Here is a 72,089-nt window from a genome sequence, read left to right as displayed (position 1 = left end):
TGGTTTTAGAATATCAGTATTAAGGTGTATTATGTGGCTAAATATATATGTGTTGGCTGTATGATGATGCAAACCAGTGAACTAGACTTATCTATGTTTTCTGGTACATTTTAATTTATGAATATTGCGTATTAACCATGTAAATATTGCTAGAACCGTTGCGGTGACATTCATCTGTGGTTACAGTGTGTTATAATACAGTTGACATAAAGCAAAGTAGGGTTCCAAACCCTATTGGTCTTCACAATATACAAATACAGTGGTACGCTCCTCATCCTTAACATATAGTACATTACTACAGGATGAATTATGTTTGTCTGAGTTTATACTAGGGATGAAAAACTTACAATTAGTTATCTTTATAGGAAGAATTTTACTACCAGGTACATGATTTTTTAATGTGTGTAAATTAAGTAGCTTATATGAATATGTAGCATACAATACACTGATAAAAGAAATGGACATGTAAAATTGCTGTCCTCTGTATATCAATTGTCGTAGATACATACAGTTCACAATACACTTATTGCAAGTTTTAACAATAACATTGGTGTTGGTATTGGGGTAAAAGGTTAGCAACATGTGCATTACCTTAAAAATGCATGATGCATATATACTTGTATGTTATTATAAATCTATGTGTAGTCAGAACAGTATCTCCTATGCTTTTTGTGTGTATATGCATGTAATCTGTTCAATATGAAGTCATTATAAGTGGACAATGGAAGGGTATTTTTAAAGTTTAGTTACTGGAAAAATTTAATGCTTCCAAATGTCTTTAAAATTTCAAATTAATTTGGCAAAAACGTTATTTCATGATCATCTGCAAACCATCAGGTGAAGAATCAAACAAACGGAACAAAGGCAAAAACAAGAATGCTCCCTCCAAATCAGGAGGCAGAGGGCAATGGACCTCCCTCACTCCAAACGCCTCCTCAACCTCTCTTTCAAAGAACTCCCGCTCTCGTTCCCGTACCCCCGAGATCATGATCACGGGTACAGAGGACCAGCAACAGGGAAATGACTCTGATGTGGATGATATCCCCATGTTAGATGCAGGTACACCCCAGCCTTCTTCCTTCATCTTCCAGTGTCTTGTTGAGGGCCTGCATTGCTAACATGTCATGTGATAACACTGCTAGTTGTAGAGTTTTGTTTTTATTATTCTGTTATCTTGATTTGGGGCATTTATATGGATGGAAAAGGAGTGATACACAGAGATGAGAGTTAAAGCCCTGCAATAATAACAACAGTAACAACAACAAAAACACCAACGAAATCTTGTTTAAACTTTAATATCATTTCTGGTTATAGAATATGTTCTATATTCTATATATCCAGATTTTTGAGAGATGAAGACAGTTTTGGTTTCAGTGCCAGTGTAATTGCTTTGAGTGATGTTGAGGATTGTACCTCCATCACAGCATATTATATGTCAATTACCCAGGAAATTTTCAAAGACTTACCTTGCTATTTTTTCAATTAAAGTACTAAGACTTGATTCTCTGTGATCACCAACACTAACACTACGGGTGAGGGAATTTTCCAGTATTCAGAGAATTTAACTAATACAGTTGTGTATCATTTCCTCAGATATTAACAATTAGTTTGCATGCATTTAGGTGCTTATCAGTAGAAACACTAGATTTGTTCTTTGCAGAGACTGTCACAGCCTCTTACATGTGGTATTAAGTTTGTTCAGTGGTTTAATTGGGGGATGAGTGTAATGTTTATTTACAGTTTAGTCAGTGTTATAATGTTTCAGTGATCTTCAAACCATTTAAATAAAATCTTTAGACAAAATGAAGTATCAGATCTGTATTAGGATGCTATAAATGTATAGCTGTGCTCATGTGTATGCCTTTTGTCATCCTTAGAAATATCTGTTGTCTTCAGTTAAATTGTGTAACCTTTGAATTTTTTTGCCTATAATTACCATCAAAATGAGTTGCAATGTTTGTACGTACATCTAAGCAATATTTCTGCATCATAATTACCCAGTAGGTTTTCTTTGAAACCCTTTGTACCAAATATATTATACTGTACAATCAGATAATTCTGTAGTGATAATTGTCCAATGCTCCCTGTCTGTAATATTGTAGCACATGCCTGGGATAACTAGCTCCCTGTCTGTAATATTGTAGTACATGCCTGGGGTAACTAGTTTCCTGTCTGTAATATGGTAGTACACGCCCGGGATAACTAGCTCCCTGTCTGTAATATGGTAGTACATGCCTGGGATAACTAGCTCCCTGTCTGTAATATTGTAGTACATGCCTGGGATAACTAGCTCCCTGTCTGTAATATTGTAGTACATGCCTGGGGTAACTAGCTCCCTGTCTGTAATATTGTAGTACATGCCTTGGGTAACTAGCTCCCTGTCTGTAATATTGTAATACATGCCTGGGAAAATTAGCTCCCTGTCTGTAATATTGTAGTACATGCCTGGGGTAACTAGCTCCCTGTCTGTAATATTGTAGTACATGCCTGGGGTAACTAGCTCCCTGTCTGTAATATTGTAATACATGCCTGGGAAAATTAGCTCCCTGTCTGTAATATTGTAGTACATGCCTGGGGTAACTAGCTCCCTGTCTGTAATATTGTAGTACATGCCTGGGGTAACTAGCTCCCTGTCTGTAATATTGTAGTACATGCCTGGGGTAACTAGCTCCCTGTCTGTAATATTGTAGTACATGCCTTGGGTAACTAGCTCCCTGTCTGTAATATTGTAATACATGCCTGGGAAAATTAACTCCCTGTCTGTAATATTGTAGTACATGCCTGGGGTAACTAGCTCCCTGTCTGTAATATTGTAGTACATGCCTGGGGTAACTAGCTCCCTGTCTGTAATATTGTAGTACATGCCTGGGGTAACTAGCTCCCTGTCTGTAATATTGTAGTACATGCCTGGGGTAACTAGTTCCCTGTCTGTAATATTGTAATACATGCCTGGGGTAACTAGCTCCCTGTCTGTAATATTGTAATACATGCCTGGGGTAACTAGCTCCCTGTCTGTAATATTGTAATACACGCCTGGGGTAACTAGCTCCCTGTCTGTAATATTGTAGTACATGCCTGGGAAAATTAGCTCCCTGTCTGTAATATTGTAGTACATGCCTGGGATAACTAGCTCCCTGTCTGTAATATTGTAATACATGCCTGGGGTAACTAGCTCCCTGTCTGTAATATTGTAATACACGCCTGGGGTAACTAGCTCCCTGTCTGTAATATTGTAGTACATGCCTGGGGTAACTAGTTCCCTGTCTGTAATATTGTAATACATGCCTGGGAAAATTAGCTCCCTGTCTGTAATAATGTAATACACGCCTGGGGTAACTAGCTCCCTGTTTGTAATATTGTAGTACACGCCCGGGATAACTAGCTCCCTGTCTGTAATATTGTAATACACGCCTGGGGTAACTAGCTCCCTGTCTGTAATATTGTAGTACATGTCTGGGATAACTAGCTCCCTGTCTGCAATATTGTAGTACACGCCCGGGATAACTAGCTCCCTGTCTGTAATATGGTAGTACATGCCTTGGGTAACTAGTTTTCAATGCAATGGTAGGTATTAGGTTGAAATCTTTTTGTGATTGGTTTAACTTTTATCAGTTGCATCTCCAAAACCTGAAAATGGCTTGCTGATACAAAACTGATTCCCTAAATGTGTGTAATCGTAATATACACCATTTGAAAGTGAAAATGGGCATAGATTCTTTGTGACATTCCTTTATGTAATGATTAGGGAAACTATCTGTCTGGAATTTCAATGCATTAAGTAAAGGAGAGCTTGATAGGTTTGTTTGAATACTGATAAAAATAAAATGTAGTGGACCTATTCATACTTGAATATATTCTCTTCTCCTTCAAGCCTAATTCTGTTTGTATGTTTTTGGCCAATAGTTTTTTGTCTCTCAACGTCCTCAGATTAGCTGTTTGAGCAATAATATGATTGTGAAAACTGTGTGTCATCCATGCATGCATTAATGTCTTGAAAAAGAATGAGGATTGAATAGGTCACACTAGACAACAAATGCATGCTCCTCAAATATTGATTGTTACTGTATGTGTATGTGCATCAAAATTTGTGATGCTTATCTTTTGCTCCCTCAGAGGTTTGTATGGGGTGAATAATGTCATTAAACATAAGATGTAGTCTGTTCAATGAAATTTGGACCCATGTGATAAATGTTCTTGATAAGCAATTATCAATGAAAATAAACATGGGGATATTTGTTCTTGCCCACATTAAACTTTAGAAGTTCAAAAGCTAGTCATCAGTCCGGACTTAGTTTGGCAGTTGATACTTGTGTATTCATACAGCACCGAGCTATATTGTCTCCAAACAGTTAATTATTATAGAGCTGTATTGGAGACATAAACCAAAGAGAGGTAAAGAAATTTTACACGATGACGTACTGTGACGATATGCATTGAATCAATTCAAGAAGCATTTAAACCATTAAAAGGTTTTTTCTTGCTTGGTGCATATTCTTTTGGACAGTGGAAATCTTCTGCTTTGATGTTCATGTTGTAGCTTGTTAATTGTGGATATTATAACAAAATCAGGGGGGAAAAGGAAGAAAATGTCAGACTTGTTGCAGTTTCTTTACAATGTGTTGCTGTTTTTTCTTGCGTGGATTAATTGAGTAGCATTGATCCTTTCAAAATTTGCTGGAATTGATTTGTTAATTAACAGGAAGTGGCCCATTTCTGAACTCTTTCCTTCACTTGTCAAAGAAAAATATCTTGCTGTGAGATTTTAGACCCAAATTTCCAAGTGTGTGTTCAAGTTTTCATAATGTGAGAGATCTATGGTGTAAAAATCCATTGGAGTTTAAATGTGTATATAAACAAGACAAATATGGCAGAATCCAACCATCTAGACAAGCAATATTCTCCTGATCACAGGAGTCCCTACCGAACTAATGAAGCGTTTCACTATGACCCTGATGAGGAGGAAATATTGGCTCGTCAGTTGGAAGGTAAAATGTACACATGTTCAGGCTTAATATTTCATGAAGTGTTAATGAACATTTGTTTAATATCATTGCAGAATGAAAGTAGAACATCATAATGTATGTTATATGAAATTTGTCACTTACTAGTTAATGTTGAATACCATTGCTGTGTGCATGTGAAGTCTTCTCTAGAAAGTGATGATATTTTTATTTCTTTTCTACTTTGGTGACTTGGGTTAAAGCCAAAAACAGGAGAATTCTGAAGATGTATAATTAATCTTTTGCAAGAAAAATAATGTCCTTGTAAAGAGATCTATTGGTAGAACCTGTGGACTTCTGAATGAATGAATATTTGGTTATAGATTTCATTGTTAGGTTTAAATTGGTATGACTTCACATGAATTTTTGGAGCAATTATTCTCTTCTGTCTTGATACACCAGTTCTTTCCATATTGGCAGTGTATAAAATGAGACATTCCATCATCCAAGCATATAACAGATATTGACAGAATTCGTTAGTTGGCAAATACCATTCTAATCACTGCATCTAATTCTTTTCCTGATTTGTTGGGGGGAAACATTTTGTGGGAAGATTTGTTTTTAGATTGAATTTACACAGAAGGAATTCCTTGCTTCTTTCAAAACATGCACAAACTAAGCTAGCTGGTAGCTTTCATCGTGTGTTTTGCAAAAATGTAATTTGGCAAGTTGGCAACACAATTGTTTATCAAATTCATTATTAATGGTGATTAATTTTGATGAATGACTTTCAGTTTCAGAGTTTTATTGATGCGATAATATTGCAATCCTTAATTATTATTTTTTCTTGTAGCAAGGTATATATTTACATATTCTGAGATTCATTGTGTATTCGTTCTAGATTAGTGTTTTCTCTTAATTTTTACTTGTAATTAGTAGACTTTTTGATACTAACATATTAAACATCTGTTGAATTGTTTTCATAATTTTGATGTCTATTAATTTATCATCAATTAAAAAGTATTTTAGTAGGAAATATAGTGAATGGGTTAACTGTTTACATGAATTTCGGTATAAATGAAAACTTGATTTTCATTAATCATAACCTAATTTGTGTTATTGACATGTGTGTTTATTTTCAGAAACTTCAAATAAACCAAACAAAGCCCATAAGCAGAAAAACAAAAAGTCTGCCCCAAACAGACCACCAGCACCCCCCACTACTGGAGGCGAGCGTTCTGGTGGGCGGTCCCCAATACCTCTAGTAGCCAATCAGAAACAGCGACAGAAGCCAAGCAACCAACCAGTACAAGGGTTCCAGCAGCCTGAGGATGAAGAAGAAGATGATGGAGTAGATGAGACTAGTGCCCCTGTGGTACCATCTAAATCTCCAAGCAGTAAAAATATCAAGCAAATGGCTGCCTACAACAATGAGGTTAGTCTACTTTAGTGTTGAATGCTGTTAAAGCTAACTGAATTAGGTGTATTTCTTGTTTGCGGCCTCAGTTGATGAATCATGGTGACTGCACATTTCAGACAGAGCAAAGACATACTGTACACAGTTAAATTTTCACCCAGACTCATTAAAAAACAGTTATATAAAATATTTTCATTTGTAATGTTTTTGTCCTCAATATCTTTACCAAGTGTAATGATAGCCATTTCCTCATGAATGCAATACAGATGTGAACAATATGCAGATGAATCTTGATGAATATAGTACATCTTTTTGCGACTGGGAATTTCGACAGAAATGAAAAAGATTTCAGAAATATTTACCTTTCCAATGTTTTTACCTTTTATATCTTTATAAATTGCAATGATTGCTTCAGTTGTGAACATTACGCATATGAATGTTGATAGATAGGCCTATAGTACATCCATTTTAACATCTAGGAATTCTGACATAAGTGAAAGTACATGTTCTTATGCCTCGTTCACACGAAGAATTTAATTCGCATTAAACGTAAGTTAATGCGAATTAAATCTGAACCGCATTCACACGGAGATTTTAATGCGCATTAGTTTACTTCGAATTAAAATTTACGTCGCAATTTAATGCGAATTAAATTTACTTCGCATTAGTTCCGTGTGAACGCAAAGCGAAGCTGATGCGAATTAAATGTACACGCATGCGTAATGGCAAATTTGGGTCACATGCATCATACCGGTGGTCAGCTATATATATTAATGTTAGTTTTGTGCGAAAAACTAAGCAAAATGATAATAATCACTAAAAAACATGTACAAACAGCATGTCATTAGATAATGTCAGATGTAAATCTGTGCTCTGCATAGGCATACTGAGTAATACATGTCAAAGGAATTGCTTTTGAATACGACAAAAATGTTTTAAAATAGTGATATGATTTTCTCTTTTAAAACATTTTTTAAAACAAATATGCTGCTCATTGTTAATTTTTTTATACCATATGACGTCATAGTAGACTTATAATACATATTAGTAATTAAAAAGAACGTCACAACAGTAGTCAGCGGAATGGTGAAAGAGACGTTCCGATGTTTTAAAATTGGGCCCATGAAGAAGCAATATATTGTCTAGAGTGAATGCTGGTCGTCAGAGGAAATAACAAGTAATTTCTTGGGAACATGTAAATAAACACGACAAAACTCCTTGTGTGTAGATCAGTTACATGTAAATAAACACGACAAAACTCCTTGTGTATAGATCAGTTACATGTAAATTGTAAACATGTAGTATACTTTGTAGTATTTTGAACAATGAATTTTGTATCTACATAATATTCATTAAAATATCTATAATTTTCAAAAACATAGTCTATTCTTTAATTTAGTTCGCGCACCCTTTAATATAGATGCATACGAATTTAATGCGCATTAGTTTACTTTGCATTAAATATTACCGCCGTGTGAACACTATCTAATTCGAATTAATTTAATGCGCATTATTTTACTTCGCATCAAATTTAATGCGCATCTGTGTGAATGAGGCATAAATATAAAAAATAAATTTGAGGTTTTTTGTTGCACTTTATACCTTCATGTATTTTAAAACATGAAATTTATTTCATAATGAATTGACTGGTCATGGTAGCTCAGTGGTAGAGCATTCGCTTCATAAGTGGGAGGTCATTCGTAAGAGCCCCGCTTGTGCCATGGCCACATCAAACCTAAGATGTTAAAATAGGTAGTGATTGCTCCTTTGCCAAATGCTTGGCATTTAGAAGTGAGAATCACAGGTCTTTCGGATATGACCTTAAAAACGGAGGTCCCGTGTTGCTGCAGGTTTTTGCACAATAAAGAACCCTCACTGCCATGGCCCTGAGTGCTAAGCATAGGTCTAAATTTAGGGTACTTCACCTACAGCTGGTGACGTCTCAATATGAATGAAAAATTCTCGACAGAAAGCAAAACAATCAATCAATCTTAATTGAATTAGCTCAGAGCTGTAATTTACTTATTCATAACAATAATTAGATGCAAAACGAATTTTACCCAGATTTAACTATTAGATTCACCCGGGTAGAAGGAGCATATAGTGGGTGAAAATACGATTAAGGCAAAAATTTCCTTGTATATAGTAGTGATTATCTGTCAATTGCTGAACTAGTGAAATGAGAATATACAAATTTCCGTGAATTCCACATTTTCCATTACCGGTATGAATACCAATTTATACTAATCTCTCCCTCTTTTTTTCAGAACGATGACCAAGAAGCTGAGACTGCAGAAGGTGCTATGGCTCGAGACTACTCACCTGAGCTCACAGAAAACCTTGATGATTTTGTGCTCAGACCAGCTCCTCAAGGTCATGTGATGAAGTGCCGGATCACAAGGGACAAAAAAGGGGTGGATCGAGGAATTTATCCCACGTATTTTCTACATTTAGAAAAAGATGACGGCAAAAAGGTGAAGAAAAACTTTTACAGATATTTTGTGTCAAAGTTTCAGTGGGGTTTTTCCCCCCTTATATAACTGGCACCAATGTGCGGCAACATTAACGATACTTTTCTTAATGCCTAATGGCCCTGTCACACTACATCACGACCTCACTACGTTCTATCATTTTTTTAGATCGTGGTGAGATCGTAGTGCGAACTGCATGAATTTGTAATTTTGTCTGTCTTCACGATGTTACTACGTCCTCACTACGCTCTTATCACGACTCCACTACGATTAAACTACGGCCTTGTTATGATTTCACCACGTTTTCACTACGTTCATCAAGTTCTTACTACACTCCCACTACGTCCATCACGTTCTAACTACACTCTCACCACGACTCCCACAACTGCAACACGAGTTTCCTACGCTTCTGCCACGATTGTACCACGATCTTACAACGATTCCACCATGATCTTACTATGGTTCTACCACGTTTCCGCGCCGCTGTCGCCACAATTTGTAGCAGCTGAATCAGATCCAGATTCAGTATAAATACAGCTCAGAACCCTCTTGTCATCCAGCAAGATCTACGCTGCCTTACGATTCTCCTCCTCCTTCGCCTAAGTAACAATATAGCAGCTTGGTCGTTAAGTGCCATATACTGCATATGCATCAACATCTCCATTAATATTTCTTGGTCTGGCCTTTCCATGATTCCAAAGAAGCAATGGTCATATGCAACCTTTGTTCAGTTTTTATACCAGTGTGTGGGGGAGAACAGAACGTGATTCGATCGTGGCTTGCGCGCAGTGAAATCGTAGTGAGGACGTATTAAGGATGGGATGAGCTTGGTAGAAACGTACTACAGTCTTCAACAACATAGTATGGACGTGCCGTTATCGTAGCGGAAGCGTGAAGAAAACGTAGTGCAAACGGGATGATCGTAATGAGAACGTAGTGAAAACAGGATGGTCGTATAGAGAGCGTAGTGGAATCACAGTGCAGTCATTTTCTTCTGCATCACGATCCCATTACAATGCTACTACGACCATGCGGATCTAAATACGACCTTAGTACGTCCTTACTACGCTTCCACTATGATCAGATTTGACCACGACCACACTACGTTTGTTTTGAGCATGTTCAAAGTTGCTCCACGACCATAAATAAAGACCTTACTACGACCTTACTACGACATACCCGATCGCACTACGATCATCAATTTTTACATGGTCGTAGTGCGAACGTGGCCTAGTGTGATGGGGGTATAACATTCAATTTCCCCAATATTGAGGCTAAAAAAGCTCAATAGCAACTTGTGAAGTTGGATTGTAATTCGCTTTGTATGAAACATTGTTCGAGTTAACTAATTTTAGATAAAAAGTAGATGTCAATAAGATGGCTCACATTTTGTAAAATTGTAAACAATGAATACCGGTACATGTTTATTCTTTAAAAATGGTTTATTCAGTGTTCTTTTTAAAACAAATCCCATTTGTTGACATGAAAGAAAATTCACAATTTGTATTTTGATGCTATAATGGGTATTGGTACCATTCCCAAATGGTAGAGGGAAAATGATTAGTTCATTTCTAGGATTCAACATTGATAATATATCAGTAGCATATTTTGTAGTGTTAGTAGATAAAGTATCAACAGACAGACTTACTATGCTCCATGCTGTCAATACAAATCCATTTATTCTGTTGTTAGATATTCTTATTGGCTGGAAGAAAGAGGAAGAAGAGTAAGACCTCTAACTATCTGATATCTACAGACCCCACTGACCTGTCCAGGGGAGGCGAGGCCTATGTAGGAAAACTCAGGTGAGAGTTCTCTCCCTTGTCCTTCATTCAGATTCACAGTTACTTTTAAAAAGTTGTTTGCCTTTGAAGAATATTGTAAAGTAGAAGAGAAAAATGTTCAGGTGAAGTCATGGAATGTATCTTGATGTAGAATGTGTGAAGTTTTGATCATTTTAAAACTGTGTTTGGTTTTATATGAAAGATTAACATGGTCACACTACAGAATTAAACTTCGAGATTCCTGGGATATGTGTATTTACTTTTTATATTGAAGTACTCCACTTTGCAGTCAGCTGATCTTTTCAAAAGTGGTATGAGAATTGACAAAACATTATTGGACTCTCTTTTTATTTGCAGAGCCAACTTATTAGGAACACAGTTTACTTTGTTTGATAACGGAGACAACCCAAAGAGTAATTATGAAAATGCCAGAAAAGAATTAGTAGGAATTGTATATGTAAGTTATCAAATATCTTGGATTTATCATTTACTGAATACTCACAACTAATCTAGAACATTTTTAAAGTTCTTGTTGTGTGATTTATGAACACATCAAACTTTTGGTAAATGTTTTCAAATACATGTATGTTCCTTAAATAGAATCTTTATAAGCATGCATTGTAATTTTCATTCCACAGGAAACAAACGTGCTAGGTTTTAAGGGACCCAGAAAAATGACCATTGTCATTCCTGGCATGAACTTGGACCATGAGCGAGTAGACATTAAACCAAGATCTGTAAGTTTTCACAGGTTATTTGTTACATTGTAGGAAACAGAAGATGGAAATATCTAAATAAAAAAGGGAGAGGGGGTGGGGGATTGAAAACTGTGTTGTGCATTGATTAATAATGCACAACAACAGAATGTTATGTGACAGAATGAAAGAATTATATTTTTTATGTATTATGATTTAATTTTACTTGTAACATGCAATTTGATTGGTTCGTTTGACTTTATCAACATTCTTTATATCGTATAAGCAAAGTTGCCATTTAGTCCCACTATATGACATCACAATAGGTTTAGTTATTTTCTTTCCATTTTGTTGCTACAGCAATATTGGTCCGCATCATATAAAAATTCACATTTAGAATTATTTGTCAACTAATATGATATAAAGTAAGTTGGGACAGTTTACACTATTTTACAATCTGATTAAAACCAGATCCTGAGATCCGCTCACTTAGTGTAGCGATCTAAGTGAGCGGATCTCAGGATCTGGTTTTAATCAGATTGCACTATTTTGTAAACCACTTCATGGTCTATGATGTGTAAACTGCCCCAACTTACTTAATATCATATAAATGAGGAAAAATGATTTTCCTTCCTTAATGAATCAATATCCATATTTTTATGTGGACATTATCTTTGTATATCAAAGGACTAGTCTTATACAGGCTCAGTCTACTGCCTAATCATTATGTTTTATATGATACAATATTGTTTGAATTACATGTCTACATTGTGGCAGCACTTCTTGTCTGTACATGATAAATCTTGGGTGGAGATTTTATGTTTTACAGGCAATAGTGATAGGGGGCAAACTTATTCAATCATTCATGAACAGTGGCAGATGCATTTATGGACCCACTGACAGAACAGTAAAATTAGTGAAGTTGTAAACTACATTGACACCTTAGGATACATGTATATTGATTTGTGTTACAGGACAATGATGGTTTGATTGACAGATGGAAGAGGAAAAATATGGAGAATATTCTAGAGCTTCACAATAAAACCCCAGTGTGGAACGATGGTATGTACAGCATTTCAGTTCTAATTTGTCCATATTTCAAAACTGCATTAATATGGTCAGTTTTATAAGAGATTTTTTATATAAGAGATTTTAAAACAAAAAGCCATACTTTCAGAAAACAAAAAATGGACAACAAGTTATAGCTGTGTGTGGAAGATCCACAACACTGATAGCAGCAATGATATTATGTTTGCATACATCAGAGATTTATACATGTAAATGATTGAATGAATTGATGATATTTTAAAGGGTGTTCTTAAAATTTCTCTGACAATAAATTTTATGGCAATTGGGCAAATCTATTGTCAATTTTGTAACTATATGATTATTTCCTTGCAGAAACTCAGTCATACGTGTTAAATTTCCATGGCAGAGTCACTCAGGCCTCTGTGAAGAATTTCCAAATTGTACATGACAATGATGGTAAAGTTTGAAATTATTTCCACATTATAGCTTGTATTGAAATTCTGCTTGGCTTTTCTCTTGAAGCATGAAGAAAAGTAATAGTTCAGCTGTTCTGTCCGATATCTTATATGCAATTTTGCTCATAAATATTTTCAAAAACAAAACTACAGGAATTAAAACTGTGTCACATAGGGCAAGAAAATAAATTCACAACTACTCATCCCGTGGGACAAGTAACAACATATAATGACCACTCGTCCCTATAATGGCTGTCTCATAATATATTCATACTTTACTTAAAGGGAAAGGCAACCCTAACCACATATTTGCTTTTATGAATAAAGTATTACTTACTGATATCTTAATTGACTGTCTTTAACAACAAAAATCCTTGCTTAACAAATAAATCAATATTAATCAATCATGTATTTTAAATTACCTGCCACTAAGAGAGTGGCCATTGAAGTTTAATTTATGACGTCACACCGTCTATTCCGGTTTATTTCATCAGCAGCACTGTAAACATGACAAGTCACGAACAGTTAAGTTTGGAGCCGTATAGATTTGAGCCCGTTCTTTCGCAAGAAGAAATTGAGAAAAGAAAACGTTCAATTGAGTCGCAGACAAGGCAGATGGTAAACGTTCTTCATACAAATTGCTTGAACCTCAACTTGTCATTACGCAAATGATGGAGCCACAGTTTATGTAGTCTTTTCTTTTCAAATGACTTGGTTGGGTTGGGAATTTCGAAGAAAAGAAAAAAAACAACCTTTTTTCACATCTCCCCTTTGCATTAGTGTAATTAACTGCTTGCCAGGAAGGCATCAACCTATTTATTCGTAAGGTCTACCACATGCAGATCTTTGATGATCTCACAGGTGCTTGGGTTCAGGACCCCCCCCCCCCCCCCCCAATTCCGAATAATCTACATGAGTTAATTTAATTAATTTTTTTTGTTGAAATTTTTTTAATGCATGTCAACATCTTGCATACCCATGAAGTCCAAAATACATGTCATTCAAAATAAGCCCTTTTTAAAAAAAAAATACCCTCACTGGTTATTATAAGTTCTGAGGGGGGGGGGGGGGGGGGGGCTGTCCCAAGCACCTGTGGATGATCTTAGAATCTCATCAAAACCAGAACAGAAGGTGTGACGTCAAAATTATTGATTTTTGTGGTCTTCAATACAAAAGAGTTACACATCATGGCAGCCTCTATAGATCACGGGAATTTCAATTTTTGACGTTTTCAAATTAGTACTGAAGCTTATCAAGGCCATAAATCAACAGAATTGTATGACAAATCTTTATCATATGATTAATCCGATCATTTATCATGAAAAAAATCTTTTGGGTTGCCTTTCCCTTTAAAGAAAGACTGTAAATGGACTTGTATCTTTAATTCTTCAATTTTAGTTATTAAAGACATTCATGTACTCTGTCATGAATAAATTGACAGTTTGAGTCATTAATCATTGTCTGAATCAGAAAGATGAACACAATTCTCTTTCAACTTAAAAAACCCCACAACAATCAATAGTTTGCTTCTTTGACATCTTTCTAAGTTGCAAAGAGGTGTTTTGTGATATACATCAATAGCAAAACCCTTTACGGTGGCATTTCTTGACATGCTTTGAAGTGTTATTCATCATATGAGTAAATACAAACATCAACAATTTCTCTGTATGTACTTACTTTGCTTTTAAAACACAATAAAATATTTAAAAGAGTTATTCGGATATGGGGTTTGTTGTACATTCGCAACTCACCCCTGGAATGTTGATAGATGACTGAGGTAGTTACTCTATATACTGGCTATGCACAAACAGAACAATGTAGACAATTATTTTCAAATGTTTATGAAATAGAATGAAATTCAGCAGTTACAGAAAATTTTACTTGTCACTGGGGATGAGTACATAATAGCATTCAGTCTACCTGAGCCAATTTTAGTTTGTCCAAGACAAGTAATTATTTCACACCCTATGTGTATATCAAGAGGAATTAAGTGAATACAACAAATGAAGACAGATCCAAAATTTCCAAGCAGTATATTTTTTCATGAATATCATAATTTTGTCTTTCCAAATTAATCTCTCAATGTTTTTATTCAGTGGAGTACATCGTGATGCAGTTTGGTCGTGTGGCAGAAGACGTGTTTACTATGGATTTCAACTATCCCCTTTGTGCTGTTCAAGCATTTGGAATAGCACTGAGTAGTTTTGACAGTAAACTAGCTTGTGAATAGTACCATCTCTCAACCACATCCACCATCATCCGGATCACAGCTCAATCCCATCTCATGATTTGGTTATTTGTGCAGATATTGTAGTTTACTTTGTGCCTAGTATGGAAGTGATTACCAGAATTTGGATTTAAAATCATTCTTTTTGATTTAAAGCATTTTTTTCTCTGTCATTAGATTAGAAAAATTGTACCTTACAAAATAGAAAGAAGCAGTCAAAATGATAATTATATTGGTACAGCTTATGTGCACAATGAACCGTGTTCAGTGAAACATTTCCTCTCATTTTGTGTTCATCTTTAATCGACAGAAGGAGAAGGTAGAAAATTAATAGTAAAAAGTACTAATATTGTTAGGATTCATTTGAAATTTTTTTTTTTCTTGCATCACATCTGACATTTTGATGCATTGTTTGGTAAATGGGAGTTCTTAACCATATTTCTAACACAGTTTTATTTTATTTTATTTTTTTCTTAGACAATACAGAATGTTGCCCAAAGACTAATTGAAGTAGTAGAATAACTTTCCCTCTATTTCTGTATTTTTGAACAAATTAATGTTAGTAGATATGGAGGGATTCAATTTTGCAGTAATTATAAAAGTATGCCCAATGAATCCCAGTGTTTCTTTAGAATTGAGCTTGTGATGTTTTGTTTGAGAACATTTTCAACAAAGGAAAGTATTTTAAGTTTCAAATGATCAATTTGTTATCTTAGTTTAGTAGTTATGAATGAAATGCATAAGATTACATTTGTGTAAGTCACATGACCATCCGTTAATATATTCATGGTTATGAGGTCACAATTGAATGTTTGAAATTTATTATGAGTATCAATGCAGTGTTTTGCTAAGGTGTTGTAATTTCATTTTTGTACATATGCATAAATTGCATTCCTATATGTACTTTTGTGAGTTACGTTTTTTCCGTCCATTTGCATATCACATGGGCATTTCAATAACCCAGCAGTTGCAACATGAGATGACACATGTGGCAATGGAAATTTTTCTCCCATTAATTCCCAGCTTGGTGTATTTTATATTGTGGTTGTGATAAAAATGAAAATGGTGTACAAAATGTTAGTATATATTTTAGTGATTTTCTAAGAAAATTCTTTGTTTACAACTTTATGTTGTTATTGTGTAGGCTATGCCAATTGTGCAATCCCCCTCCCCCACCCCCCTATATTCCGCCCACCTGAATATTTTTATATTTGGATGCTTGTCAACTGAAATACACAAAGGAAGCAATCATATTTACTATGAATTAGTTTAAATCATCAGATTGTATGTTCACCAGACGTGCTATTTATTCATGCACATGTCATCTTTGAAGTTGGTCTTTTACGAAACAATTTTACAACAAGTGAAGTATAGCAATGGCTGATAGAATTTTATGACCTTACATGTAGGTCATGTTTATCAATGTTATTGTGTATAGAATGTGTATGTATTTTGGTTTATTATACAATACTTTAAGAATCAACACCTTAACTACGGTAAAATCAGTTCATGGTTTGACCCAGATACAAAAATACCAACTAGATGTAGATGTAGTATTTCTTTAATGAGAGGGGAAGTTTACTGTTAAAACCCCATGTCACTATTAAACTTGATTCAGTAGATTGTACAAAGTATCTTGTCTGTATTGTTAGCATAGCCATGGTTCAGGTGATATCACTTTGTTATTGTGCACAGTTTGAACTTTTTCCAAATTCAGAATAAACATTCTTTTGGCAAATTTTTTTTTGTTATTTGAGAGTGAACTAATTTCTTAACAAAGTATCTTTCTTGTGTTTTATATTTCTTTAAATATTTGTAAAAAGATAAATTAAAGATCCCAAAATTTTCCAGAAATCTGATGAACTATATTGTGCATGTAAATGTTGATTTTTACAAGACTGGTGATATATACAGTATTAGTGTAATATAATCCTTTATTTATTGATATCAGGGGAAAGTGCTATTTACTGTAACCTGTTTGGGGTTAAAGGCTAGTAATTATTCTATCTATTGTGTTTTCCAAGTCAGTTGTATCAGTTTGATATCAGAGAGCAATTTAAGACTATAATTTTGATGATTTGCAAGTGAAAATGACTGGTACTGGGTAGCTGTGAATGCAGATTTTGTATATACATGTGTACACTGTATGAGTACTTAAATTAGTGGGATTCGTATTTTGACACTTAACCAAAAAATGCTAATTGTGGTTTGCTCTGTTATGTGGAATTATCTATTCTTCATTGTAGAATACAGTAGCACTAAATCATCATAACACTAGAATATTTATTCTCGACTGTGCGAAGTTTTAAATACTCTAAACTAAGTACACATACAGTTTCATGGAGTACAGAGACAGTGGAAAGAGTTACTCCCCTTTATAAAGATCCGTTAATGTGTATGCAGTTTTTTTCTTCTGGCTATTGTTAAATTTAAGAAACAATATTTATGAAATATTATTTGTATTGTCTTTGTGTTGCTAACTTTTATAAGTTTTAACTTTGCTGCATGTGAGTGACTTTTAGTACACAAAGTATGTGTGCTGAATTGTCAGTATTCCATATTTAGCTTTGTTTTTTTTTTTAGTTCTTACTGGGTAAAATACCCAATTATAATTGTGTAATGAAGAGGAGGGAATTTTTTGGTATTGATTTTTTTTCTCACACTGATTCCCACTTGCACAGTTTTCAAAATGGGGAATAAAATGGATGCAAGTGAAATCAATAAGCTAACTTCTTAAAATCACATTGTTTTGAGAGTATAATATATTTTTGAAATCTCAAATCACAGACCCAGAAACAAAGAAATCCAACATCTATTAAACTTTTCATATTGTATAAATTCATTGGTCCTGTTTTCCCCTCCTTCCCTCCAGCAGACTGGTGTGTTAGGTTTATCAAATGTTGCCGTCCACGTGTCTTTTGATTGTATAATTATTATTTGTTTATATTCAGTTGCCATTAATTTATCATTGTCAAATATATTTCACAGTTTGTCGAAATAAAAATGTGCCACATTTTACCTCTTGTTTAATAATGGTAATGAAACTTCCGAATTTTGTGCATCACAAGGTACAGAGTTTTTCAGTTCTGAAGAGCCACGGAAATTTTTACACCCAACAATGTCCACCTACTACCTTATAACATGATAGATCATCAGGGGCGTCAGAAGGTATTTAACATTATGAGACAAAATGGATTGAAAGGGGGGAGGGGGTTGAGGCCAATTCAGATTTCCACCAGCATCTTGAAGGTTAGGGCCCTGTAGTAATTACTCTCTGTCGATCTGTCAATACTTTCTATGGAATGCAATGACTTTAGTTTCCATAAAAAAAAATATATACCTATAATATGTAGGTATATAATACTTGGATTAGGCAGAAGAAGACTTCTTTCAGATTTATGGCTTTGTTGTCACATTTAAAGGTAATGCTTGGGTTAGGCAGAAGAAGATTCCTTTCGATTTTCAGATTTATTGGTTTTGTAGTTACAGAGTTATGGGACTTGGAATTATAATAAATCGTATTCTGAGAGATAGTGCATATGTAGGGTATGGATGGTCATAATCACCACCAATAACTAAAAGGTGGGGACTATTAAATTACACATGTTGGTTAGATTTTTCTCAGACAGGAAATTTTACCATATCGTCTGATATTTCATTTTTAAAAATTCAAAATTGTGGTTTGAATTCTGGTTTTAGCTTTCAACTGATTGGTCAAATTGTGGTTTGAATTCTGGTTTAGTTTTCTGATGATTAGTCAAATTGTGGTTTGAATTCTGGTTTTAGCTTTCAGCTGATTGGTCAAATTGTGGTTTGAATTCTGGTTTGGATTTCTGATGATCAGTCATATTGTAGTTTGAATTCTCGTTTGGCTTTATTATGATTGGTCAAATCGTGGTTTGAATTCTGGTTTGGCTTTATTATGATTGGTCAAATTGTGGTTTGAATTCTGGTTTGGCTTTCTGCTGATTAGTCAAATTATTGTGGTTTCCAATTACCTGATTGGATTTCAAAACCAAAATTCATGGCTTATTCTTATCGCTAAATTTCTAGAGGAGTATGTGGTTTACATAAACGTTTTCAAGTGCTGCAGATAGTGGGTCACCAGGGAAATACGTGTGTTTTAGCTGTTATCGTGATAGTAAAAATACAGCTGGTTGGGAGGTAATTTATTGATGAGGATGAATGAATGTAATATATTAATGATGGTCAGATAGTGATGATCTGGGGTGGGCGTGTCCACAGATTATGTGGTTAGGATCAATCGACGATCTAGCCAGTAAACATGTTAAAATCATCAATTTAGAATCGGAATGAAAATAAACTATGGGTGAGAATACAAAACTTGATATTACTTCAATGTTTACAGGTGTTACGAACGATTTTTTTTTTTTAAAGGAGACTAGCAGAAAATTAATGGAAAAACTGAAATCCTAATTGAAAGTAAAATAAAAATAAAAAAAGGGGACAACATTGTGAACAATACGGATATTCAGAATTTCTTGTAGAAATAGAAAATTAACAGATGAAGCCATCTACAATTGTAACAAAAAAACAAAAAACAAAAAAGTGCAACTCAGAAATAAACTTATTCGGATTACTGATAAAAGTGAAAAAGGATGATTAATATGGGGGAAAAAACGATGTTGTGAATGACATCGACGACGAAAATCGAATTGATACAGGGGAGAGAAAAGCTTTTGTGAACTCTAAGGATAAAAGATTGAAGAGAAAACCAACGGCGGAAACATCACAAAATAATGTTTCGCAGGACTCCAAAAGTTTTCGATGCAGCAAAGAGTGTAACCAGCAGTCCGAGTGGGGACCCAGTGGGAAAAACGAGACAAGTGGAGGTCAGTACAGTTAGATAAGATAATCATTATACCAGAATAATTCAGAACATATATGAGATGAATTTACTGATAGTATTGAGTAAACGTAAAATTGGTATGAAACTACTCGCAGTTACGTAGCGCTATACACATCGACACTTCACCAACAGCAGGTACTCGACGACCAGGGACAGATTCTGAGTGCCAGCGCCTGTCCTCGCAGAAAATTTAGAATATAAAGTTATCTTTCTTTTATTTTAGATAGAGAAGCGGTTTATCAAGTGCAAAATATTTTCAAAACTTAGTATATGTAACTGTAAATACATTGAGGTAAGAAAGAGAGGAAATGTTACTAGAATATGCATCACTTACTGTAAACGTCTGAATGAGCATTGTCATTGGCGTAATTAATTTTGGTAATTAAAACATTTCAGTTACATGACCCACTGTTCGTTTCAATCCAGTATATTTAAGAAAAGGATGACCCCAAAACTGATCAGAAATAAATACAAATATATTATTTTTTAAAAATCTAAATACGGTAAAGAAATATCAGTGAATCACAAGCGCACAATGACATGTCCGTTCGGGGGTTTCCGTTTCTATTTTTATTTTTCTGTCACACACTTGCTATGAAGCTTCTCTGTGTGTTACTCTAGATCAGGTAGCAATATTCGACATCTCCTGCAAGAGTTTTGTTCCGTCATATGCTCTTCCCACAGCTTCTCACTTTACATAGTGTTTATATGTAGGGGAAAAAACGATGTTGTGAATGACATCGACGACGAAAATCGAATTGATACAGGGGAGAGAAAAGCTTTTGTGAACTCTAAGGATAAAAGATTGAAGAGAAAACCAATCCATAGTATGGAATGTTATTTTCCTTGTATTCCTATCTTCATGACAATGTTGAGGAGTCCAGTGGAGATGGGTTGCTATTGGCTCCGCTCTGTCGCCGAGTTTTTCACTCCATGTCCATCTTTCTGATTTCTTGGTGGCTGGGGACATGTTATCAAGGAACTTCACTGCATGCATACGGTAGTAAGGAATTTCACTGCATGTCAAAGATCGTTTTGATTTGTTTAACAGGTGATGTTACATGTTCCCCTCCTTTTATCTCTACCTACCAGGTAGGTATTATAAGTAAGACTTGTCATAAGGTATATTTAAACTGTCAATTCCTATTGTATTATTATTCTCATTGTTAATAAACAATAGGAAGAGACTTATACCCCCTCCCTCGATCTAATATTATCTGTAAGCCTTTAACATTTTTGATTTTACAAAACCATATAACAGACCAGCTATTGAAAAAAATCATATAAATGAGTATATACAAGATTGTCCACTTTAGGAACAATATGCATACCGTATATAAGAGGCTCATTCTGATTGGATAAATTGTGGTTTGAATTGTGGTTTGGCCTTCTGCTGATTGGTCAAATCGTGGTTTGAATTGTGGTTTGGCCTTCTGCTGATTAGTCAAATTGTGGTTTGAATTGTGGTTTGGCCTTCTGCTGATTGGTCAAATTGTGGTTTGGAATTGTGGTTTGGCCTTCTGCTGATTGGTCAAATCGTGGTTTGAATTGTGGTTTGGCCTTCTGCTGATTAGTCAAATTGTGGTTTGAATTGTGGTTTGGCCTTCTGCTGATTGGTCAAATTGTGGTTTGAATTCTGGTTTGGCCTTCTGCTGATTGGTCAAATTGTGGTTTGGAATTGTGGTTTCCAATTGTTTGATTGGTTCAAAACCAAAATTCATGGTTTATTCTTAGCTTTAAATTTCTAGAGGAGTATGTGTTTACCTAAACGTTTACAAGTACTGCAGGTAGTAGGTCACCAGGGAATGTGCGTGTTCTAGCTGTTATCGTAATAGTAAAAATACGGCTGGTTGGGAGGTAATTTATTGATGAATGAAAGTAATGTATTAATGATGGTCAGATAGTGATGATCTGGGGTGGGTGTGTCTACAGATTATATGGGTAGCGTCAATCGACGCTCTAGCCAGCAAACATGTTAAAATCACCAATTTAGATTCGGAGTGAAAATTAACTATGAATGAGAATACAAACTTGAAATTACTTCAATGTTTACAGGTGTTGTTACAAATGAGTTAACCGACCAAAAGAAAGAATTTTAAAAGTTTGTTATTGAAGCAGTGCATGGGCTACCCGATATATGAATCAATGTCAAATAGCATTTGGAATTTAAAGCAGAGGAGACTAGCAGGAAATTAGGGGGTAAACTGAAATTCGAATTAAAAGTAAAATTGAAATAAAAAGAGCACAGCAATTGTGAACAATACGGATATTCTTGTAGAAATAGAAAATTAACAGATTAAGCATCTACAATTGTTTTTAAAAAAAAAAAAAAGAAAAAAAAAAAGTGCAACACAGAAATAAACTTATTCGGATTACTGATAAAAGTGAAAAAGGATGATTAATATGAAAAGAACGATGTTGTGGATGACATCGATGACGAAAAATGAAATGATACAGGGGAGAGAAGAGCTTTTGTGAACTCTAAGGATAAAAGATTGAAGAGAAAACCAACGGCGGAAACACCACAAAATAATGTTTCGCAGGACTCCAAAAACCACAGGTGTTTGTTTTCGATGCAGCAAAGAGGGCAACCAAAAGTCCGAGTGGGGACCCAGAGGGGAAAACGAGACAAGTGGAGGTCAGTACAGTTTAGATAAGATAATCATTATACTATAATAATTCAGAACATATATGAGATGAACTTACTGATAGTATTGAGTAAATGTAAAACGGAAAATTGGTATGAAACATATACTTACTCGCAGTTACGTAGCTTAGGTTTTAACTTTTAAGTGTATTTCAATTCATCAGTCTTGATAATTGACTCTGACAAGAGAAACATTAACTCCGCACAGACTCCGAGTAAATGGATATTGTTTATAATAGTTAAGGTGATGTATACCAATTATTCTTCAGTGCTGTTAACCCAGAGCCTGGGTATTGTTTAAGTATCATTAATAGATTTGTAGTGCAAGCAATCACACGTGTTGTTTTTCCTTGTGTGAAACAAGAAACATTATATACACCAACAGCAGGTACTCGACGACCAGGGACAGATCTGAGTGCCAGCGCCTGTCTTCACAGAAAATTTAGAATATAGAGTTATCTTTCTTTTATTTTAGATAGAAATGCAAAATATTTTCAAAACTTAGTATATGTAACTGTAAATACATTGAGGTAAGAAAGAGAGGAAATGTTACTAGAATATGCATCACTTACTGTAAACGTCTGAATGAGCATTGTCATTGGTGTAATTAATTTGGGTAATTAAAACATTTCAGTTACGTGACCCACTGTTCGTTTCAATCCAGTATATTTAAGAAAAGGATGACCCCAAAACTGATCAAAAATAAATACAAATATATTATTTTTTAAAAATCTAAATACCGTAAAGAAATATCAGTGAATCACAAGTGCACAATGACATGTCCGTTCGGGGGTTTCCGTTTCTATTTTTATTTTTCTATGAAGTTTCTCTGTGTGTTACTCTAGATCAGGTTGCAATATTCGACATATCTTGCAAGAGTTTTGTCCCTTTATCTGCGTTGTTAGTCAAACTCTTCTCACAGCTTCTCATTTTACATAGTGTTCATATGTAGGGTGACACTTTCTATGATCACATTCATAGTATGGAATGTTATTTTCCTTGTATTCCTATCTTCATGACAATGTTGAGGAGTCCAGTGGAGATGGGTTGATATTGGCTCCGCTCTGTCGCCGAGTTTTTCACTCCATGTCCATCTTTCTGATTCCTTGGTGCCTGGGGACATGTTATCAAGGGACTTCACTGCATGCATACGGTAGTAAGGAATTTCACTGCATGTCAAAGATCGTTTTGATTTGTTTAACAGGTGATGTTACACGTTCCCCTCCTTTTGTCTCTACCTACCAGGTAGGTATTATAAGTAAGACTTGTCATAAGGTATATTTAAACTGTCAATTCCTAATGTATTCTTATTCACATTGTTAATAAACAATAGGAAGAGACTTATACCCCCTCCCTCGATCTAATATTATCTGTAAGCCTTTAACATTTTTGATTTTACAAAACCATATAACATTACCTTGCAAAATAAAACCTGCTATTAATTGAAATAAAGTGCACCGCCACGGCACATGATACGCCCGTCACATATTGTTAACATGAACATATCACCATGAAGAGATAGGTATGCATGGAACCAAATGTCAACCTTCCTTTAAGAATCTTACCCACTTTATGGCCTCATGTGACATTGCTTCAAATATTGATAATGTAAGCTTAATGATTTTTAAAAGGATATAAAAACATTTTCCCAAATGGTTTCAATGAAATGATTAAAGTGCAAGATAGCCCTTTATCCAAGCAAACAACTTACAATAAATGGGAGTACTCAAAAAGGTTGATTTATTCAACTTATCAAAAAATACATATATCAGTATCTGCCTTTGTCAAATCTTCAAGTATAAAAGTAAAATATGCATGGTGATGTCAATATAAATAAATATAGATTAAAAACGGTTATTTCAAATACTGGTGCATCTCCTATGGTGTAGTTATTAATTAGAAAAAAATAATACATCATATATTTCTCAATTGGTTGTGTTAGATTTGAGAAATGCACATCTGCAGCTTTGCTCATTGTATTTTAAGGAATGAAGAACAATGCACAGCGTAATAAAACATCAAACATTAGTCATTATGTTTATTCTTAGACTGTAAAACTGTCATCTTAGTGAGACATGACAATCTGCACCTTGTTGTTGAGATATAAAATAAAAATATATTTTACAATATCATATTAATTCTTAAACTTTATACCAAATTAACTTTCAAAGTAATGGCTACCAATTAGAACTGTTCTAAAATTTGACAGATCAATTAGAAGGCCAGATTCCTCTGCCCAATTCCCGATTGCAAGAGATATAGATAGCACCTCCTTGATCAGATTGCTGTAACAGAAATCTTCTAAACTCATTAATTAATCTGTAATTTGACAGAATGCAATTTTTCTGTTAGCAAAATGCCTCCTGAATTGCTTGATAATTACACCCATGGGACAAGGGAAATTTCTCTTGTTACTGACACAAAATAAATAATTTGTTTGTTATATACTGCTGTATAGTACAGTGTATATAATGAAGAATGTGTAGTTTCTTGAATTAACATTTTTTAATATGGTTATTGCAATACTATTTCATCTGTTCAGATTTACACAAATGCCCAATCTGCAGCTTTGTTCATTGTATATCTTTTTTCTGAACAATGCCACAGCCATAACAAAACATCAAAATACTAATCATTAAAATAGGCCTTTATACATATTGCAACCATTTGTTGTCTTAGTGAGAAATGATACTCTGCATATAGGTTGCTGAGAAAAAAAAATAAAAATTATATAGTACAATGTCAAATTAATTTTGAAAATAAAGACTAACCACAACAAACAAATTCACTTTCACAAATAATTTCTGGTATATCTGCAATGAAGAGGCTAAGATCTCTCTGCCCAATTCCCTAGAGATAAAGATAACACCTGCTTGATCATGTTGATCAGAGATGCTCTACACAAAACTCATTAATTAGTCTTGTCAAAATGCCCTTTGCATGCTACTCCCATGGGACAAGTGGAATTTCTCATGTTATTGTTAGAAACAAAGGAAACATTACATAGGCTAAAAAAAAGCTGTACAGTATATCATAAAAAAAATATGTGTTTTCTTGATGTAACATTTTTGAATGAGGTTTTCTACAAAACTCTTATATGAGTAGGGATTGTACCAATTATAACATACTTTTTTCAAAAAATCACTTCAACTAAATGTCACAGTGACCTTAAAGTACAGTGCGACACACCTTCTACCTAAGATGCATAAGATGACCAAGTTTCATGATTCTAGATCAAATAGTTTTCAAGTTATGAGCCGGACAGGGTTTTACCATATTTGGCCATATCTTCTTAATTAAAAGTCACAGCGACCTGGTTTTAATGTGCGACACACCTTCTACCCAAGATGTATCAACTGACAAAGTTTGATTATTCTAGGCCTTATAGTATTTAAGTTATGAGCCGGACACGAAAAAGCTAACAGACGGACGGACAGACGGACAGACAGACAGACGGACAGACGGACGGACATGAAGGCCATAACATAATACGGCCCGTCTTAAGACGGGCGTATAAAAATGATATAAATGAGTATTTACAAGATTGAATATGCATGCCGTATACAAGAGGCTCATTCTGGCTGGATAAATTGTAGTTTGAATTGTGATTTAGCTTTCAGCTGATTGGTCAAATTGTGGTTTGAATTGTGGTTTAGCTTTCAGCTGATTGGTCAAATTGTGGTTTGAATTCTGGTTTGGCTTTCTGCTGATTAGTCAAATTGTGGTTTGGAATTGTGGTTTCCAATTCTTTGATTTGTCCAAAACCAAAATTCATGGTTTATTCTTAGCGCTAAATTTCTAGAAGAGTGTGTGTTTACAAGTGCTGCAGATAGTGGGTCACCAGGGAAATACATGTGTTCTAGCTGTTATCGTGATAGTAAAAATACAGCTAGTTGGGAGGTAATTTATTGATGAGGATGAATGAAAGTAATATATTCAAGTGATCATCTGAGTTGGGCGTTTCCACAGATTATGTGGTTAGGATCAATCGACGCTCTAGCCAGTAAACATGTTTTAAAAATCATCAATTTAGAATCGGATTAAAAATTAACTATGAATGAGAATACAAAACTTGAAATTACTTCAATGTTTACAGGTGTTGTTATAAATGAGTTAACCGACCAAAAGAAAGAATTTAAAAAGTTTGTTATTGAAGCAGTGCATGGGCTATCCGATATATGAAGCAATGTCAAATAGCATTTGGAATTTAAAGCAGAGGAGACTAGCAGGAAATTAGGGGGGGGAACTGAAATCCGAATTAAAAGTAAAATTGAAATAAAAAGAGCACAGCAATTGTGAACAATACGGATATTCTTTGAGAAATAGAAAATTAACAGATTAAGCCATCTGCTGTTATAAGAAAAGTGCAACACGGAAATAAACTTATTCGGATTACTGATGGAAGTTAAAAGGGATTATTAATATGAAAAGAACGATGTTGTGGATGACATCGATGACGAAAAATGAAATGATACAGGGGAGAGAAGAGCTTTTGTGAACTTTGAGGATAAAAGATTGAAGAGAAAACGAACGGCGGAAACACCACAAAATAATGTTTCGCAGGACTCCAAAAACCACAGGTGTTTGTTTTTGATGCAGCAAAGAGGATAACCAGCAGTCCGAGTGGGGACCCAGAGGGAAAAACGAGACAAGTGGAGGTCAGTACAGTTTAGATAAGATAATCATTATACTATAATAATTCAGAACACACAGTGACGGAGATTTCCCTCAATGAAAGGAAGATTGAAAGCTAATATTGATTTTTGAGAAATTGTGATGTAAAAGAGTGTGTTAGATATTTTTTAAATGATCTATTCCTTTTTAAAAGTCTTCACTCGGTTGTGTCTGATATTCAAAAACGATGTTTCGGCATTATGTCACAACTATCTAGAGACTTTGTCCAGTTTGATATAGAACCATGTATAGCATGAAATAGCAAGCAATCTGGTATTAAAGGGACTGATTGAGGATTTTCCCCAAAATTTTATTTTTCAATTTTTAATGATCAAAATCTACTGTCTAATCTGTTTAAAAGATTTCACATAAAAAATAAGGTTATACATTATCACAGAAGCTCATTTTATAGAGTTCATTATTTGTTTTGTAAACAAGGATTGCGGTATGTTATTGTTTACGAAATTTCCCCCCAAAAATGGATATCGATCTAAGTTTATTATAATTTTCACATTTCAAGCATTCTTCGGGTAAAATGTGTCATCTAAAAGTTAAAATGTGCAACTATGCAAAATTAAGATGCTTTATATTACAAAATTGATGTTTCACTTGTTTGTTTGTATACATAAAAAGACTCGAGTCTTTGTTTACATAACACATATTTAAGGCTAAAATATAGCTTTTATTCTTGCATTCAGAAGGTCACAATTTTGGTTATCAACATTAAATGAGTTATACTTTTAATATTTAACATCAAATATAAAAAAATATTTTGTTCAAAAACCGTGAACCAGTTCCTTTAACCCAAAAGTAATGAGTCCTTTAGCTGTGTATGTAAAGAAGAAATAGAAAGGAAGATTGAGTTTATATTTGAGGTTCGTGAATTGGTACATACATTAAAAGATTGGAAAGTGTTTCGCGAATTCGCTAGTGATGCAAACTTCGTGTTTAATTTTGAAGTCTGGATATTATATCACAAATCTTTTCCAAAATCAACATCAAAACTCACGACTTTTCGACACTCTACGACTTCACACTGCAGTAATACTAGGCTTTTTTGACATCATAGACAGCTGATTCTTCAATAAGAATGGAACACGGAGATACCCATATCTTGTGATCAGTCATCCAAACACATTGCTTTGCTAAACACCAATCTGATTTTATGCACAAGTTCTCTGAAATTTATATCAAAAGGATGCTGGAGTTCCTTATTGGCAATTTGGAGATCTCAACTTCGAAACAGCAGTAAATGTGTGAACAATATACCTTTTTAACTTCTCCTTAATAAGTACCATTCCAATTCCTTTAAATTTTGGTATGAAGCATCTTTGGGACATGGGGGACATAAATTGTAAATTTCAGGATTCCTGCACCCCTGGAGCCTTAGGGGTGTGGCAAAATCTGCCAAAAATTGATCAATTTTCAAAAATCTCATCAACCACACTTGTGTAAGATAAACTAAATGTATAGTGATGTAGAGCAGAAAGGTGTCTACCAAAATTGTAAATTTCATGATCCCCGGGCTAGGGGTTCTGACCCCAGGGCGGGGTCAAACTTAGTATATATGTGTTAAGAGTAAAATTTCATTAATATCTATTATAGCTAAAGTTCAATCAAATTCCAGAATGTTCAGCAATGATAGATTAAATCACCTGCACATAATTGACTTTGACAGCTCACTCCCCATTTTGTTATTCTAATCTGAAACTCTCTAGCTTTTGTCTCTGTATAATTATTAAGCTTGTCACCTTATCAATGTTAAAGTTAATTGGCTCACATCCTGTCCATGGGAACTTTGTAAATTTGCACTATATAGAGTATTGCAAGCAAAAATTTAGTCAGTCTTCCAATATACTTTCAATGCTACACTCATGGAATAAATTGATGGAAATTATTAAATTGTGTTCAATTTGTGAGTGTAACAATATGTGTATAGTGTTTATGTGTAAATACTTTTAAAAATAGCATCCTTTTTAGTGCGATTGATACTAAATTGAAACTAAATAGATATTTAGAAAGAACTGGTAGTCCTTTACCAAAATTGTAAATTTGATGATCCCAGGGGTAGGATTTTGGTATCAGGGTGGATCCAAAATGGTCAGTTATGAAATGTGTAAACAATAGAAATTTTTAACTTCTTTTTCATAACTACCATTCCAATTCTTTTCAAATTTGATATGAAGCATCTTTGGAACAATGGGGACTGAAGCTGTAAATTTCAGGGTTCCTGTACCCCTGGGGCCCTAGGGGTGGGGCAAAAAGTGCCCCAATTGACCAATTTTTAAAAATCTTCTTCTCTAGAACCGTTAATGTTTTAGAAAAACTAAATGCATAGTGATGTAGAGCAGGAAGGCTTCTTATCAAAATTGTAAATTTTTCCCGGAATAAAGGCTCTGACCCCAAGGTGGGGCCAAAACTTACATGTTGTATTACATAGCATGCACTAGCTGCAATAATGTAGCCCTCTCCGACCCCCCCCCCCCCTCCCCCGAAAACGTCAGAATAAAAAAATCGGATAGGGCTACATTATTGCAGCTAAGTATATATGTGTAAAACATTTAAATAATATCTAAACACCGGTATTGATACTAAATTGAAAATAAATACATATTTAGGAGTAGGTCGACCTTTACCCGATCTGATTAAAATAAGATCTTTGATCCGCTCCGTTATTGTTATGTAGCGACATAACAATAACGGAGCGGATCAAAGATCTTATTTTAATCAGATTGACCTTTACCAAAATTGTAAATTTGGGGGTAAAGGTTTTGGTATCAGGGTGGGGCCAAACTTATTATAGTGAACATTGTCCTTATCATTTGAAAAACTTTTTTATGTTCGCTGTTACCGTATAAAAACTAATTGCATATTTAGGAAAAGCAGGAAAGGATATACCAAATTATGAATTTTACAACCTTAGGGTTTTGAGTAAGTCATATCGTGTTAGTGTTACATATATTATATCATATAAAGGCTTTCATCAGTATAGGCACTTTCGAGGGCATTTAAGTTTTAAGAACACATCTTGTTTTATACTGTTGCTAAATAACTAATACCCAGGTGACTGATAAGGCCTTTGGGCCTCTTGTTTAAAAATTCATACGTTTCTTCTTTTTTTAAAAACAATTATCATTAGAAATTTAAATGGTATCGATATAGATAAATGTATTATACATAGGAGTATTTTTATTTCTTTAGACATGGAGATGAAAGCTACTTAATACCATGATATTATCTAAACCCTGCCACAATCTTATAGATCTAATGCAATGAAATATTATCTAAACCCTGCCAGAATATTATAGATCTAATGCAATCAAATATTATCTAAACCCCCCCAGAATATTATAGATCTATTGCAATCAAATATTATCTAAACCCAGCCAGAATATTATAGATCTATTGCAATCAAATATTATCTAAACCCTGCCAGAATGAACTGTAATGAAGGACTGAATGCAGGAAAAATAAGAGCTTGAAGGTCTCTAAATTGTGTTTTTGATACACAGTTTTGACAGTTAACATGCTAGGCACACCTGTTTTGGTATCCAAAGTGTCCGTGCTTGTACCAGGGGCGGATCCAGGAATTGCGGTTACGGGGGGGGAGCACTTTATGAGGCAGGGGGCCTGGGGGTGAAGCCCTGGTGGGGGCCCAGGGGTCGAAGCCCCCGGAAGCTCCTGTATTTTACAGATTTTATAGGGCTTGAAATATATTTCCTATTTAGTCTTTTGTACTATTTTCTATCATTTTTTATGAGGTGAAATTAATAAAATGACGCAAATTTTAAGGGTTTTGGAAAAAATTAAGTTCTTCCAATAAAGTAATCCAGGAAATCAATAGATTTTGTCATTTATTTCTCCGGGAGTGGAAGAAATTATTGCTTCTTACATTGTTTTGTACATTTTTCTAAACAAGATAACACGATTTACGTCAAGTTTGAAAATTTATGGGGGGGGGGGGGGGGGGGGGGGGCTTAAATCTGCCACTGTGTACAATGGTATCTATTCGTTCGTTATTTTCAATTTTTCACTGAATTACATAGTTTCGAGTTGCGGCTGAATTTTGTGTGTTTCACTATGGTGTGTAATATGTGTATTTATGTGTTCCTTTAATTTATTTACTAATTAATTTACTTAATTTATTTACTAATTAGTGTACCTGTTTTATCCGTGTTCTTTTAATTCATTGACTAATTAGTGTACCTGTTATATATGAGCTCTTTTCATTTATTTACTAATTAGTGTACCTGTTCTTTTCATTTATTTACTAATTAGTGTACCTGTTCTTTTCATTTATTTACTAATTAGTGTATCTGTTCTTTTAATTCATTTACTAATTAGTGTACCTGTAGGACCCGCTTTAGTCGAATTGTTTTATGTAGTATACAAGGTGTAATATGAGTAGTATAGCCGATATATGTATGGAGCGCCAAATTAACATAAACTCAAATAATTGAAGATATCTTCAACTATTGGAAGATATCATCAATTCAATTATTGCTCTCTTTAATTGGATTAATGCGCGCATTAAATCAATCATTGCTCTCATCAAATGAATTAATGCGCGCTTCAATTCAATTATTGCTCTCATCAATTGAATTAATGCACACATCAATTGAATGCGCGCATTAATTCAATTATTGCTCTCTTCAATTTAGTTGATGAGAGCATCAATTTCGTAGAAATATTGCTCGCAATAATTAATTTAGAGCTCGGTATAAATAATTTGATGATCTCTTTAATTCAATTGAAGATATCTTTAATTATTTACAATGCTTTTGTATAAAGAATTAATGCGCGCATCAATTCTTTTAAAGAGAGCAACAATTCAATTAAAGAGATCATTATTTCAATTGTGTATATGTTGAATTGAAGCTATCTTTAATTATACAGTTGCTCTCTCTAAAAGAATTATTGCTCTCTTCAATTAAATGAATTAAAGATATCATTCAATTGAAGAGATCTTTAATTAAATTGTTGCGCGCATCAATGAATTGGTGATATCTTCAAATAATTGAAAATATCTTCAATTATTTGAGTTTATGTTAATTTGGCGCTCCATACATATGAGGGGGGTAAACAATGGGACTATTGTGTGAGAGAACAATGAGGTGGACAGTGGGGGAGGGATTATCCCTTAACAATAGAGGTGGTCAATGAATGACCTCCTCGTGACCTTGAGGAGAGAACGTCACCCTGACCTACTTTAGAACCCCTCGTACAATGGAAGAGGTGATGGTAGAGTTCAAGGGCGTGAATAGGTGGGTGGCAAACAATGGGGGAATTGAAAACTCCATACAAAAGACCGTTTTTATCTGGGTTTCTTTCGTCCCCTTGGGAATTCCAGTGATTGTGTATGTATGGATTATACCGTGGGGAATCACAAAGGGCCGTTTCGGATTCTTAATTTGTGTTTCCGTTCCCCGTTCCGGGGTATTAGAGATGATTAGCACACAGTACAACATAATCTCAGCGAGATTCGTGGAGGCTGGATATTTGGACTGACGCCTTTTCCGAAGAGGCGTCAGTCCAAATATCCAGCCTCCACGTAAGTACAACAAAGACGCGGGTTCCGATCTGAGACTTTCATAAAGCCTTTACGCAGCAGTGATCCTCTACATTGTCGGATCATACATATCGTAGTAAAATTCTTTACTCTTGTGTAAAAATCTAATGAGTGAGATGGGTACCGATAACCTGGTCACCGGTGACCCGGGTCGCCGCGCCGCGGGAGGTCCCCGGAGACACTGTATTTGCGGAGTGTATTGCTTCATGAACTCTATACTCGTTGAGACCTTCATTTTGATGTTACTCGATACCCTTCGAAAAACTCTTTTATTTGCACTTAACGACCCCGGACCACCCTCGGGCCGAACTCTACTCGTCGAGATCTTCATTGTGATATGTCTAATGATACCCCAAAATGGCTTGGGGTAATTTATGGAGTGGAGCGGAGTGGAGTTGTGGAGTCATGGAGAGGAGTCTCTGTGCTTCATAACTTTATTATCCCCCAACTGTCACAAGTAATGTAACTCAACACCCTCATCCGGTACAAATAGGTGCGTTGGAATTTGGTTCAATCTGTTTGTTCTACTTTAGTTACACACACATCTGTTAAAGTCCCTTCATCCCCTTAGGTGTGAGGAAAATTTTCCTGTCACAAGCACCAAGAATGAGGTCAAATTTATGACCTGCAATGTCCGATAATCTCTTCATCATTTTAACACTGTGTAAATGCATGGCCTTGGCAATGGCATTTCCTAAATTCATGTGTTTTTATTAAAATAGCTGAGGATTTTTTTTTATCAATTATAGATTGATATAACCTATCAATATTATTGTTCAACTGACAGGAGTAAATCTTGTGGGTTTTTTTTTTATAAAGTTAATAGTTATCTGGGACACCTATTCACAGATGTGATAAGGGCCCGGTCCAATTAAACTGTGTCCACAACAGTATGGAGTAGATCAAAGAGTAGCTGTGTTACATTCCAGGGCTGATTATATAATACAGGCACTCAGTAATTAAATTTCAAACAAAAGGTTACAAAATCATGATCAGTTTCTGCATTCAGTAATGCATGGTTTTTTTATTTTTATTTTATTTGTAAGCATTTCTATGTCAAAGTCCTGTGTTGTGGTTTGTAAATGTATATTTTATCCATGATAAACATGAATATTTTATTCATTGACTCCACTCCATGACTTCACAACTCCATGACTCCACTCCACTCCATAAATTACCCCAAGCCAAAATTAAAACCATGTATAAGTGAAATTCAAAATATTCATGCAATATATTTGGAGCGGATTTTAAATTCCCATTTGATATAAAGTACAAATGAATTCTACCACTCGTGGTCACGAAGACCATCATCATATATATAACCAATATATAAATATACATATGGATATAAACAAGCAGCTCATATCAAGACACATAAGACACAGATGTCAATGTATCAAAACCAAAATCTCAAATATATCAATAAGAACAACTGATTAAGAGAAACATATTAGTGGTATAGCCGACATATGAGGGGGGTAAACAATGGGTCTATTGTGTGAGATAACAATGGGGGGATTCTCCCCTAACAACAAAGATGGACAATGGGAAGCACTTGGTTCCAGATCTCTCGAGTTTTCGAGAAATCGGTTGATTGATTTATTGTTGTTTTACACCGTTTTGGCAATATTTCAGACATTTTACGGCAGGAAATCGGGGTTTCGGAGATCCAGTATCCGAAGTCTGTGTCTTATGTGTCTTGCTATGAGCTGCTTGTTTATATGTATGATGATGATGTTCTGACCACGAGTGTCTGATTAAAGTGAGGGAGAGTTGCGCACCATCGTCAGCCCCACTCCTCTATTTCCCTGTCGGAGGTCGATGGACCTGGCTAACATTGGTGTTTGTGTGTTTACTAATAACTATATGCATGTTACAAATACTGGTATTTATCGGTCAAAAGATCTACCCATCTTATATCATTCCCATGTTGTGTAATATTTGTTGACGTGAAATACTAATCGATCTATCTATTAATTGGTAATTATTCTGTCTTCGTTGGAATACTGTGTAAGTACATTCATCTTACTGGAATAAATGGTCTGTGTGGTGACAAAATATGTCGGTTTCTCCTCTGCAAGCTACTCAGAAACATATCGCTCTCTGGTGGCTTTATATCAACGTCCAGCATCAGCTGTGACCACTGATAAACAATGCTTTACGCCAATCCGCGGGGATTTAATGTTGGACAACGATTTGTGTCTGAGTGTGTTAGAGGTGTCATGAATACAAGGAGATCCCATAACGGCTGACATGTTGGAAAATTATGTTCCGCGTCTGACGCTGAATCTAGGGCATGGGTTCAGCTGCATGAAGATCGATACATAAATATTTTTATTACGAAAAGTAAAACGGGCGTTAATAGATATATTATGGAACATATGCAATTTGTGTTGTTTATTTACACATGTATACTATTGAAAAATAATCATTACTCTGGTGAATCTATATTGAGATCAGTTTTCTATAGTAAAAACGATAATTGTTGTAGGTTATATAAAACTACAGATTATGTTTTTCATCAAGTAGAGCTACAGATGTACATATTTTTACTTTGTAGTTTTTCGATGAATTGAGATATATGGAATTCTATAATTGCTATCCCGTGCTTCATTGTACCATCACCGCTATACTACCATCGTACCATCACCGCGATACTACCATCGTACCATCACCGCGATACTACCATCGTACCATCACCCTCATATATACATGCGTGAACAGGCGGGAGTTTAAAGGAGTTGTTATAGTTAACACAGGCAAGCTAGGTAGTCTGAAACATTTGTCGGTGTTTCTTATATAATATGAATTAAGAAAGACTTACGCGTATACTGCCCATGAAGTTTCACAGCACCACATGTGCTTTTCAAAAATAAAAATGAATAATTAATGTTTTTTCATAAATAATTTGCAATATATACGAGCCCAGATATTTATATTTTTCTTCAGGGCAAATTTTATCAAGAAATAACCTAACCCTGCCCGATGTGTCGATCCTAAGTCCAAGTTAAGGTGAGAGCTGGGGGGGGGGGGGGTCCTTATTTCAATAACTCTTGACTGGTGAAGATGCGTAGCTCTCTGAAAAAAACATTGTGACGGAACAGAGAGCTACAGTTCTGCAGCTATTATGACATAATTATATTTAGTCAGATGCATATATAACAAGATGTCTCTGATTTAGTACATACATGATAACATAACATTTACATAAGTATAGGGTTTGAACGAATGTAGTTTAAAATAGGTATTTGAATAACAATAAGATTTGTACTGATTTCTAATTTAAAGAGACACTATGTACAGCCCATTTTGCGTAAAAATCATAAAATGACAATAATAGCAATTTTACCTCATCCTTACATGTAATTCAATGGTATGAATGAGAGTAATGCATTTATGATGGTCAGATAGTGATGATGTATTCAAAAGTGGGCGTGATTTCAGATTCTATGATAGTGATCGAAGAATCGGTGCTCTTTATAGCCAACAAACGTATTAACATCGATCATTTAGACTCGGAGTGAAACTCGAGTTTAGTGCTAATGATGATGACGTTTATTCCATACGGCTCATTGTGTCCATCGTTCGTGGTTGCCTGTCCATTGTTCATGTGTGTGCCTGGATAGCAACAATCTAATTAAGATAGAGATCCTATGTGTAGCGATAGTAGATGAGCGGATCATTATTACCAAATTAATATAAACTCAAATAATTGAGGATATCTTCAATTATTTGAAGATATCAATATCTTCAATTATTTGAAGATATCATCAATTCTTTTGATGCGCGCAACAATTTCATTCAAGGTATCTTCAAATAATTAACGATATCATCTATTCTGCATTATTGCGCGCATTCATTGAATATTGATGATAGCATTTAAAATTCTTCAGCTGAATTGATGCGCGCTACAATTCCATTGAAGAGAGCAATGATTGATATAATGCGCGCATTAATTCATTTGATGAGAGCAATAATTGATTTAATGCGCGCATTAATACAATTAAAGAGTGCAATAATTGAATTTATGATATCTTCAAATAATTGAAGTTATCTTCAATTATTTGAGTTTATGTTAATTTGGCGCTCCATAGATCAGTGGATCTAATTTTAGTAAGATTGGGATAGCAAAAGCGCCATCTATTAGGCTATGTTGAATAAATTGTAAAAAAAAAAAAAAAAAAAAAAAATTGATGATTTTTCTGTCGTTTGAATAGATAATTCTGTAAACAAACTGAAGTCAAAATACCGATACCGTATCATGAAATTCATATTGTATACCGCAATATCACAGCAACAGTGTTCCAGTCAGTCTTACAAGTTCAGTCGTGACACTATCATATTTTCTCTTAATTTATTTAGTTTTATTATCGTAAAACGAGATATCGCAGGAACATTGTAATACGTGACCAGCTCACGTGCGCTTATTTAATCAGTACATATCACAGATTGAATCGTTTAGGACCATAGCCTTACGGTAAATTCCACATGAGTTTGGCCTATTGTAAAAGAGATGTGGGCGCCATATGTAACAGAGACATTTTTATGCCTCTGATGGGATTTGAACTCGAGTCTCTGGCACACAAGTCCAATCGAGCTATATAGGGTAGCCAGAGCTAATATGCCACATCACTCAGACTGGCACACTATGACAGTTTTACTATATTGCTGAAAGTAGTATGTATACACAAGAGAGAAAAAAATAATCGTACAGAGGATGTAGAAAAAAAAAAAATAAATCGCCCAACGTGGGGCTCGAACCCACGACCCCGAGATTAAGAGTCTCGTGCTCTACCGACTGAGCTAGCCGGGCCGATATATCCTTAATAAATCTATTTAAAACAGTTTAGTTCAACTCCATCAATAACCACCAAGACATATTAGATATTTATTTATATTTCACTGTTTTATTGAAATATGGACCAGTTTCTAAACATGATTTAAAAGATATTTATAACATCACAAAAACTGGTGTGCATTTTTTTTTCAATGTTCTACGGGACCCACGTGGCTTGGGTACACGCGAGTAATTGTTAACCGGTACATAGAGAGCGCAGTAGTTCCTGTTTGTCAATAATATATTGAGGTAAGATAAAACAGATAAACTGGGAGAAGAATTATTCGCACAAATATTTCATCATGAAATAATTTACTGTATCTTGTTTGTTGTTGAAATGACAGGTGGTGTTGTGTTTGTGATTGCCATATCAACGAGGTACCCGTGTGTACAATTTACACATTGCATTGTTTGGAATATTGCACAATTTTGAAATGTAAGATAATAAGGCATAATACCGTTATCTGCACCGCGAGAAAATGTAAGATTTATTTTTCCTTTAGTAAGAGTTATTTGCTTTTTAAATTTGGTTTATTCCGTTAAATTACTATAGGATTATTGTAGATGTGGTGGATGAACCTAAATTACGGAATAAACTGTATATTAAAGATATGCGGTGCAGATAACGGTATTATGCCGATAATAATTGCATTTCTGTTACTGTTGCATAAATTATTACAACAAGAAAACATTGATCCGATATATATATAAGACACATTGAAGACACACCCATCAGTCTTTAAATTTGATGATGATGTAAATGGCCATGGGCAGGCTATAATTATATATTGACAGTTTTTCAGTAGCTTTATGTCTCCATTACAAAAACAATAAACAAACAAAACGAAAATAACTAGTAAGTAATGAATAATCGTTTCAATGATGAAGACATTTGAATTAGGTTTGGAATGCAAATTTGATGGGCATTGCAAAATGTTAAGACACTTAAGAGTTATCACCCTTAGCATATTCCGTAACATTCTCCAGGCATATCGCTGTTTACTACAGTCTGAAATTTAAAATACATTTACAGTGAGCATCCATAAACTTTTGCAGCAAAGCACAATGGGAGATAAATGTGTAATTCTGGTGACTGGAGGTACAGGTTTGGTTGGGCAGGCTATTAAAACCATTGCTGATGGGGAGGAAAAGAGACCCAATGAAGAATGGTACTTTGCAAGCTCCAAGGATGCAGATCTCTCGTATGTCAATGAGCATATTTTAAATTCATTTATGATTATTGTAGCTTGAGTCAGGATTTAACTTTAGTTTGATTGGATCTTGCTGTAAACTATTGAAAATGTAGAACGTCTCGTAAAGTGGCATATTAAAGAATTAACAAGTCTGATGGTGAAACTGAAATGAATTGTACATAGGTAATAAGTTGTTTATATATGTTAAGTAATTATTATAGTATTTTCAATATTTGAAAGCGTGATTGAAATGAAAAATGCAACATTTTAACTCAACTTCTGGGATTCTGCAGTTGTTTATAAGACATTAAATATGTTTTCTTTTTTTTTTTTTTTTTACTAGGACCTAATTACATTACCTTGACTTACATATTATTTCTACAGAGACAGAGAGGCAACAGAGAAGTTATTTGAGCGTGTGAAACCGACACATGTTATTCATTTAGCTGCCATGGTTGGAGGCTTGTTTCGTAATCTCAAGTACAATTTGGACTTTTATGTGAGTTCTGATCTGTAATCCTCTCGCATCTTAGTACATCTTGTAAAGATGAGATGAAAAGGCATTTTGTTTCTTCTGACAATATTTTGATATTGAAAAACTTATTTTACATCACAAGTGTAAGTGAAATAAAGATTGACTTTTTTCCCCATCGTTTTATATGTCTATATATATGTGTGTGTGTGCTTTAATTAAATCTCCCTTTTCCAGGGGGAGACATATTGTTTTTGTACTTTCGGTCAGTCTGTCCGTCCTCATTTATAGATGTGCATATTGTCAGGACGAGAGGATCCAATTATTTTCCTAAAAGTTGTAGTAGATCTAAGAGGGGTGGAGAATGTAAAATAGCTTGCGAACACTTCTCATCCTATTTGGCTTATCTGATAGATTTGAAATTTGCACAATGCTTCATTGCCATTTTTAGATGTGCATATTATCGAGACAGAGGATCCAATTATTTTTCTAAAAGTTATAGTGGGTAAGAGGGGTGGAGGATGTTAAAATAGCTTTCTTTTGAACACTTCTCCTCCTATATAGCTTATTTGGGTAGATTTGAAACTTTGTACAATGCTTCATTGCCATTTGTAGATGTGCATATGGTTGAGAAGGTAGGATTGAATTATTTTCCTAAAAGTTATAGTAGATCTAAGGGGGGTGGAGGATGTAAAATAGCTTGTGAACGCTTCTTCTCCTATATGGCTTATCCGATAGACTTAAAATTTTGTACAATACTTCAATGCCATTTGCAGATGTGCATATTGTGGGGACAGGATGATCCAATTGTTATCCTTAAGAATTTAGTGGATCTTAGGGGTGGAGGGTGTAAAATAGTTTGTGAACACTTCTCCTATATGGCTTAGCTGAGTTCATAATTTTATATGTTCCTGTCCATGCTTTCTCCTCCATACCATGCAGTACATTATGGGGAGGAGGTTTCATTTGGTGCATTTCCAATTTGGGGAACTGGGAATACATTTGTTTTTCATAACAATTTCTAATTACTTGGAAAATTTGCATGAAAGAGTCAATAACCCTATAATACAACTTAATTTTACAAAAATCATGTTGAATATTATTGCAGAGAACCAACACATTGATTAATGACAATGTCCTAAATGCCAGTTTTAAGAATGGTGTGAAGAAAGTGGTGTCCTGTCTTTCCACTTGTATATTTCCAGACAAAACCACATATCCTATAGACGAAACCATGGTACGTATTTAACATATTTGGGATAAAATAAACAAGAAACAGGATGAACATGATTTTAAAGGGGCATGGACATGATTTGAGTGGAAATTATTTTAATTTTCCATTTATATGCCCGTCATCAGACGGGACGTATTATGTTATGGCGCTGTCCATGTGTCTGGCTGTCCAAGGTCATGTTTTCTGGACTTTTTTCTGTAATTGATGCATGCATGGCTTTAAAACTTTAGGGATAGAAGTAGGTCAAACAGTTTTCAAGATTTTTTTATATTACGGATAGAGGTATTGCCCTGAAATTTTGTCACTTCCTCACTATCGGAGAAATATATAATCAGTTCACATTTCAATTTAATTGGTGCACCATGAGCTACTTTAGGGCTAAAAATAGGTCAAATAGTTTCCTGAACTTTTTCTCATCTTCGATACAGATATTGCACTATTTTGTCACGACCTCTCTCTTGGAGAAATACATAATCAGTTCACATGTCAGATGAATTGGTGCACCATGACTTACTTTAAGGGTTTTCTATTCAGAATGTATGCGATATCAATGGCCTACATTTTTGCAGTTACTCCCCTTACACCTTACACATGCTTTGTGAGTAGTTCAGGACATGCGCAGCGTATCTGACGTTTTGTCTAAAATTATTTTTTTATTTCTTCAATATGAAGAGTTCTTGTATGAATTTTGAAATAGATTTTATCTTATAGTAATATTATCATAATTTGTATATCAGCATTCGTAGCTCAGCGGTTAGATCACATAACTAGTAATACAAGGACCCTGGATTCAATACACCATCGTTCCCAAGATTTTTTAGGTTACCTGAATTCATTCAGGTGACCTATTGCTATCTGTTTTTGTCCGTCGTCGTGCGTTAACATTTGAACATTTTCAGCTTCTTCTCTGAAACCCCTGAACCAATTTCAACCAATTTTGGCATATAGCATCTGTGGGTGGAGGGGAACAAAAATTGTGAAATTCGTGGTCCCTGCCCCCCTGGGGCCTGAGGGGTGGGGCAAAAACCATCAAAATGAGTGTAATTTTAAAAAATCTTCTTCTTTACTCCTGGACATCAAGAAGCCAAACTGTGGGCATAATTATAATGAGCGTTGAGCCCTCTACCAAAATTGTGAAATTCATGGCCCCTGGGGCAGGGTTTCTTGTGTTAGGGTGGGGCTCTATTGGTCATATAGTGAAAGTGTAGAAATTCTTTGAAAATCTTCTTCTCTGTCTCTGGGTATTAAGTAGACAAACTAATAGCATGGTAATGATGAGCAAGGATGCCTCTTTATACCCCCCGCAACAAGTTGTGGGGGGTATACTGGAATCGGGTTGTCCGTCCGTCTGTAGACGCAATGGTTTCCGGGCTCTAAAGCATTATCCTTTCCACCTACCGTCACCATATCATATATATGGACTACCCATGGGATGAAGATGTTCCCTATCGATTTTGGGGTAAAAAGGTCAAAGGTCAAGCACACTGGACATCGAAGTAGCAATATGGTATCCAGGCTCTAAAGTGTTATCCTTTCCACCAACAGTCACCATATCATACATATGGACTACCCATAGGATGAAGATGTTCCCTATCGATTTTGGGGTCAAAAGGTCAAAGGTCAAGCGCACTGGACATTGAAGTAGCAATATGGTTTCCGGGCTCTAAAGCGTTATCCTTTCCACCTACAGTCACCATATCATATATATGGACTACCCATGGGATGAAGATGATCCCTATCGATTTTGGGGTCAAAAGGTCAAAGGTCAAGCGCACTGGACATTGAAGTAGCAATATGGTTTCCGGGCTCTAAAGCGTTATCCTTTCCACCTACAGTCACCATATCATACATATGGACTACCCATGGGATGAAGATGTTCCCTATCGATTTTGGGGTCAAAAGGTCAAAGGTCAAGCGCACTGGACATTGAAGTAGCAATATGGTTTCCGGGCTCTAAAGCGTTATCCTTTCCACCTACAGTCACCATATCATACATATGGACTACCCATAGGATGAAGATGTTCCCTATCGATTTTGGGGTCAAAAGGTCAAAGGTCATGCTCACTGGACATCGAAGTAGCAACACTCAGAAAAGAGGTAGTTTATACCTATTACCAACACCCTTTGGGAGATTGGGGTAAGCGGGGGGTATTCTTAGTGAGCATTGCTCACAGTACTTCTTGTTAAAAATTGTGAAATTCATGGCCCCTGGATCAGGGGTTCTGGCGTTAGGGTGGGGCTCTATAAGTCATATAGTGAAAATGCATTATTTCTTTGAAAATCTTCTTCTCTGTCCTTGGGTATTAAGTAGACAAACCAATAGCATGGTTATGATGAGCAAGGATGCCTCTTTCAAAATTGTGAAATTCATGACCCCTGGGTCAGGGGTTCTGGTATTAGGGTGGGGCCCTATTGATCATATAGTGAAAATGCATTTTATTTCTTTGAAAATCTTCTCCTCTGCTGCTGGGTATTAAGTAGACAAACTAATAGTATGATAATGATGATCAAGGATGGTTCTTTCAAAACTGAAATTTATGGCCCCTGGGTCAGGGGTTCTGGTTCAAAGGCGGGGCTGACCACATAGCTATTCAATGTTTCTTCCATCCAAAAGTAAAATTCTTATATTTAAACACAAACCTAATTCAAACATTGGAAGGTTGTTACATGATACTCAGGTGACCTATAAGGCCCCTGGGCCTCTTGTTTCTCTTTCTTTGCTATATTAATGGCTACAGTAATGTTTCTTTATACAACTTATTGTAATAAACAAGAGCTGACTTTACATTTTTACTTGCCACAACCAGGAACTATCAAAGTATATCAACTCTGAAACAAACCTGGCAATACACCCCAAGATTTTTTGCAGAAATGAGATAGAATGCAAGTGAATTGTACATGAAATGTCATGAAAAATTATCTGTTTTTGAGAAACATTGCATATGTCCTTAAAAAGACTTAAACTATTGTGTCTATTTCAAAACTTGGGAAAAGACGATTCTTTAATTTGCTTTAGAAGTGCAAATAAATAAAGAAAAATTGACATTTTACAGGTACACAATGGTCCTCCTCATGACTCCAACTTTGGTTATTCTTTCTCCAAGAGAATGATTGATGTTTTGAACAGGTAAGATGAAGTTGAAAACATTTGCTCTTGAATTTGAATCTGTAATGTAGAGGTGATGATAGATTTCATGTAATCACAAGTAATGGTTTCCTTTACTATTTTTATGCACCCGTAATTGGAGATTTGGAGGCATCTAGTTTTTGGTCTATCTGTTTGTGTAGTCTTTTCTCAAAAACTTTTTACCTTGGCCATAACTTTTGAATGGATGGTGATAGGGCTTTCAAATATTTCAGATGTATATTCCATGCGACAAGACCTTTCTTTTGATGCCAAAATGTTTTACCTTGACCTCAGGGTGTGTTTCTTTGACATACTATTGAAAAACTTTAACCTTAGTCAGAACTCCTGAATGGTTGGTGATAGGGCTTTCATATTTCGCATAAGTATTCCTTGTGACAAGACCTTACTTTGGGTACAAACCATCTTTAAGCTGACATTTACACATGCAATGTTTTTAAAATAAAATAGAGTTTATATTTGGGCCAGAACAATGATCTATATTTAATTAGTTCTTAAGGTAATCATCTAAGAAATTTTTGGATGGATATTTTGATGTCCAAAGTATGGTATGTCGTACTGTATACATGTCCTTGTGAAGTTTCTAAACAATCCAAAAACATGAGTTATCTTTCCTTGATCCGGAACATAGTGCACTTTTGTAACCGTAGTTTAAGACTTCCGGGTAGTATATTCGAAAAGCGTCATTACCAACAGTGCAGAAGACCGCTAAGATATTGCTGTATAATTTCACAGCAATCAAGCCAACAAATATGTTAACATTAATAAAAAACCACAATGCATAGGTTTCCTTCATACATGTGAAAATAACCAACTTTGCATGTAAATATAATTGAAAATTAGTGTTGTAAATAGAGGAGAAATATACACACACACCCCACGATAGAATTTTCTATCATTAAAGTGATGTAATTTCCTAAGGAGGGCCTGTCCCGAGACAGTTACATTATTCTAACTACCACCACCACCCCCACCACCCCTTTCCAGGATTTCGTGTGTTTTATGACTGAAATTAGTATATATCATAAAATGCATAAATTTCCTCACGATCTTCACCCCGTGTCTTAACACAGTCAGATTTATAATAGAATATCAGATGTTGCTTGTTCAATATCAATGTAGTACATTCAGCGATAAAAGTTCTGACACAATATACGTCTAGGTATGTCAGACTGACACTTCTGGATTCTGGAAATGTCCACCTCCTTCAATTGGCGAGTAAAATTTAGCCCAGTCTGTACTTATAAATGAGAGGCCAATGACAGATTTCCAGCTGTCTACTCACAAATACAGTTTCAAATACAAGTATAACCATAAAGAAATTTATTGTCACAAACCATCTTTAAGCTGACATTTACACATGCAATGTTTTTAAAATAAAATAGAGTTTATATTTGGGCCAGAACAATGATCTATATTTAATTAGTTCTTAAGGTAATCATCTAAGAAATTTTTGGATGGATATTTTGATGTCCAGAGTATGGTATGTCGTACTGTATACATGTCCTTGTGAAGTTTCTAAACAAAATGTTCTCCCTTTCTCTCATTCCATTATCTTCCCTTTATTTATTCTGGTGAATTCTTTCCAACAGAGCATATAACAAACAACATGGTTGCCAGTTTACCTCGGTTATTCCCACAAACGTGTTTGGACCATACGATAACTTCAACCTGGAGGATGGACATGTACTGCCGGGCCTCATCAACAAAATCTACTGTGCTAAAAGTAAGAATACAGTATGTAATTGCAGTGCACAATGCTGTATACATTAATATTATTGTTAAATTTTTAGGTCACCTGAGTTTACTCAGGTGACCTATTGCAATTTGATATCATCGTCCGTTTTACGTTAACAATTGAACACATTTTAAAATTTTTCTTGATAACTACTATTCCAATTATTTTCAAAATTGGTATGATGCATCTTTGGAACAAGTGGGACATAAATTGTAAATTTCAAGACTCCTGGGGCCCTAGGGGTGGGGCAAAAAGTGTCCAAAATTGACCAATTTTCAAAAATCTTCTCTACAACTGAACATGCGTAAGAAAAACTAAATGCAGTGATGTAGAGCAGGAAGTACTCTACCAAAATTGAACATTTCATGATCCTAAGGGGTTAGGGTTTGGTTTCAGGGTTCTAACCCCAGGGTGGGGCCAATCTTTGTTTATAGTGTTTATGTGTAAAACACTTAAATAACATCTTCTTTAGTGCTATTGATACTAAATTGAAACTCAATGGATAATTAGAAAGAGCAGGTAGTCCTTTACCAAAATTGTAAATTTCATGATCCTAAGGGGTTAGGGTTTGGTTTCAGGGTAGTGTCAAAATTATTATAATGATTTGAAGGACTTCTTTAAAGGACACAACGCATGTTTCTAAACTTTTTCATTTTTTCAGCAAAATTAACTCTTTTTATGCCTAAAACTACTTTAAATGTGTTTTAAATGAAATATTTTGCGTAGTTTTCGAGTTTGAAAGCGATGAAATTCAAATCTTGCGATATGCATATTTTCTTTCGCTAGTTTACGCGCCATTTTGTGTGACGTCATATGCGCCCTCGGGTTTGAAAACATCTCTTAACCATTTCATAAACAGATTAGATTTAATCGACAAAAAACCAATTGTCACGTTAACAGCTTGTAAATAATAATGCATTAAGATGTTTTGTGCCGTGCTCGGGTGTACTAGTTGTCGGTAGACAGGATTTAGACTGAGTATTTTTCAATTTTTCGAAGGAAGGTACGAGAAGAAAGACGTGGATAATTTTTTTGTTGGAGCAAGAACTTTACCTTAAAAACACTTCCAGTAACCTTTTCAAACATCACTTGGACAGAGACCCTAATAAACTGCGAGAAAATGGATATATCGAAGCTATAAGCACTGGTAGACCTATAGCATACATTGTTTTGCTTTTTCAAATTCAATACACACTCGGATCAACTGACCTTCACCTTGTAACAACATATATCGACGATACAATGTAAATTCTACCAACTGGTAGATTTACAACAACAAAAAATAAAGATACAAAATAATTGAACTTTTAATTATACAAATAATAGAATATTGTATTTCCTAACTTTAAATTGAATTATAAAATTGTTTCTTTATTGAACTCGTAGCATCTTGAGTGCGTCAGTAGGCTATAACGCCGTGCTCCCACTTCGTACTTCCTAAAGACGTGCAGATCACAATTCAGAAATAGTAATAAGATTGCTTTATCAAAATAAAATAATGTGATTACCACTTTAAATTTGAATATTTTTATTGATTTGTGTGTGTGTTGTCTTTTTCTTTCTTTCCGAAATGCACTCGTGACAATAGCTTGGCATAGGGCCTAGTTGTCAACAATTTAACGTATCATAATTTGTCTAATCCAAAAATAAATAATGATTGCACTGTTTATTTTAGAAAAACAGCGCCAATTACAGATGTATAAAGGAATAACATCCCCAAACAGTTTGTAGACAGCGACCCATATAAACATTATTTACTCACAATTTTGCCGATTTCATACACGCTTTACTGGCTCTATTTGGGTATTTACATCGTTATATGTATGGACTGGTGGCGAACATATATAAAACTCGGACAATTTATCAACATCGATTTAAATGTTGCCCATGTTAAATTAATTAGGCCCCTAAAAGTTGAGTTTTTAATAATATCTCGCAGTACTTTCACAATCCGAAGGGCGCATGTGACGTCAATGTACCACGTGACTACCTACCTAATTAACTTGACTTTTTGAAATCGGGCCTTAGATTTAAGTCTGTATTGTGGTTAATTATCGCAAAATTTCGGCGAACGAACTATTAGAATTAATTACTATAAGCATAAAGAAGACAAAATGCATGTAATATTGTATACTTTGAAAACATGAGATATGTCCTTTAAGTTTGCTGATACTGTATAAAATCTAAATGCATACTTAAGAATAGCAGTAAAGGATGTACCAAAAAAATGGTGAATTTCACAACCCAGAGTTTTGACTCTAGAATGGGTCCAAATTAGTCATATCTTTTAATGTTAATACATATATTATGTAAAAGCCTTTCATCAGTTTTGAGGGCATTGAAGTTTTAAGAACACATCTTGTTTTATACTGTGGCTGAACATTAGTATTCAGAACAGGAAATTTTTTCTAGTTTTCATAGCCCTTGGGAGTAGTGATACTTTTCACTTGTACTCAGGTGACCAATGAATCCTGTGGGCCTCTTGTTTATTCTATCCTATTGAAGCTCAAGGGGCATATTATTTGGTTTGTCTGTGCACATCTTCTATGCAAAACTTAAACTTTATATTTAGTCAAGTGTTAATCCAGCCAGTATTATGATTAGAGGTCAAAGGTGAAGTTAAATTTTCCTTCAGTCATCTAAGGCACCTCACATGTATTTGTTTTGTAATTTGGTATTTCCCACTTTGAAAATTTGGAATACTTAAGAATTACAGCAATGATGAAAATATTCCACCATGTATGAAAATCACCTTATTCTGTAGGAGACAACACCCCCTTCACCGTCTGGGGAACTGGATCCCCCCGCAGACAATTCATCTACTCCCTAGATCTTGCTCGTCTGATGATCTGGGTTTTGAGGGACTACCCAGAAATTGATCCTATCATCCTTTCAGGTAAATACTTTGTACTGTACTACAGAAACAAGTTATGGATGGACTCAAGTCCTAACATTAAGTACATGTCTAGGCTGTGTTTGTAGTTGGTGAGGAGGACGAGGTCAGCATCAAGGAGGCTGCAGAGGCAGTCATTGAGGCCATGGAGTTCAAAGGAGAGGTCAAGTTTGACACCACAAAGTCTGATGGTCAATTCAAGAAGACAGCGAGCAATGCCAAGCTGCGGAAATACCGTCCAGACTTTAAGTTCACGCCTTTCAAACAAGGTAAACAAAGATGACTGGTATTTGCACTTTTTAAGTGTTACAGGTTCTTCAAAAATTGATGCCAGGGAGGTGTTTATTGGAAATTTTGAAGTCATATTCGTTTCCAAATGTTAAATTTATTGGTTCATGATATGATAAGAAACATTTCTGTCTTGTTTTTGTAGCGGTGAAGGAGTCGTGCAACTGGTTTGAAGCAAACTACGAGACCTTAAGAAAGTGAATCTCCACCTTCATAGTGATGTGTACTGATGACAAATTGGATGAACAAATACATTGTACAACACATTTCATTGATGTTATTTATTGGGACAACATGATATCATGAGAGGATATGATTTTGGGTTTTCATCTTCACATTTTCTTAGTCTTATTTTTTCATGGTAAAAATCAATCAATTCTGTTAGATAAGTATAACTTTTGTACAAGGTACATGTATGGGAGTTTGGAAGTTTAAATGCTGTAGCATTATTGTTTGGAAGTTTAAATGCTGTAGCATTATTGAGTAGAAAATAAGTCTTTGTGTGGAATAACATTATTGCTTTATTCTTAATAATTTTTTTTAAAGAACCAGCTTTATGTATGTTTTGAATATTTTTCCGATTGTAACTACATTAAAATGTGTTTTAAGATGCATGTTATACGGTTTCTTCATCACAATTAACAAATTACATAGATTGAGTGATGCATAATAATTATTAATACTTAGTATTGACTTCCATACTATAATATGTATTGTATTTAAACCAGTGTATGTTGTGTGTAATTTTCTCGAGGGTTTTTTTTTTTCCATATATATAATATATACACAAGTTTTTAATATGCTTGAAAGTTGTAGCACACCATTCCATTTACAGTACTTTTATCAGGTACAAATATATATATTCAGTGCAAATATTTCCTGTGCTTTCTATAGAGTATCTTTTAAACATGTCACGAAATCCAGTGCTAAATGTGGGCTTTCTCTAACTGAAGTAATAAATGTGGAATATAAACTTTTGTGTTTTTGTAGTAATGCCCAACTGATTATGAGAAAAGTGGGTTAAGAAACTGTTTTAATTGGGACATGGACACGATTGGAGCAAAAAAAATTCAAATTTTATTTTTCCATTTTTGATGTTTAGAATGTTTAAACAAGGTACAGGTATTTCTAATGGTTTAAGCAAAAATTTGAATATCAGTTGTCAAGGTACAGGAGAGATACAGAGCTTACAATTCTTTGTAATGTAAACAAGGCTTGTGTCATGTTTTTGTGTACATAGGTTAGATATATTAGTAAAAGTTTCATTTAATAATTCTGAATACAATTACATAGTTTCTAGTGTTTGGCACATCTAATTTTGTTTTAAACATGCTATTTTCTATTAAGCAATTAATATGTAAACAAGAACGTGGCACGAGCCTTGTTTACATAGCAATTCTGAGCCTTGTTTACATAGCAATTCTGAGCCTTGTTTACATAGCAAAGAATTGTGAGTGGCTGTATTTTGCTTGTAACTCAAAACCTGATATTCAAATTTGGTTGACCATTAGAAATACTTTAGTTAAGCATTATAAACAATAAGAATGGAAAAATAAAATTTGAAAAATTTCAGCTCAAATCGTGTCCATGCCCCTTTAAAGGTTATGTGATAGTAGAATTTGTGGGTTACATTCTGTGGAAGATCCAGGAGGCAGTGTAATGGTTTCTGATAGATCGTAAATATGAAGCTATTGAATAGGATTGGATTATTAAGAGAATACAAATGTACACAGTTACCTGCAGCATAAACAACTGGATGTCAAAACTTCTTGTTCAAAAAATGTTATCCACCCAATACATAGAGACACTGATGTCCAGATCTAGAAGTCTCTCAATACGCAGAGACACTGATGTCCAGATCTAGAAGTCTCTCAATACGCAGAGACACTGATGTTCAGATCTAGAAGTCTCTCATAGAGACACTGATGTCCAGATCTAGAAGTCTCTCATCCACCCAATACATAGAGACACTGATGTCCAGATCTAGAAGTCTCTCAATACATAGAGACACTGATGTCCAGATCTAGAAGTCTCTCATGCACCTAATTCACAAGTTATTGAGGTGTTTGTATTACACTGGTAAAGAGCTGTCACTGCTGTCTGCACAGTATCTCTGACATCTTTCTTAGATCATGGTATGATACAAAAATCATTGCCACAAAATATATTGAAAGCTCTATCTTTTAAAAAAGAAACCTGAAGATGTTTAGTAAAGCTTTTATAGGGAAAATAAATTTTGACATCATAAGACGCTGAACGTCTTAAAAAACGTAATGTTTACAGTGACGCCATTGTAAAGTAATGCATGTAAACTGTAAAGGGACATTTTCATGTACAAATGTGATATTGAAGTTCAAATGAATTATTGAGTTTGGTTTGAACATATGTAATAAAATTTTTAACGTTCAGTATCTTATGATGTCGAAATTTATTTTCCCACATTGCTTTACTATGACATCACAATTAACGATATATACATTTTAACGGTCAAAGAGGGTCTAGAACGAGTGCTTATGACATACGAAATTTGTGAAATGAGTTGCTGGATTTAATATTTCCCCAAGCCTTGGTGAAATCCAGTAACAAATTTCATATGCCACAAGCATGAGTGCAAGATTCTATTTATCAATAAGCACAAATTTAAGTTCAGTTACTTTCCATTTCACATTTTTATATAAGGAAGTGATTGTTTTCATTTTGATTGATTGGATATTGTTTAATGTCCCTCTAGAAAATTTTTCACTCATATGGAGACGTCACCATTGCTGGTGAAGGGCTGCAAAGTTTAGGCCTATGCTCGTCGCTTACTGCCTTTGAGCAGGGAGGGATATTTATCGTGCCACACTTGTTGTGACACAGGGCCTCGGTTTTTGCGGTCTCATCCAAAGGACCGCCCCATTTAGTGGCCTCGTACAACAAGCAAGGGGGGTACTGAGGACTAGCTATTCTAACCCGGATCACCATGGGATTTTTAGCAGAGTTGCAACGAAGTTGAACTCGGCTATTGGTTTGGTGATGCGGGCGGGCGGTTGGGCGTCAACAGTTGGTTTCCGGATGATAACTCAAAAAGTTTACTATTTAATCAAATGAAACTTTGATATATTGTTGGGTACCAAGTAAGGAAGACCCCTATTAATTTTTGAGAAAAATGGTCAAAGGTCAAGGTCACTCACTGAAAATAGAATGAAAATTTCAGAAAAATTTGGTTTCCAGATGATAACTCAGAAAGTTTAAATCCGAATCAAATGAAACTTTAATATATTGTTGGGTACCAGGTAAGGAAGACCCCTATTAATTTCGGAGAAAAATGGTCAAAGGTCAAGGTCACTGACCGAATATAGAATGAAAATTTCAGAAATATTTGGTTTCCGATGATAACTCAGAAAGTTTAAATCCGAATCAAATGATACTTGAAGATATTGCTATGTACCAGGTAAGGAAGACCCCTATTGATTTTGGAGAAAATAGGTCAAAGGTCAAGGTCATAGTGACCGAAAATAGATTTAAAATTCCAAAAAAATTTGGTTTCAGGAGGATAACTCAAATTTTTATAATTTGAATCAAATGAAACTTGGATATATTGTTGGATACCAGCAAAGCAAGGCCCCTATTGATTTTGGAGAGCAAAGGTCAAGGTCACAGTGACCGAAAATAGATTGAAAACTTCAAATATGGTTTCTGGACAGTAACTCGAAAAGTTTAAAACTGAAATTAGTTCTTCACAATTATAAATATGCCACATCATTCCTGACTTTACAATGTACATGTATCCCATGCAACTCGGCTCATGCACCCCTGGGTGCATATATTGATTTTTCATTTTGAGGTCAGTCTCTTTGCATCATCTGAAAAATGTCTTTGAGCGTAAGAAATAAGATCTAAAGATAAACACATCAACGATATAGCTGAATTGAAATTTGAACCTTAAATTTTTAATTTCAAGTATGTCATTATATATCAACAGCAAATTAAACAGGAATACAGTAAATATGAGACTTAAAAGTTGAATAACGTTTGTAGTAAAACTAGTAAGTTAACCTACATAATTTGCATAGTTGTGCTACAAATTCATTTCGTTTTTCCAAACCCACGTATTTAAAAGTATCTCACGACATCTAGATTTGTTTAACTTTAACATTCCACTGATTGTGATGCAACATCACTGTTGCTAAATGTAAAGCTCTTAAAAGATTTGAAATGAATGCGCTTAAGCTATACCCAATCATGTCTTTCTTTTTACCTCTTATATATATGTGTGTGTATGTATATACACACACACATATATATATATATATTACCAATCATTGTGAAAAGTAATCATTATCTATGCTAAATGTAAAGCTCTGAAGATTTGAAATGAATGCGCTTAAGCTATACCCAATCATGTCCTTGTGTTTCTTTTTACCTCTTATATATATGTGTATATACATATATATATATTACCAATCATTGTGAAAAGTAATTATTATCTATCTATATATCTTATTGATTTATATAATATACATAGTGATAAAATAACTTGATTCCTTGGCAATACACCTACACATTCCTGCTGGAGATGTTTGCTATTTTTTGGTGGATAAAGTTTGATTGTTTTGATGATTTTCGCCACATTCAACAATTTTTTCAGTTATATAGTGGCGCCCAGTTTTTGTTGGTGGAAGAGAGAACCCTGATACAATGAACCTGGGAAGAGACCACCGACCTTCCGAAAAATAAGCACTAAAAATTTTCAGGCTATTAAAACTTTGTAAAATGAAAATCAGCAGCTATAAATAAATGAATTTAAAAAAAGATTTCTATCTACTTTTTGAAAGAATTCCATTGCATATTCCAAATTCCAAACTAACCTGAAACATATATGCTGTATACAGGCCAACACAGACACAGACTTCAAGGCAACATTGTATTGACAAATCATTTCTATTTTATTACATCAATCTAACAGTGCATTGTAACAATACATTAAAGAATTCAATTTTTAATAACCATTTTACATAAAACGTAAAATTTGATACCTCGTGTGTTCCACATGGACTAACATTCTGTCATTAACAATATTGAGATTTGATATTAATGCAATTACTTGTATATACTAAACATTACTGTGTACATTTGAAATTTATAAGCAAAGTTGGAAATGAGATTTCAATAAATGAATGTCCACATATTAACAATCATTAAAATACATGATTAATTACAGTGCAGTCACTTTGCATATATGAAATTACTTTACTTACAAAATGCAGTGATTCCCCTTTTAAAGTAAAATAAACACATAAGGAAATTATTGCTAGAGACTAGATTCTACCCTCACATAAGCATGAAAGGATATACTTAAAAGTCTGAGTATTAAAAACTTATCACAACCAAGCTCTCTGCCTAATTCAATTTACTTATGACAAATAAAACTATTTCAACTTAAATGCATATGAATTTTTTTTTTTCATTGATCGTACCAAAAGTTAACTTATAGGAATGATCTCTCTCTTTCTCTCTCTCACTTGCATACACACATGCATGCACATATACACACACAATCTAGAAAGTACCTTAATTAAAGCATGAAAAATCTTCTAACATATTCATTTGCATAAAAAAAAAAAAGAATTTAACAGATTTCCAGAAATCACATAAATTCTGTTTTAACTAAAAATACATTAGTAAAAACTCTAACAACTGATGGAAGAAAACATATAAATTTGAACCACACTTTAACTGTAGGTCAGTATTTGCTCGAGCACAATTCTACTATGTAAAGCGTGTACTATACAATGAGCTCACACAACTTGGCACATTAACTTATATCTAAACAAAAAATTCACGTGTTTTTGCGTTTATTGAACTATTGAATCAACTCCCAATGATTAAGTTCTATAGTGGCAGTCCTAGTCCCCTAAACCTTGACCAGAAACCTCAGGCTTCTCTTGTGGTCGATAAAAAAGTCACACTACTGGGACTTCATGGACAACACAACCGAGGAGAGAGACAAATACAGTACCGCCATCAACATCTGGTTCTGAATACATAGATGCATGGGAAATGTCCATTATGTCAAATGACACACTACGTTTTATATGATAACATATAACACTCTCAATGTAAACAGAGACACAGGTGTATGTATTCTCTATATAAAAACTGGAAAAGGTGCAAGGAATTTCAGGCTAAAAACAACTAAACATGATTTTAACATGTGTTTATATTCCAAGGAATGTTGGTTTATATCAAATTGTTGAATTATAATGATAATTATGAACATTGCCAACATTTTTAAATAATATATCAAGCACAGTATCTACCACAATTTACACAAGTAACGGTAAAGTTAACTATAAATACTTTTTCACTGAAATTTCAAGACACATCAATTATGTGTTAGCTACTTTTGCAGTTTGATTTTTGTGTGGCATAATGTTCACATACTGTACATGTGTTAAAACATATCAAAGTCTATACTAAATAGCACAATTTTGTATCCAATCTATAGAGCTACAGTTCTGTACAGAATTAAAATGGATGCAAGTGACTTGATATGATAACATGTGCAAGTGGAATGTGTATTGTAAAAATATAATATTTGAAAACAATTAAACTCTGTGAAAAAATGCATGCCTGAAAAAACAATTGGAAAACTAAAAATACAAGCATATTAACTGTATTTTGTTGGACGGTTAATGAAATAAAATGTATCTCAATAAGATTCTAAAAAATACAAGCACACTTACTGACATTTCGCTGGACGGAAACTAAAATGTACATGTACCTCAATAACATAAACTAGACTTATGATCTATAATCAAGAAAGACACTGTCTACTTCTTCTCATTGTCATCAACATAAAATTTATTGCGTCCTAAACATCACAATGTAGCACCGTAAACCATTGAGCGGATTATGCAGACAACATTCTGTATCACTAGAATATCAGATGTAACAGATATCTGTTGTCAGTATAACCAGTCCTTATAACAGATATCAGTACTGATATAACATGTGATAATGTTTAATTTATGGATATCTGTATATCTGTTGTTTGATTCCTCCTCGATATCCACCCCGAGCACTCTCTGTTTGTCTTTTCTGTGAATTCAAGGGTTGTTTCCCTTTAAATGACCCAGTCTGCTGAAATGAAATGACACATGTATTTAATTATCACAAATATGAAAACAATAAGTGATATAATAAAATACCAGGTACTTATATTCATATCCTTCTTCCAACAATTTTCTTTATTGATATACAATTATTGGGGTTTTTTTATTCTGATACATGTACATATGCATGCGTAATGTATGTGTAATATTTAAAATAAATTAATAAACATACAATAAAGCATGCAACATTTCTTAAATATAATTATATATGTCATGCAAATTAAAGTTTTTGTGTTTTAAAATGTCCTTGAATATGGTATATCTAATGTTGTTAGTTTGTTATGTTTTAAAGTAATTTAATGATATGATTCCATGTCTAGTGTAATTAAAGCCCCATGTTGAACCAGGTATACCTCTATTAATGGCCTTTATCCATGCAATTCATTTTAATTTGCTTGTGAAGCAAGAAGAGGAAAAGGAACAGAAAGGTTTTGAAATTTGGCTCCTGTTAAACATTCCTTTGATGGCTGCATTAATTTTTGTGCACAAAAGTTCTTTATTGTGAGTACTCTAAAGTTGGTCACACAAGATAGAATACAGCAACTAAAGCTTGACCATGACACAGATTCAACCTAGTCATCAGTATTAGTGTTTAGCTAAGTAACTTAATGAGATATCAGAAGTGTAAAACAGTTGCAGATATGGTAGTATAATTCAAATATTTGTTATATTTTACATGAAGAACTAGTTTTTATCATTGAAAATTTATGATTATTAATGCAGATCATGCATTTTTTAAAATTACATTTATTTAAAACCTGATGTTTGCTTATGGAATTGTTATTCCTGTAATATCACAATCTAACTACTAGTAATCAGAGCTCCAGATAAGGTGCGTATCAACGTAAATACTCATTAAATTTGACCAAATACGCATTTAAGTTGAAAATCATGCGTACAATTACGCATTAGCGAATGTAGATACGCTTTACACTCCCAAAGTAATGCGTATTAGTCCGCGTATTTGTGATACATGTAGTATGATATAAATATGAATTATCTATTCATATGATCATACATGATATTTAGCGCTATGAAATACGTTTTGATGACAATCACAATTTTGAAAAATTGGAAGAGTTAACTCAAAACACTATCATATAGGCCTACTTGTTATACTTTCTTTCTTAAAGAGTTATTGTGCGGTCGAAAGTACAGAAAAAAAACTTGTATTATCAATCGTGGACGAATGATATACAGAATTGGATCATAATCATGTGACTGAGTGTCTGACATATTCAAATTTAATGCATCAATGATCAATATCAAATTCCCAATAACAATGAATAGTTTTAATAAAAAGAACTGCAAAGGATTTTCCCCGTAAATAGCTGGAGCGGCCTTTTAGTATAAAGTTGAAGTTTAACGGAAGAAGTATCATTTATCTGGTGACATCTTCCGTGCAAAACAGCAATGATAATCAGTAAATTAACAAAATACACTTTAGAATTTTTCTGAAAAGCAAAGTACTCATTGATTTGAAAATCAGGGAGTAAATACTCTTTGTGGTAAAAAATTATCTGGAGCTCTGCCAGTAATTCAAACTCATTAGATAATGAGAATGCCATGCCCCCCCCAAGAAGGTTAACAAGGCTTCTGACTGCGAGTTTTGACCGGACCTTCACATTCATCTGGAATCTTAACCAAAGTTCACCAAATATGAAATCTCAATCTCAAAGTTGCAACAAGAGTAAAGTTGGGCACAAAAAACCCCCCAACAAAACAATATGCCACCTGATTATTAATTTTGAGGGCAAAAAAAAAAAGAAAGAAAGAAAGAAAAGAAAAACTATAGAGTTTGAAAAAAAAGATTTCAAATTCCTAAAGCAGGTTTTGCATTAATTGTTGAATGCTACAAACAAAATGGCACTTTATACTTCCGAGGCTTTCCAATCATGATAACCTCGGACCCACAACATTTCCACTATCCCACAATATAGCAAGCAAAATTTATTGCAACATACAATAAAATGTACAATAACCTAAAAGCTAAACAAAAATGTGTGACAAACTTGAACAACACAAAACCGCAGGTGTATTTATTGACCACTACCATAATAAAAGTCTGTTGTAAGTTAGCTTACAGTGTCTATATTTGTAGCACCAAGCTGAAAATCACACAAATGAACATCCATATTAATTATTTTTAAAAGTTTTGATTGTATATCCAAAGTTTCATGCTTTAAGATTATACCAGTACATCACCAAATTCATCTCATGCTTTACATTAACTTTTATTACAAATCAATGTAGCTAGTTGATTAAGTTATATATCAAGACAATTTAGTTGAATTCAATAAAGCATTTCCTTCAAATCTACTAGACATAGCCTATTTCCAAATATAGCAACACATCCTTCTATGCTTTTTGTTTCCCTCAAATAAAATAAGATAACCTGATTTTAACATTCACAGTCATTTTCTATATCAATCTACAAAAACAATAGATGATTCAATGTACAAAACTGAGTAAATCTTAAAATATTTCCAGTAAATATATAATGTACTATGCATACGGTATACAAGGTTTCTTGATAATCTTTTTTCTTCATAGTCTTTACAGAAAGCTGAGAAATGCAATTTCAGAACTCAGATTGTCATAATTGATCAAATGTCCCAATAAATACCATTGGCAGAATGAAAGTTTGGAATGCTTTCATCAATTTCTATACAGCTTTAAATCATAGCTTCTTTTTAACTACATGTAAGATCTGAGAATTACAGTTGATCAGGTAAATAGGTTAAATATATAAGAATAGGATACTCTTGATTAACAATAATTAAAAGATAATTAAATCACTTACATAAACAAACTGCTGAGGATCGGGTTGAGGGACAAGAGGTTGTGGTGACTCTTGTAACAAATTTCCAGGAAATTCTGTGACTGAAATTTACATTTATGTTGTGTTAATTAACCTAAGATGTCAAATGATATTGCATGTTTGATTTTTAGCCACTATGCTTTTTTCACTATTGACTCTAATGCATATGCTGGATATAAGCTTTAACATAGTAAAGCCCATCTAATGTATCATCACCAAACGTGTTCTAATTCAAAGATCTCATGTACTCAAACTAATGCATTTAGATATTTTGTTCGTCTTTGTGTAGCAGAATAAGTGATCTGATGTTGATAAGATTATCAGGTAGAGGTGTTATTACTGAAACTCTAGTACTTCTGTTGGGTTTAAACATCGGACTTACTTTTCAGTCTTTCATTCAGACGATCCAAAGAGTCTAATAGTCTTTGCTCTTCTATCGAAAGTGCGGAGGGAACTGAAACAAAATGGCAATTCTAAAGTCATGAACTCTCTGTTGTTCTATGCAGAATGTTGTAAAAACCGGTAACTGTAAAGCTGCATTTTAAAAAATTCAAATATATTTGATTTCTACTTATATCTCAAAAATTACATGTATACTGATAACACTGGTCAATATTTGTTTGTTTGTTTTTAATCTTGATAAAATTCTAAAAATTATCTTTAATACTACTCAATAATTGCACACAAAACTTGGTAGTAACTGACTCTTTTGTGTTGGTTTATTGGCCACAATGAACTGTTGATTCCTCTGGGCCTGATCCATGGCATTCTGGATCTGACTCTCTGACATAGAATGCTGGGCCAGCTGTTCCGCTGTCAAAAAGGCAGCCATGCTCTCTGAAACTGTTAATAAGGCATAACACCAATAAGAAATAAAGGGAATAAAGAAGTCACCCATCAAACTCATGATATATGTATTAATAATTCTTTTCAACAAACTCACAAGTATATTAGTAATACATTTATGACACCAGTTACAAAATGATGAACATGGAAACTAAATTTGTCTGTATATAAGTAAAATGAATACAATTTACTGTATGGAATGTAATTTATTCCTATGATTTCTAAAAAATAAGTCCAAAACATGGGGGAAATTTGTAGAGTCACATAGGGAGGGCTAGTATATTTCAACTTTTGAACATCATATTATTTTTTAGGAATTTGATATATATACTGATTAAAACCAAACTAAGCCAAAAAAAAAAAAATACATGTATATATCAACCCATACATTCAATTTTTTTTTGGGGGGGGGGGGAATCAAGTGTCCTAGCTTAATATAATTCTGGGTAATCTATAATAACAGTCTGATTGTTTTAAATACTTCCCATTTACATGTATGGTTTTGTTTGTGGTCTGGAGTGAATGGAATTTTACTATCACCAAATGCAATTGCGTCTTACCATCTTGTGGAGCTTGGTAGGCTGCAGGGTTCTGTGTGGGTTCTGAGTTGCTGTACACAGGTCCATTGTAGGTTGTGACAAACTGTCTCTGTGAGGTAACTGGCCCCTTGTTCAGACTGTTCGGGTTCTGCTGTTTCCGCTGTTGAAGAAGACCGTATCTCCTGGCATATGTCTGTTCCCCATTCTTTACAGTGCTCTGAGTGCCACTGGAGGGGGTGTATGTTTGCTGCTGTGTCCTATTGGCTGCCACGATTTTATTCAGCGCTGCTCCATCGATATACTGATGAGATACTGCCGCCTGTCTTGATGGTTCGAAAGGGGTTTGAGAAACTTTCTGATTTTCTGAAACTGGAATGTTCTGATTTTGAGTGGTTGGTCGATTCAAACAAGTGCGAACTTTCTCCCATAAAAAATTTATTTCTTCATCTGTAGGAGTTCTATCAATTCTCATGCCATTTTCATCAAAAACTGGTCCCTGTGTGCTGGCATGCTGAACAGGAGTGTCCGAACCGGGAGCCATCTGGAAGTTGGTCTCTTTCCCAATGTAATTAAAATCCTCCTGCCTTGGCAAAGTGCCAGATGCTGCTTTGGTATAATTCATCATCACCCCAGGCACTGTGTACACTGTTGCTTCCGTATATGCTGGGGTTAAAGAAGTTGGAACCTTTGACATGAAGTTGTTATTCACCACTGTTACTTTCTTATCAGTCATCTTCTGGGCGTTTATCATGGCTGAGGCTGGTGAGTTGTTCTGGGTTATGATGTGAGCAGCCGCCTGGGGTCGGATGGTTGACTTGTGTTTTATCTGTGGCCGATGTCCAGCACTCATAGCCCGGGGAATCTGGGTTTGAGCCTTTGCTGATTGTGAGATCACTTTGGCTGAAATGGGTCTGGATGAATGGTTAAGTCCATTGGCTTCTACAATAAATGAATTATTCATGGATCTGTCAAGTAGAATTTGATGTAAATAATACAATAAAATGATCTGTAATTGACTAATTCACTGTCATTTTACCTGTATTCTTAATTGCTCATGTATACTTAGTTGGGTACATGCAACTAAATGTATGCCATATTTAAAAGTTGGCATACAAATTTTGATTAATTTCACCTGAATTTTCATTGTTTTGTTCTGGTTCTTCCTCTTCCTCACTAGGATAGTGCAAGTCTGCAAATCGAACACTCTTTTTTCTTGGTATCTGAAATTAGAAAACTGACAGTCATTATTCGTCATCCATTTCGGTGACTCTGGATAACTCTAAGCTGATCACATGGGCTTGTATCAGCAATATCATGTCAATCATAATGTGACCTTGACCTAATGTTTCAAAACCAGCAGACAAAATCACCAATCTTGTACCAAATTAAGTCTGTAGACTGATAAAATACTGGTTTTTGTGTCAGATTGTCCCAGCCATTTTCAAATGAAAATGAGCTTGGATAATGCAATCATAAAATTTGTACATTATCATCTATTGGGTACCATATTTAAGTATGGTATCTTTGGACTTGTTATTGTTGATGCAGTGGTGCAGGATTCAATAAAATATACAAGAGGTGCTTTTCAGAGACAGTTTTAGATCTACCCATTGAATCCTGCTTGCTTGCCTGCATTAACTGACAATAATATTTTTGCAATGCATCACAAAACACAGATTTGTTTTATAATACATGTATCATTAATAAATCATTGTGCAGTCATCTAGATTATCCTGATAATTTTAGTACACATGTTAATTTCATAAATTTATGAATAATAATGCAATCCTTTTACCTCCTTGGGATGATGGTGATGCATTTGAATACGAGCAATTTCTATACTGTCCTTGACATCCATGCTATTGACACTGCCAGTTGACCCTGCCTTTTTTAATTTGGATCCAGGTCTTTTCAGGATGCCCCTGACCCCTGAATTTGAACATTCCTCCCTAGCCTCTGTGTGATTTTTCAGCATCAGGTCAGAATCATCTTTGGCTTTCCTCATCACAGTGGAAGATGGAGGATTTTCTTTTTTCTCTGTAATTCCAGCTATCATGGGTTTATTAGGAAGAGGTTGCACATTCATTTTACCATAAGTGTTCATATTAACTCCCCCATTCACAACACTGGCTGCAAATCTGACTTGGGTAACTTGCTTGACTTGTGGCCTGTCCCCTAAGGTGGTATTGATAAAGACTTGAGGTGGTTTGGGAACCATCTCCACTTTTTGTACTCCACCATTTTTTCCACTTTCCACCTTGTCTGTTGACTGAACACCACATGGTGCCTGTAAACTGTCCTCATTGGCAGATGGAGGTGGGATCACATTGTATTTAACTTTCTGAATCCTCACTGCACTCACTGGCCGGGGCACTCGACTTGGCCTCGACTCCTGGGTAGGGATCCCTGCTTTCTCACTGTCAGGGTTTGTCACTTTGTCGGGATTATCAGGTGTGCCAGTTTGAAGAAATTCAACAGGCTTATTGGCACCAGTGTCCAGTCCTCTATTTCCACTGCTATTGGGATGAGCACTTTTGGGATTATCTGAGGAATACATGTAACCATTGGTATACCCTCTGTTAAAATCATTACCACTCTTCAGCTGAGCATTTGTGCTTAAATCTGCAGTATCACTATAACCATTTGAATTTTGATTTTGGCGACCAGTTGCAACATCTGCGTTGGTATTTCTATCAGACACCCTGTTAAACTGGTTTTCATCATTCCATCCATTGTTTTGTGGATAGCTTCGTTGTGAATTTTTGTTTTCAAATGCTGTTGTTGAAGTAATAGCTGTCATGGTTGGCCTTGAACTGTATGGATTATTGTTGGTCATGTGAGCATTTGACACTGAGGAATGCTGGGAGTCTACAGGAGACGGTGTGGACCAAGCTCGTAACTGAACTTTTGGTCTGTCTTTTACTTCTGTGTTCTGAGCCACATGCACCTCTTGTCTGGTAACTCCATTTGGAGCAAGATTGTTGTTGATCTGTGTTTGGTCCACATCATAAGAATCGATTTTCCCATTTCTCTCTTGATGTCCCACAAAATGATTTTGTCCATAGGCACTATTCAAATGAAACGAAATATCCCGGACACTTTGATGGGTGTCCTGTAAAGAGGATTTTGTGTTGATCACTTCTTCATTTCTGAAGTGATTGTTTTGCTGTGATGAGCCTGGCAAAGTTCTTTGCATTGAATCCTGAGATTCATCCAAACTATCTGCACTGGACAGACTTACACTGTCATCTGCATCATTCTCTCCCTCATTGATTTCTTTCAGGACTGCTTCATTGAATTCATTGAAAGCCCTCTTCTGCTGATCAATCAGCTGTTGTTGCTGCTGTTCCAGCTTCTGCTCAAACAAGCTCTTGCTGTTGTTGAAGTTTTTCAAGCTTCTGTTGTGCAGTTTATTCTGTGAACTACTGACTCTTGTCCGGTCATTCTGAATCACTGGTGAGTGGAAGTTGGAATATTTATTAAAGTATGGTCGATTAAGAGCATCATTGTAGACCTGGCGGGGACTCGAGTGGTTGCCAGTGGAACCTGCACTGTTCTGTCTTTGTAAACTAGAATTTCCTCTGACCAGCCTCAAGGTCTCATCTAATGTTCGGCTTGGAGAAGGCGCATCTATAAAAGAATTTTGAAAATTTTTCTTTGAGATGTGTACTCTCATGCATACTGCTTTAAATGTATGATCCTTGAGTTATATATTTTTCGTTTACCATACAAGAAGACAATGGCTCATAATTCTATTGCTTAGATTTTAAATCTGAATGTAAATTACAATTGTATATTTTTCATATAACTATGACTTTTTAATGAAGCTTCAGATAAATATTTCCAGCTTAAGTAAGTAGAACTTAGACACGGAAAGATAACTCAAACAAATGTTTAAACACATGGAGTCCTGACACACCATTAGAGGCACACAGCGTAATACGAACAGTATATATCACCTATGACTGTATAGAGCTAAAATTCAAATGTATATAATTCTTTGATTTGACACTTACTTTTCCTAGAACTTGTAGGTCTACCACTTGGTGGCCTTGATGGAACGTGAGATCGTTGATATTTCTCAGTGGCCTCCCTTTGTTCCTCCCTTCTTTTAGTCAAAATATGTTGTCTTCTTTTTTCCTCTCTTTGTTGTTCTATTTTCCTCTTTGTAGCTTGGGCCCTGAAAATATTGTTCATATCTCATAAATCACAATATTTACCAAAGTTCTGCACAACCTTCAGCATATGTTCAGAGCTCGAAAGATGAGAATTGATTTTCATTTTTAATAATCTTCTGGTTTATTCCAGAGTTTATGATAAAGGACCATGTGCAACAATACTGGTCATGGATTTCAAACATTCCTTTCTCTGAAATTTGGTAATTTCAATGTTGAAATACCATGTCATTCAAAGAAAATTAAATACTTTTCAAACTAATTCCCATTTTTGAATATCATGTCATAAAATTGGTGATACTTTACATTTTCATTGAATACTGCCAAAAATGACAACTTTCCAGGGTTTGACATTTACTTTTTTGAGCACTAGACCAGTTGGGCTACTTCAAATGATTTTTACTAGACCTGACTTTATATCCACTAGCCCTGACCAACTTTTCAGAAAACAACCCTGATAGTTTCTCCATATTTAGATACTTCATTTAAATGATAAACGTTACGTTTGAACCAAAACGTATTTCATTGTCTCAAAAATATCTTAAGTCTCATCATTCAACTTGATTTTCAAACACATTTTCTGTTTCTTTAAATTCTACCCGGCACGGAAATTCTTTAGTCCATTTAGTATAAAATGACCTCAACCCTTTTTTGTTTAATTTATATTTCATAAGCCCTGCTTTGTTTCTTCCTAACCTTTTTTCCCTTGAGGACGAGAAGTCGAATTTGAATATAGAGGCATTCCCGCAGATATGTCAACACCGATAAATAGCTGTTTACGACGTAATTTATTAACTTGGTAAACACTTAATCATAGTCAATTCAAATACTCTGTTTAACATTAACATCTAGTAGATGTCGTAAAACATCACTTTGACTTATTTATTAGAACTAAAAATAGAGATTATGCCATCACACGGTTCAAGATTGCTTGCAAACTCTTTACAGTTATTTCCTTTTAGTAAAAAATAACATCTCTTACGGTTTACTTTAAAGTAAAGTTTCTTGTTTATTTTTTCAACACGACCAGTCGGACTAATAAATCCACATTTTACCCGACCAGACCTATCATTTAGTAGACTCGGTCGGTCGGACGTGCCTTAGTGTCAAACCCTGCTTTCAGAAAAATCTTCACAAATGCAAAGATGGACTCTATGCATCAACCAAAACTATTGTGTGTTTGTGTGTGTAATATATGCAATGCAATGGCATTTGTAGGCGCACCATGCCAAAGTGCGATGGTCTGACACACCAAAGTCTGATGGTGCTGGGTAAAGTAATGTTTGTGACATCACATTGTCATGACGTCATTCATTATGTCCAAAGAAGGTTTGAACAAAGAAATGAAAGCGTCAGTTTGCCCTCAAGAAGGTTTTTAAATGGATAAATTGAACAAGAAGTGTAAGGTGAATTACTCCAGTCTGGAACAGTTTTGGTCCGTCATGAAAGAAATATATATACTTGGACTCCATATACTCTCTGAAGGACGTAATATCAATATGTACAATTTTTATCTACTCCAACCAAATTACATGTACATGGAACAAACAATTTAAATAATGATTTTCAAGTGAAAAAAATCTTATTTATCGGAATATTGACCACTGAAAGCCCTCGCCTCTAACTGCACTACAGGTACATGTATTCCACCTCGCAGTGGAAGACATTATCAATTCTAAACCCAACTTGGCTCTTTCTGCTGGCATTAACATCTTCCTTTCAGGAAAGGGACTGGTGATTAAGACAGCAAAGGTAAGGTTTACACTGTGGAGGACTATGGAAACAATATCTGATTCGACCAAATACGCTTTTAATTTATGATTATTCATTACTTGCTATGCACATGTAATAAATTCCCTGGAGGGGGGGAATGTATGCAATAATGCAAAAAACATTCCAAACGATTTATTTTGTCCTTGAAAATTTTGTGAACACTACCCATTCAATTTTGCAAACCAACAGACTTCGGCATGTCACACCATTGCACTTTCGCATGTATCACAGGGTTTTACCCAGCATTTAGATGTTACTACCCATTTTGAATTTAAGGGGAATTTTTAAGAATGCAGTCATTGAGCTTCCAGGGGATGGTGGTGGGGGACATCCATGGAATATAATATCCACCAGTGCTCGAGCTGGGCGGCGATTTTTTTTCAAAAATGGCGAAAAAAAAATTAAAGTGGCGAAAATCCCTTTTTGCAGTAAATTGTATTTTAAAATCTGTCACGGGTTTTCCTTTGTCAGTGACACATTATCACCTGTTTGTTTATGCAGTTAAAATCTGTTTATTCAGTCAGCGCGTGCGACCGGAAATCTCGCGTCGCTCCAGTGCACACAGTGCTGGTCAATAGCCTCAGGTAAGGTATGGCTGCAAAAAAGTCGGTGATTATGTAATAAAGTACATCGGACAGCTGTGTTCCCTGCTGTGGTCAATTGTTTAACATTTAAAGTCTTATTCATTATCGTGTTATCATTTTCACATTACCACAAAACCGACCGGTAATTAAATTGGCCGTCTTATTGTGTATAATGTATATACATCAATTGTTTGTTTTTGCGGCCAAGCTCGTTGATTACAAGATTTTGATTTTGATGTGTTTGATTTTAGTTTGAATATTTCATAAACAATGCGGTCGGTCACCATTGATATGGACATAGCAATTTTAATAAATAATTTTCTTTGAAGTTCGGTGCACAACAGTATAAAGATGTTAATCTCATAAGACTATGCACCCCATTCTATTTTGACACTAAACTCGTAGCTTCTGACCATAGTCAGTCTAGAATTCAAAAAATATCTATGTTTGGCTTTACAGTCAACCCCACCTGCTCAAACATCTTATTCTGTCCAAATTGCAAAATCTTCCATACCAAAACGGAAATTTAATAGGGAATGGTTGAGATACGACTCTAAATTGGGCTTGATGTTTTGTGACATCTGCATTTCGGGAAATGTACACAATGTTTTCACTGAGGGGTGTAGCATCATGAAGTTTATATTTATATGATTTATTATCTGATTTTTTATTTTCATAATAGAATTTATCAAAAAACAAATCAACTTCTTAACAATTCAGAAAGAAGTGTTTAGGTATGATAGCTGGATATGATTAAGTAATGTAACTGATTCAAAATGCTAAAATCAGTGTAATGAATAAAATAATATGATGGAAATAATTGTAAAGCATGAGATTATTTGCGCCGCGCCGCACCCCGAAAAAGTGGCGAAAGGGAATTTTGGTCCAGTGGGAGCACTGATATCCACAGATCATTACAGCCATATAAATTGATTGATTACTCATTTTATCTATAATGTAAGTCTGACAATTATAGAAAATGACTTGGAATATATTTTTAAAAATGATTTTTGTTGAAAATTCTCATACAATTTTGTCATGTTTCTACAAATGAAGGGAAATTTTTTATCGGTGGAAGGGGAAATATCCATTTGTTGCCAAAGGGGAAAGGTACCTTATACCGGTAGTAAAAACAACCTAGATAAATCCCTGTATCATCAAACTTTGGAGTGTCACACAATCGCACTATAGTGAATTGGTGTGGATGATCATACTTTGGCATATCACACCATCGCAGTTTGGCATATTATACCATTGAACTTTGGCGCATTCATCTCACAACATCACACTTTGGCATGTCACACCATCGCACTTTGGTCTATCACACTTTGGCGTATTCGCCTCACAACATTGCACTTTGGCACACGAGTGTGGACCATCACACTTTGGTGTGTCACACCATTAGGGTTTGGCACAAACCATCACACTTTGTCAAGGCCATCACGCTCTGTAGTCCAGACTCACTCCCTTGCACTTTGGAGTCCTACATATAAATATACATACAAGAAATCAATGTCAAAAACTGAGAACCTACTTCCTCCTTTTGTTTGTCTCCACTGAGAGCTTTTTTGCTCTGGCCACAGTATCTCCCACTTCATCAGTCTTTAGTTGTTTTATCTGTTCTATACGCTGCTTTTCCAAGTATTGGTATGTTTTTCTGATATGATATTAAGGGCACAAACTTTAATAAAATAGAAATGGAATTACCAGTACCATATTGGTACAACATGCTACCAAAATAAACATAAATATAAGTTGCAATTCTGTTTTTGTTCAACTTTGAATTTATGTCTTGGTTTTTATTTTTGTCTGACACAATCAGTCAGTTTCACTTCCTGGCATGTTTACAAATATGACACTAGCGTAGTGCCTTTCGTCCACATTTTTCTGAACTGATTACCTCCAAGGTCAACACAAATTAGAGATTACGAACAGGAATTGTTGTCAGGAAGACAATAATTCATGAATTGACATTTTCTGCTGATTTGACAAGTTCACTGCTTTAAACAGATTCACACTGATTTAATGAGATTATATTTCTTCTATCACAAATACGTTATTCTATTTGTTCTTTAATTTTTCAATATTTTTACCGTCAGTTATAGCTTGTACTGCTTTACTAAAGCTATACAGATAAATATAGAGATTGTACTGGACCTAGTTAATAAAATCAAAAAGAAAAGCTGCATAATTGTTTTCATTCTGCATTTTCAGTTCTTGTTTTCTTCATGTGCGAGTTTGTGTACGTTTCTGGTTTGTCATAATTGGGTTCGGTCCTGTGTGTACATTACTGAATATCCTATGTAACCAAAAATCATTCCCACATAGACTGTTTAATACCGTCGTCAACATAGGGGATCTGCGGTCAAGAACGATTTCTAACGTATTGCCATAATTTAATCGTAACAAATAAACATACGTAAGAAAAGGATACGAGTAAGCACCAGCTAACATTTTCAACTAGTTTTTCTTTAATCCGTGCTGGTTCTCCATTGTAATGTTGAAACTACGAATTCCCACAAAACCTCCTTTGCCCTTGGGTTTAAACACCACAAAGAAGAGCACATATAAAAATACGAAATGTTTCTGTGGACGAAAATTTCACATCATCCGCAGAAAACACGATGTTTTTAGTTTTTATCTGATCATACAGGAACGATCGATTAAAAATCCGCCATGTTGTTTTGGTTACAGAATGCGCAAACGTCTCCATGCGCTATCGGTATTTCCGGTTTAGCGGCATAAAAATCTTTAACCGGATTAAAACGTATTCAAGAGGGAGAACTCATTACGGTAACATTTACGCTGTTTTATAAAACTATTTACCATACTTTTTAAGGTAATTTACAATACGTTCATTTCGATAACAACACTTCTTTTAAAAATGCGAAATGTTTTTAAAATATATTTGCTTGAATATTCTTACATTTACGTAAATGGTAATGATCTAGTGTCACACGGACTGTTAACTTTTTAAAACTAATAATGCAAAGATCAAAATTTGCAAAATTTTGTGATTATAAAATTATGATGTTATCTAATGCATACGCTGTACATAGACGCTGCGGGAGGTGTGGATGAGCCTCCGGGAAAATTAGGCCATATCAGACCACGACAAGTACATGTATTTGGATATTTGAGAGAATTCTGAACTATATTTATTCAAAATTTGAATTAATATCCCAATAAGAGAGTTTGATATGAAAATGACTGTGCATACGAAAATATCGATATTGAAACTACGTGCATGTAATGTCTCATAATGGATTTTTTAAATTATTATTATTGAGTTAAATTAAAAGAATTGTAGAAAATAAATTTTTATGTTCAAATTGTACGAATTAATTAACATATAGGCATATATATATATATATATATATATATATATATATATATATATATATATATATCCAAATGTGAAAAATTACCTCAGTGTCCGGTAATCAATAGGTAAAATGTTAAATAAAATATGACAACACGTTGTAAAACGTAAGCGCTTTCATCTTTTAAAAATCTTCAGACGTTTTATATATAAATAAGATAAAATATGACAACACGTTGTACAACGTAAGCGCTTTAATTTTTAAACAAATCTTCAGACGTTTAAATATGTATATTTATTTATTCAGACGTTTAAATATATATATAAAACGTCTGAAGATTTTTAAGAAATGAAAGCGCTTACTATTTACAACGTGTTGTCATATTTTATTAACTTAATATTTGTTTGTTATTAATCATAGTTTGTTTTCATGATGTAAAATGTTTGAAGATTTTAAAAATGAAAGCGCTATATATACATATATTGTTAAATTGCACTTTTGAAATACTGTATGCAGAATATGCAAATCAGAATTTCATCCGATCTAATCAAAATTAGATCCTTTGATCCGCTCACCTACGATTGTTACACCTATCTTTAGCGATCGTAGGTGAGAGGGTCACAAGATCTGATTTAATTGAGTTGATCCTGTTAACATTTGTCGGTTTTTGAGACAACCTACTGAGTCAACATTGAAAGTTCCACCTTGCCTAATGGTCACGGTATTTGAAACTGAATACCTATTCTAAAATTAATCATCCGTATTTCATGTACATCTCTTGATCCCCCCCCCCCCCCCCCCCCCCCCCCCCCCCCCCCCCCCACACACACACACAATTCAAAATATCTTCAATTAAATGTTTACAAAATTCCAACCAAAAATAAATGTCAACACGTTTTTAAAATATGTCATAAATGTAAAAGAGATTGTTTGACGTTACGACGAATGTGTACTCGTGTGTACATATGTATATAACAGGGGCGGATCCAGCAATTGCGGTTACGGGGGGCGCCACTTTATGAGGCTGGAGGTCCAGGGCGAAGCCCTGGTGGGGGCCCAGGGGGGGGGGGGGGCCCCGGAAGCTCTTAGATTTCATAGAGCTTGAAATATGTCTCCTATTTAGTCATTTGTACTATTTTCTATCATTTTTAATAAGGTGAAAATAATAAAATGACGCAAATTCTAAGGGTTTTTGAAAAAAAAAAATTAAGTTCTTCCAATAAAGTAATTCAAGAAATCAAAAGATTTTGTCATTTATTTCTCCGGGAGTGGAAGAAATTATTGCTTCTTTTATCGTTTAGTACATTTCTCTAAACAAGATATCACGATTTACCTTAAATTTGAAAATTTTAGGGGGGCACGCGCCGGTTGTGCCCCCCTTTAAATCCGCCAATGTATAATAATACGAAATATCGGTTTTAATCATAACTAAACCACAGACACTCAACGTTTTAAATATCTATAATAAAAATAAATGTTATCCTATAAATAAAAATAAATGTTATCCTATAAATAAAAATAAATGTTATCCTATAAATAATAAAAAATGTTATCCTATAAACAAAATTGGTTATAGTAACACAATTTTTTTTTAAAATTTAAAACGTCGAGTGCCTGTGAAATAAACAACTTCCTATTGATACAGATGATACAAATATACCACATAATAAAATTTTAAATTGCAGTTGAATTTTAAAGTATTTTGTATCTAAATATAAATTCAGAATGTGTTAGAATGCTAAATGGTTATGTATTCAGCCTAAGCAGACAGGTGCATTTTTTAATATGTTATGAACTGGTATGTTTACATACTACAAGAGGCACAAACATATGCACATTGACAGCTACTGAACGGATACAAATAAGTAAAGAAAAGGCCAAGAAAAAAAGTGTGCAACCAAAAGATATGTAGCTATAGACGAAGAGAAAAGCATTAAAAACACCGAAAATGACAGTGGATCCCAACACCAATGCCCAATTCCAGCTACGAGTGTTCAACTTTGTCTTTGGAAGGGAACTTCAGATTCTTAGAACGATTTAGTGATTCCACTCGGAAATTCAATGACGAAGTGAGTCCAAATCCACTAAATCCAGACACATATTTGATTTACTTACGCGCTTTTTTGCAGGAAACGTTATTCTATTTCAAAAGATAAAAAAAAGTTCTGCTGATGCTTAATAACTTATAAGGCAAATTATTTCTACACCAGATATACTGTTAAGAGTATGGCACGCCATATCTATATTTATTCCTCTGTAAAGATATTTTATGTAATTTATGAGATATCTTCTA

The 72,089-nt window shown here is 34.7% G+C and overlaps 3 protein-coding genes and 1 non-coding gene across 24 annotated transcripts in view; 2 read left to right on the top strand and 2 right to left on the bottom strand.

The window, feature by feature from the left end:
- Nucleotides 1-18,032, top strand: part of LOC125674128 (tubby protein-like) — a 54,149-nt gene extending 36,117 nt beyond the window's left edge. For 6 of the 10 annotated variants that reach the window (XM_048911200.2, XM_048911197.2, XM_056158041.1 and 3 more), the window contains 9 exons: nt 838-1,059; nt 6,083-6,375; nt 8,625-8,831; nt 10,521-10,633; nt 10,970-11,069; nt 11,251-11,349; nt 12,282-12,369; nt 12,709-12,792; nt 14,888-18,032. In XM_048911200.2, the coding sequence (XP_048767157.1) occupies nt 838-1,059; nt 6,083-6,375; nt 8,625-8,831; nt 10,521-10,633; nt 10,970-11,069; nt 11,251-11,349; nt 12,282-12,369; nt 12,709-12,792; nt 14,888-15,021 (1,340 nt within the window). In that variant the 3' untranslated portion in view covers nt 15,022-18,032. Of the gene's footprint in view, nt 1-837; nt 1,060-6,082; nt 6,376-8,624; nt 8,832-10,520; nt 10,634-10,969; nt 11,070-11,250; nt 11,350-12,281; nt 12,370-12,484; nt 12,604-12,708; nt 12,793-14,887 lie in introns of those variants that run through there. The other 4 variants (XM_056158043.1, XM_056158044.1, XM_048911201.2 and 1 more) reach the window with 2 other exon arrangements.
- A 19,486-nt stretch (nt 18,033-37,518) lies between these two features.
- On the bottom strand, nt 37,519-37,591 carry Trnak-cuu (transfer RNA lysine (anticodon CUU)). The gene has a single exon. It is a non-coding gene; the product is annotated as a tRNA-Lys (tRNA).
- Nucleotides 37,592-37,724: 133 nt separating this feature from the next.
- On the top strand, nt 37,725-49,551 carry LOC125674133 (GDP-L-fucose synthase-like). Of its 4 annotated transcripts, none has more exons than XM_048911206.2 (10): nt 37,791-37,864; nt 37,960-38,051; nt 38,649-38,817; nt 39,193-39,307; nt 40,389-40,517; nt 43,568-43,641; nt 45,252-45,385; nt 48,162-48,293; nt 48,380-48,559; nt 48,724-49,551. In XM_048911206.2, exons 3-10 carry the CDS (start codon nt 38,681-38,683, stop codon nt 48,777-48,779), a joined length of 957 nt encoding a protein of 318 aa, XP_048767163.1. In that variant the 5' UTR covers nt 37,791-37,864; nt 37,960-38,051; nt 38,649-38,680; the 3' UTR covers nt 48,780-49,551. The 4 variants fall into 4 exon arrangements, with proteins under 4 accessions (XP_048767162.1, XP_048767164.1, XP_048767163.1 ...); XM_056158047.1 differs by having other exon boundaries at nt 37,813-37,864; nt 38,672-38,817; XM_048911205.2 differs by lacking the exon at nt 37,960-38,051 and having other exon boundaries at nt 37,725-37,864.
- Nucleotides 49,552-53,482: 3,931 nt separating this feature from the next.
- Nucleotides 53,483-69,196, bottom strand: LOC125674127 (uncharacterized). 9 transcript variants are annotated; one of them, XR_007370016.2, is made up of 11 exons: nt 68,908-69,172; nt 68,008-68,130; nt 63,958-64,121; nt 61,737-63,571; nt 61,074-61,161; nt 59,963-60,880; nt 59,262-59,399; nt 58,939-59,010; nt 58,539-58,618; nt 57,820-58,166; nt 53,483-55,700 (listed from the first exon to the last, which is right to left on the bottom strand). XR_007370016.2 is itself a non-coding variant. In XM_048911189.2 (11 exons), exons 1-11 carry the CDS (start codon nt 68,925-68,927, stop codon nt 55,590-55,592), a joined length of 3,576 nt encoding a protein of 1,191 aa, XP_048767146.2. In that variant the 5' UTR covers nt 68,928-69,196; the 3' UTR covers nt 53,483-55,589. The 9 variants fall into 9 exon arrangements, 7 of the variants coding, with proteins under 7 accessions (XP_048767146.2, XP_048767147.2, XP_048767151.2 ...); XM_048911189.2 differs by having other exon boundaries at nt 53,483-55,703; nt 57,820-57,843; nt 68,908-69,196; XM_048911190.2 differs by having other exon boundaries at nt 57,820-57,843.
- Between the last annotated feature and the right edge of the window lie 2,893 nt (nt 69,197-72,089).

This window comes from Ostrea edulis, chromosome 3, assembly GCF_947568905.1.
Source record: "Ostrea edulis chromosome 3, xbOstEdul1.1, whole genome shotgun sequence".
NCBI lineage: Eukaryota > Metazoa > Mollusca > Bivalvia > Ostreida > Ostreidae > Ostrea > Ostrea edulis.
This window is presented reverse-complemented; position numbering and strand designations above follow the sequence as displayed.

Coding starts and splice junctions, on each gene's coding strand:
- LOC125674133 (XM_048911205.2), top strand. CDS start 38,681: ATGGGAGATAAATGTGTAATTCTGGTGACTGGAGGTACAGGTTTGGTT. Junction 45,386..48,161: donor CAAAATCTACTGTGCTAAAA/GTAAGAATACAG, acceptor CTTATTCTGTAG/GAGACAACACCCCCTTCACC. Junction 48,560..48,723: donor GTTCACGCCTTTCAAACAAG/GTAAACAAAGAT, acceptor TTGTTTTTGTAG/CGGTGAAGGAGTCGTGCAAC.
- LOC125674127 (XM_048911189.2), bottom strand. CDS start 68,927: ATGTTAGCTGGTGCTTACTC. Junction 64,122..68,007: donor GAGACAAACAAAAGGAGGAA/GTAGGTTCTCAG, acceptor CAATATTTTCAG/GGCCCAAGCTACAAAGAGGA. Junction 57,844..58,538: donor ATCCTCAGCAGTTTGTTTAT/GTAAGTGATTTA, acceptor TGTGATTTTCAG/CTTGGTGCTACAAATATAGA.